The 51,773-nt window shown below is 38.9% G+C and overlaps 1 protein-coding gene across 1 annotated transcript; it reads left to right on the top strand.

The window, feature by feature from the left end:
* The first annotated feature begins 2,364 nt into the window (after window positions 1-2,364).
* CDC5L (cell division cycle 5 like) lies at window positions 2,365-45,074 on the top strand. Its single transcript, XM_029243778.1, has 16 exons — window positions 2,365-2,534; window positions 5,183-5,286; window positions 6,699-6,860; window positions 7,671-7,798; window positions 9,191-9,290; window positions 14,479-14,697; window positions 16,478-16,622; window positions 17,951-18,139; window positions 21,172-21,320; window positions 23,279-23,441; window positions 25,456-25,620; window positions 26,891-26,971; window positions 28,103-28,345; window positions 30,955-31,152; window positions 43,434-43,646; window positions 44,650-45,074. Exons 1-16 carry the CDS (start codon window positions 2,490-2,492, stop codon window positions 44,752-44,754), a joined length of 2,409 nt encoding a protein of 802 aa, XP_029099611.1. The 5' UTR covers window positions 2,365-2,489; the 3' UTR covers window positions 44,755-45,074.
* Window positions 45,075-51,773: the final 6,699 nt, after the last annotated feature.

Below are 51,773 nucleotides of genomic sequence, written 5' to 3'. Positions count from 1 at the left end.
TTGTAAAACGCATGCCCCTAAGGGGGTGCAATTTGTATCATAGGCATGGGAGATCTAATTTTCTTCTAGTAAGTGCCTTGTTCTCAAAACATCAGTATTTTGTGACAATTTTCCAGCAGGTGTCAATAAAGTATCTTGAGGAAGGGGCACTTTTTCTATTTGGTGAAAAGGTGACATGGAGGGGGTGTAAAGGTGGTGCTGAGTGGGAAGGAGAAGCCATCATCATGGGCTCTTGGAATGTTAGATCTGAAATGGCTCTTCAGAGAGGACCGGTTCAACTCTGGATGTGTTAGGAATCTGGCTTACAAATAACAGATACCCAATTCCAACTGACTGAAGCCAAAAGGGGAACTAATCATTGGAACTCAAGGACAGGAGGCCTCCCTGGTGGTACAGTGGTTAAGAATCCTCCTGCCAATGCAGGGGACACAGGTTCGAGCCCTGGTCCAGGAAGATCCCACATGCCACAGAGCAACTAAGCCCGTGCGCCACAACTACTGAGCCTGCGCTCTAGAGCCCATGCTCTGCAGCGAGAGAAGCCACCGCAATGAGAAGCCTGTGCACCGCGATGAAGAGTAGCCCCTGCTCCCCACAACGAGAGAAAGCCTGCGCGCAGCAACGAAGACCCAATGCAGCCAAAAATAAATAAATAAATTTTAAAAATTAAGAAAACAGTAGATTGTAAAATAATATTAAAAAAACAACAACAACTCAAGGACAGGGATGCACCAAGGACAGAGGAACATATTGGATCCAGGGACAGTGGTGCAGCCAAGACCTATCTCTGTCTTTCTGTACTCTCCTCTCTGCTCCTCTCAATGCACCTGGGACCTGCTTTCTTCTTTTCTTAGTCTACGTTGTACAAAACATGGTGGCAGGCAACTCCTGGGCTTCACATGTTAGAGATTCATTGGCCAGCAGAGAGACTGGCTTCTTCTAGGTTTCAGTGTCAAAATTCCTGGGGAGGAGACTTAATTGGTTCAACTTTGATCAGATCAATCAAATGGCCAGTGTGTGTGTGTGTGTGTGTGTGTGTGTGTGTGTGTGTGTGTGAGTGAGAGAGAGAGAGACAGAGAGAGACAGAGAGAGACAGAGAGACACTTGTAACCACTGTAGCTGAGTGCATGTTGGGGGTGGGGTTGGCAGGAAGTAATGGTCACACATTCTACAGAGAAGCATTATCCCTGGACCTCCGTCCAGAGACAGAAAATATGGCTTGTCACCAGAACACACACATCTGTGTGTTCTTCATAATCTAACACTGTCCTCTCAACAAACTAGTGATTTTATTGCTACAATTTCCTATTTCAAGGAAAAACAGTATATATATATATATATATATATATATATATAACCGGAAAGTTCTGTACTCTCTCAGAAGAGGCAAATGGAGAAATGAAGAACTATAAAGAGAAAGGCATTTTCATGCCTTCCAGGGCTGGCTCCAAAGAGATGTTTTTGAATGGTGAAGGAGACCAAGTGAGTAATGGGGAGGTGGAATGGCAGTTTGGCAATCCCTACCTCACTGGGTTTTAGGTATCTTTCAACTAATTTGTCCCTCAAATTTATGAGGTATGAATTGTTAACTCCACTTTTCAGATGAGGATGCTGAGATTCAGCAAGGTTATTACCCAAGCTGATGAGAGAGCCAAGATTTCAACCCAGACCGAGTCTGTCTAATACCAGTACCTATCGATGGTAACTCTCTACTATTAATCCACACAGACTGAATAGCAATGAATGAAAAACTCTGACATGACATTTCTGTGGATTTCTGGGACAACCACTGATCACTTGGGGTTGCGCTTCTTGTAGTAACAGTTGCCACTTTTGTGATCACTTATTATGTATCAGATACTATGCTAGGTTTACGATCTCATTTAATCCTTAAGACGACCCTACGAAGTTGGTACTATTATTACCTCCAGGTTAGGAAATTTAGGCTTAAATAAGCTATTGCGTTTTCCTGAGTATTCTGTGAATAAATTCCTATCAGTTAAATGCCTGATAAAGTGCTAAATTAATAAATCAACAAAGTTCTTTTTAGACCAGCTGGGCTTAAACTCTACACGCGCCACGTTCCTATTCTCTGCCACCAGGTGACGTCACAACCAACCCCAGCACTACATTCTCTGCCAAGAGCCACTGCCGATATCTCGCGAGAGCCATGGCTTCTTCCAATCTATTTTGGGCATGCGTGCGGCGTAGGGCGCTTTGGCTTAGAGTGGTTTGATGACTTTCTGTCAGTCTTCCTAGAGTAGAGCTTTAACAGCAAAGCACTTATTTCCTTTCAGTCACTCGAGTTCTCGCGAGACTTGCTACTCATACTTCTCCCCCAACCCCAAACCCCGCCTTGCGCCTGCGCAGAGCTCTTCAAAGCAGAAGGTTGTGCTTGGAGGAAGTGACGGCTCTGGGTTCCGTGGCGGCAGCGCCGTTACTACTTCTTAGAAGCTCCACTCGGCCGCTTGCCGAGACACCCCGCCGCCAAGATGCCTCGAATTATGATCAAGGGGGGCGTGTGGAGGAATACTGAGGTAAGTTCCCTTTTCCCGCCGTCCGCTGCCCTCCGCCCCTCCGGCTGCTGGTGCGCAGGCGCGCGGAGGTCGGGGAGGCGGGGAGGTTGCTTGCGGGGTCTGCGTGGGGGGCGGTGCGGGGCCGACCTTCGGGGCCTTTACCTTGTGCCCGGTCCTACGTTATCTGAGCACCTGAAGGACGGGGACTGTGATTTAACCATTTGATTACCTACCGGGCACTCGTTAGGCCCTCAGTGAACATTTGTTGAATTGAGGACGCGCCCTCTGCCCTGGTGGAACTCACTGTGGTGGGAGAGCTAGGATAACCGCTAGAGTCGGTCTTTGGGGCACCCCCGTTCCTCAGCCCAGGCATCGTGCCTCTCTCTGATATTCAAAAATGAAGAAGTGCTGTGGCGACAACTTTGTTTTTTTCTTGACTTCCTTGCAGACGGGAAGCAGTTTGAGTGCCAGGTTCAAAGTGCCCGTTTATGCCCGCATCCCTGCGGTCATCTGTGATCAAGGCATAACTTGTCCGCCCTCCCGTCAGATCCCAAGGCCTGTGTCTTCCTGTCATTCCGCTTCAGCTTGGATAGAAGCCAGATAGGCCTTCAGTAGTCTCTTTTCTTCCAGAAATGTAGTGGATCATGCCATTGGTGAGCCAGAGAACAGTAAATGAGGAAAATAGAAACGAGGTTTTAGTGGAGTTGGTGTTCATAGTGCACTGAATTTGTCAGTTTCCCGAGAACACCATATTTTTTCATGCTCTGTGTCATTTTACATCTTATGCCTTCTTGGAATATCCTCCTACTGCTTGGCATCTTTCTGACCTTCCTTCAAAAACCAGTCCAGAAACTCTTCTGGAATTTTTGCCTGTTCATCCTGTAAAAAGTAGTTGCACCCCCAGTGGTCCCATGACAACTCTTTCATCCACCTGTTATAGTTTGCTTTGTCTTTTTGCAAGCATCACATCCTTCTTTGTGATGCTGGGAGGGTTTCTTAACCTCTCAGAGCCTCAGTTTTCTAATGGGGATGATAATAATACCTACCTGTCTTGGGGACTAAATGAGTCACTACATTTGGAACATTTAGAACAGGGTCTGTCACATAGTAATCTTGCAGTAAGTGCTAGTTGCTATTTCTTTTCCTCAGTAGACAGCACTGCAAGAGGGCAGGACCAGATCTTGGTATCTTTAGAAACTAGGACAGTACCAAACAAAATTTGCTTGGGAAATTTTGCTGAATGGATCTAGTAGGATAGATAATTGTTGTATATACTTCCTTGAAGATGTGATTAAGTATAGCAGTACTGCAACAAAGTTACACATAAAGTCAGTGAGAACCTTGCCTCAACTTGAACAGAGGGAACCAGGCTGTTTAAGTTGGAGAAGAGACGACTTCTGTGGGAGAGACATGTACAAAAATCGAGTAACAGCAGGATTCCTATGATGTGGCCCAAGCCCTGCAGTCTTTGAGTCTGTGATGATACGGTGTGGAGTGGCTCATGTATGAGGCATGTAGCTCTAGTTCAATGTGGAAAAAAGCCTAAAAGTAAAATGCCCCAAGAGCATTCATCTATGTCTCTAATATCCCTGGTGTCTGTGATTTAGCTTGCCGGGCTCTCCTGGGATTGGTGAATTCCATATTGCAATGGGTGCCCTGGTGAAATAGTGTCTAGAGACTGGGGGAGTCTGGAGACAGTTGGCCGGTGACTTCGGGGGAAATACTTAATTCTTAGGTTAGACCTGAGATGTGGATTCTTGGGTCAGAGTTGGGGTTATGGGACTGAAGAGAAAATGCTATTCGTAAGCCGGAGGCAGGAAGCCTGGGTTAGAGATTGGATTCACCTGAGTCTTGACTTGCTTCTTGAGGGCTGGATGTGTCCTATTTGATTCTCTTTCCCTAAGTACACAAGACCTGGTACAAGGTTGGTGTTCAGGGAATGTTTTTTCTATGAATGAATAAATGAATGAGCCATATTCCTTTGAAGAGAATAACAGCCACACACTGTACCCATTCCCAATTACTGGATGGGATAGGGAAGGGGTTGTGTGTAAGGGAGGGTAGGATGTCCTTCTAAGGGAGTTCTTTTTTTTAAAATTAATTAATTTTATTAATTTATTTTGGCTGCATTGGGTCTTCGTTGCTGCGCGTGGGCTTTCTCTAGCTGCGGCGAGCGGGGGCTACTCTTCGTTGCATTGCGCGGGCTTCTCTTCGTTGCATTGCGCGGGCTTCTCATTGCGGTGGCTTCTCATTGCGGTGGCTTCTCTTGTTGCGGAGCACGGGCTGTAGGCGCACGGGCTTCAGTAGTTGTGGCACACGGGCTCAGTATTTGTGGTGCACGGGCTTAGTTGCTCCATGGCATGTGGGATCTTCCCAGACCAGGGCTCGAACCTGTGTCCCCTGCATTGGCAGGTGGATTCCTAACCACTGCGCCACTGGGGAAATCCCTCTAAGGGAGTTCTTAATTTCTTGCATTTCACTGATTCTGGCTTGCTTTTTTTAAATTATTGTAATGAAGTTTTGTACTTTCTTTTTAAATCTAGGATATATGTGTGTGTTGATATCTCTCTTTCTCCATAGCACAGCTCTGTTAGAGTTAATTTTAATTTTGTCTTTTCTCACTTGGAGTTTTGTGATTGAATACACTGTTTTTCTTCAACAATTTTTAGGATGAAATTTTGAAGGCAGCGGTAATGAAATATGGGAAAAACCAGTGGTCTAGGATTGCCTCACTGCTGCATAGAAAATCAGCAAAGCAGTGCAAAGCCAGATGGTATGTACCAGTTAATGAGTGGAAAACACAAAATGACCTTAATTATGATGAGGGAAATGTCATTTCTTTGAACCTTACCAAAGAAAGCAGGCATTGTGATATAACAAAGTATGGAGTGGGAGATGGGAATTTAGATTTAAGAATTAGCTGTCATTTGCTTCCTATGTGATCTTAGGCAAGCCATTTTCTAGCCCCTCTTTCCTACCACTATTTTCTCCCAACTGGGGATAATACTTGGCCCTAACTGATGGAGATGTGAGGCTCAAATGAGTTAATGTTGTTTGAGAGTGCTTTGTGAAGCATGAAATAAAACGACTTTTAGGTACAGATGGACCCTAGCTTATAAATGGATTGTATTCCAAAAGTTTCTAAGTGGATTGTTTTTGAACTTACTTTCCCAAAGAAATAAATGATAAATAATGGTTACTTTTCTAGGCTAGCTTACAGTAGTTGAGTTTCCTCATGAATCGTTGAAACATTGTATATTTGCTTCCCCAGAATATAACATAACCCAACATTACATCTGTGGTGCCCCCTTTTAAGTCACAGGGTAGTGGACATATTAAGTTCTTTACATGTATTTTTGGCATGAGTGATCTGGCCCCAGCCCTGACCCATGTGGTACTAGGATCATATTTTGGATTGTATAAGAGTGACCTAATTTCCTGGGCACCTGGGTAGAGAAAAGGATCAGAATGTAGAGATTGGCCCACAAAGAGGAAGATGGTCCTCAGCCTGCATAAGTGGCTCTGATTTCTGGTTCTGTTAGTGGAGCTAAGCTCCTACCACTTTGTTTGGTAAGGTTTATATATTGTTTGCAGGCCTCTCATCCAGCTAAGTAGACTGGATAGAAAAGCTGGGTCAGGTGGAGCATGAGGAAAGACAGAGATGACATAGTAGTTTTATTAAATTAAAAAACTCACCAAACAAATACAATTTTGAAAAGCATTTAGTGAGTGTAAGTCAAATGCTTAAAGAAGTAAGCCAAGGTGTTGTAAGAATCAAGTCAAAGCACCAGAAAGTACTATGAAAACTAGAAACACTATGAAAATATGAGGTGGTTTTGTCTTATTTATAAATGCAAAACCTCTAATAAAGTGTAAGATGAATGGAAACAATTGGTAGTTGAGAAGGAAGGCATATGATCATGTTTCAGTCATGTTACCTTTCTTAAGCATTACTAACCTTGCATAATTAAGATACGGTAGAATTTAGTGAGATAGGGTATTTGGAATGGGGTAAGTTTAACCAAATAGGGAATATTCTGTTGTTAAAAAAAAACCAGCTTTTGTGATTGAAGGATGAGAGTTAGCTTGCATTTTTCAGATACTAGAAGCCTGTATGTCTAATACGTAAGGAGGATATTCATGCTGGGTGACTGATTAAGGTATAAAATGATGTCTTTTTAATAGGTATGAGTGGCTGGATCCCAGCATTAAGAAAACGGAATGGTCCAGAGAAGAAGAGGAAAAACTCTTGCACTTGGCCAAGTTGATGCCAACTCAGTGGAGGACCATTGCTCCAATCATTGGAAGAACAGCTGCCCAGTGTTTGGAACACTATGAATTTCTTCTGTAAGTGAATCTCCAAAAGCAGTATTAAAATGTGTGTATATCTTCTGAATGAAGCTGAATACACTTTTAGCATTTTCTGTCCTTAAACATTAGTTACAGATCTGAATAAAGCCAGAGGAGCTAAAGCTATTGGATTGTATATTCCAAGTCTCGTGTGGTTGATCAAGATTATGTCTCCTTTTATGTACTTTTTAAAGAAATAATTAAAAAGTATTATACAGGGACTTCCCTGGTCCAGTGGTTAAAACTCCACGCTCCCAGTGTAGGGGGCCTGGGTTTGATCCCTGGTCAGGGAACTAGATCCCGCATGTTGCAATTGAGAGCCCACATGCTGCAACTGAAAGATCCCGCATGCTGCAACGAAGATCCTGCGTGCCCCAACTAAGACCCAGCGCAGTCAAATAAATAAATAAATACTAAAAAAAAAAGTTATACAAATCAAACATGTTCATCATAGAAAATCTGGGAAAAAAATAGTGAAAAAGCAAATAAAAATCACCCATAGTCATACTGCTGAGAGTTAACCATTGGAACATCTTGATTCTTCTCTAAAAGTTTTTTTGTGTGGCTCTGCTGCATTTGTGATTTAGGGAGCTGCTTGGATCCTGTTTCATGGTGAATGGAAACACTGAAATTAGAGAGAAATTTAAAACCATCTCTTTTCAGGTGAAGCAATAGTAGAAATGCTTTATTTTTGTTAATGCCCATCCGTTGGGTTTTTCAAAGAAAAGGGTGCCAGCACTAGGGAACCTGGTATTTCTAAGACTAAACGGGTGGTAGTGTGACTGATTACTCTGGGCTCATTCCTAGGGATAAAGCTGCCCAGAGAGACAATGAAGAGGAAACAACAGATGATCCACGAAAACTTAAACCTGGAGAAATAGATCCAAATCCAGAAACAAAACCAGCACGGCCTGATCCGATTGATATGGATGAGGGTAAGTGTATTTTTGTGAGGACTTTATTTCTTTGGTAACCATAGACTTCTCAGGCCTTCTTTTAACTCTCTTAGTTCTTTTCTAAACTCCTCTGACTTTTTCAAATTGCAGTTCTGTCTGTAGTTGTTACTCTAAGTATCTTTCCAGGTGTGTCCAACCTTCTGTCATAGAGTAATTGCTCTTTTTGTATAATGTCCCTTTATCTTTTGATGTTTCGATTCATTTAGTAAGTTAAGCAGTGTGATATTACTGGACATTTCCTGGTGGCTAGAGGTAAGCTCTTGAGGATTCTGTGTTCTCATTTCTATTCTGAGGAGAGAGGCAACAAGTCAGGATTTGGGGATCCAGTGCTCCTACTAACTACTTTTTTGACTCCAGACAGGAAGTTTGATCTTCTTGAAAGGGCAACACTACAATACCATGAGGGAGACTTATGATGCCTTTTTGAGACATTGAATCAGGAATCAGAGGAACTAGATTTTAATCTAGTTTAGTGCCATGTCTGCCACTTATTAGCTATTTGACTTTAGGTGAGTCATATAATCTCTCTGAACTTTGGTTCTCTTTCCTGTCAGATGGAGAGTAATAATATCTATCTTACTTCACAGGGTTGTCCTGAAGCATTCAGTGAATATTTGTTGAGTTTTTAATTTAAAAGTTTGAAGGTAGTTGTTCCCAAAGGCAGACTGTGGCTAGGCTGGCTGCATCACTGTCACATGGCAAACTTTAAAAAATAAAGGTACCAGGGCTTCCCCAGGAGGTCTGCGTCAGTAAGTTGGTGGGGGCGGGAATGGAGGGTAATCCTGGAATCTGAGGGTTTTTTTGTTTTTTAAAGTTCCCTTGTGATTTCATTGGACTCCCTTGCGTAGGAATTGCTCTAAGGTATCAGTAATGAAATTTGTTCTCCTCTGGGGAGCTATGGAAAATATACTGGAGGAGAGAAATAGTTCTGAGGAAAAAAATGAAGGAAAAATGATAATGAAGATTGTCAGTTCCCTTATAATTAAACAGTAGTTTTTACAATATTTCACAATTCGTGCTGTGCCAGATAGTTGACGATAATGAAGGATATGATAATTATAGCCACTGTTTAATGAGTATTTGCTAGATGCTTTACCTATTTCTTTTCCCTTAGTTCTTCTCAACATCCCTGTGAAGTAGGAATTGTTGTGCCCATTTTATACGTGGTGAAGCGTTATTATCCAGAGTCACATGACTGTCCAGTGGTGGCACGATTTTTAACTTAGGTTTGACTTAAAAACCCAAGCTGTTTCCTTTATGCTGCACCATATAACGATGATATTGATGGGTTTTCTCATCTTAAGCAGTAGGGTATGTCTCTCACCTTGCTTCTGTTGGAGAAGTTAGTTTTTGTTCTCTTTATTTTTGCAGATGAATTGGAGATGCTTTCTGAAGCTAGAGCCCGCCTGGCTAATACTCAGGGAAAGAAAGCCAAGAGGAAAGCGAGGGAGAAACAGTTGGAAGAAGCAAGGTATGGTTGTTTTCCATCTGTAGTTGAACAAATTAGTCTGTGCATCCTTAGGCCCAGTAAAACTGTGTGATTTATCAACCCTGTTGGGTGAATGATAACTAGAGTTGTCTAATTCCAACATGGCAGAAGTAATGCCCGGCTATAGACATACATGTATGTCTTGGTGTGTTGGATTTGAACTGTTAGCATGGGGGAGCTTCATTTGTTGTAGCCATCTTGGCGTCAGATGGCTGGAGGACACACGGGGCTCTGGGACTGTGGTGTGACTGCCAATTAGCTACTCTCATTGATTAGCGTTGGGCAGGCAACGGCTGTGAAACAGGAGACTCAGCTGAACATGGAGGGAGTTAATGAGCCTTGAACCACATTTTAGGCTGTCATAGAAATTTGTATTTAAAAAGTGAGTGGAATTAAGTATTGCCCTCTGCTCAAGGTTTTCTCTACTTTCCCCTCCCTTTTGGTTAGATCCATGGTTGACATCATTTCTAATGGCCTAGAAACCCAGATGAAGTGGTTAAAGGGAAAACTTGAACTTTATAAGAGCTTATTAGCTTTTGGAATTCAGGCATTGGAATAGCCTCCCCAGCCTCCACAACTACCTTTTTTGGTCCCTAAGCTGGGAAGTATTGATACTTCCTGACCTAATAACTAGCATTGTGTTGATGGTTTCCCCAGTAATGGCTGTGAAGTGCCAGATCCTGGGATGGAGGATTCTTTTATGCCAGAGGATGCTTTTTGGCATAGCTGGACAACCACTAGCCCAGAATAGTTACTTGTGATGGGAGTATGACTGGCCTGGGACAGTAAACAGAAGCTAAGAGGAGGTTCTAAATTTTCTGCTGGGTCTTAGTCACCTTTCTGTTCCGTATACTATTTAGGGTTAAGTAATGTGAGTAAGGTAAAAAAACTCATTTTTCCATTTTTGTCCATGGTTGTTTGGGGACCAAAATTGTTTGAGCCTTTTAACCATGTGGATTGGCCCAGGGATATGACAGGTATATATATATGAAAATCTCCAAGTATGGTTGGTATTGCTTGCTTCAACAAATACATTTTTCCAGATTTAAATTTACCCTACACTTTCTTGTAGATTTTCTTGTAGAACATCTTTATAACTTGTGCGTATATCTTGTCATTAACTAGATTGGTGTGTATGGAGAATGTACTGCAGGATTATTTAAGTGTTAAATTACAGATCTGTTTTATAACTTAAAGCTTTTTATTGATTATAAAAGTAATAACACTTTTCCTACAAAATATAGTATTGTACTATTTTCTTTTTGGGGCATGGTTGATACAATGCTACATAGCTTGGTTATATTCACTTAGCATAATATTGTAAAGGTTTTCTAATGTCATTTGAAGTCTTTGTTTTATTTAAAGAATAAAATTACTTATGAAATGTGTCCCTTCAAACCTTTCTCTTCTCAATATAGACATACATTTATGTGTACTACACATACAGTAACATTTGTGTAAAATTAGATCATACTGTATAGACTATTTTGATGAGAAGTTAATCTTACTGGGGTTCCCTTGTAAGTGATGAATCGTTTTTCTCTCTCTGTTTACAAGATTTTCTCCTTGTCTTTCATCATTTTTAGTATAATATTTCTGTTTGTGCATTTCTTAATGTTTATCTTACTTGCAGTTCGTTGAGCTTCCTGGATGTGTAGGTTAATGATTTTCAATAAATTTGCGAAATTTTCAGCCGGTGTTCTCCTTTTTCTAATGTTTTAGAAACATTAGAAAAACATCTCCTTTTTCCTTTTGATATTCCTACTGTGCATATGTTGTGCACTTAATGGTGTTCCACCTTTTTGTGAGGCTCTGTTCGTATTTCTTCATTCTTTTTTTTTTTTCCCCTTTCCTTTGGATTGCATAATCTCTATCCATCTGTCTTCATCTTGGCTAATTCTTTACTTCGAATCTGTTCTAGTGAAGTTTTCGTCTCAGCTTTCCCTTTGCGGAGCACAGGCTCCGGACGCGCAGGCTCAGTGGCCATGGCTTACCGGCCCAGCCGCTCCGCGGCATGTGGGATCCTCCCGGACCGGGGCATGAACCCGTGTCCCCTGCATCGGCAGGCGGACTCTCAACCACTGCGCCATCAGGGAAGCCCCATTTGGTTCTTTTTAATTATTTATTTTTGTTAATTTTCTCTATTTGATGAACATTTTCATCCTACCTTCCTTCTTTAATCGTGCTTACCTTTTGTTCTTTGAACATACTTGTAATGTCTCCTTTGAAGTCTGTGAAAGCTGACATCTGGTTGCTCTCACGGGCAGTTTCTGTTGCCTGCTTATTTTCTGGTGTGGGTCATGCTTTCCTGTTTCTTTGCATGTCTCACCTTTTTTTGTTAAGAACTGGACACTTTGGATGATATATTGTAGCAGTTCTGGGTACTGTGTTGCCCCCATCCACTCCTTGTTACTGTTGCTTGCTTACTTACTCCTTTAGTGACTAGCTGGATTATTTTAGTGAAGTCTGTTCTCCCATTCCTCACCCAGAAATGTGAAGCTTCTGATGTTGCTCCTCATGGGGACACAGTCTTGGGTGTGCCCACAGTCGCCTTGGGATGAGGTGGTTTTGACAGGACTTTCTTTGACATCTTCTTCCCTGGCTACACCCAGCTGTTAAACTCTACTAATTGCCAGTTTATTGCTCTATTGTTTTCAACGATGGCTTGAGGCATAAATTGCTCCACAAAGTGTTCCAATCAAACTTCGGCTCCTTTGAAGGGATAGTTTCTGAGGTCAGTGTTTGGTAGTTGTTCTCATCCCAGGAGGGCTTCTCCCACTTTTCCAAAGAGATTAATTCTCTCTGGCAAACTAGTGGGCCTGCAGTTTAGCTGCATGTCCAAAGAATCTGTCGGTTTCTTCACAGTTGCCTTTCATCCAGACTTCCACTGTTTTTGAGAGTGCCCTGAGGCCTGAAAGTCTCCATTTCCTTTTGCAAATGAAGTCAGTTTCTTTGGGGAGAGTTTGGAATTCTCTGTTCTATCCAGGGGTGCTGATGTACTTGTCGTTGAGTGACACACCCACTTTAGGAGCTGAGTGTTCAGTGTCGGGGGTGGGGGTAGGCAGCAGCCCCAGGTCCCCTAACCCTGACCCTCATCCCACAGGCCCAGGTTGGGCTCCAGTATTCTCAGTAGCACTGTGCCCAAGGTAGAGCCCCTGGGCAGAAGAAGGAAGCCCCTCCTTCTCAGTCACTCTTGTCTGAACTTAGCCTCTGCAGTGGCTTCCTGGAGGCAGGATGAGAAATGCTGCTGTCCTGCCCCTCCTGGAATGAAAGCCAGGGAGCTGGAGCGGAGAGAGAACCCTGTGTTCTTGGCTGCACCAAGTGTGGAGTGGAGTTTCTGTCTCCCTGAGCTGGGACGGGAGAAGAGAAGAGGGAGTGGGTCTTGATTTGAATACTGCAGGCTCTCACTTTTCTTATCGAATTTTTGTAGATTTTCTTGAATAAACATTTCTTCATTTGCTGTATCTCCTTTAGGATCCCTTCCAGAGACTTAACTTTTTTTTTTTTTTTTAATAATTTTTGTCAGTTTTGCTGGGGAGTGGGTTTGTGAAATTGCTCCTATATACTGTTTTATAATTTGATTTTTCCCCTCTTTAATATTCTGAATAGCTTTTCTAATCATTGAATCATTAACGTTATAGCATCTTGGGAAAGTACAAAGGAAAAAGTAAAAAATGAAATTCCAACCTCCTATGATTATCACTGTTACTGTTCGGGTGAACATCCTTCACATCTCCCCATGCACGTATTCACTGATAGATATGCATATAATTTTACACGTTGCTCCATAACATGTAAACTTTGTAACATTGTTTTAAACAGCAATGTGTCTTGAGCATCTTTCCATGTCAGAGTAGATTTACAGATTTCTTTCTATTTATCTATCTAGCTATAGATTTCTTTCTATTTATCTATATCTATTTATTTATTATTTTTGGCTGCTTTGGGTCTTCGTTGCTGCACGTGGGCTTTCTCTAGTTGCGGCGAGCGGGGGCTACTCTTCGTTGCGGTGCGCGGGCTTCTCATTGCAGTGGCTTTTCTCGTTGCAGAGCACGGGCCCTAGGCGTGCGGGCTTCAGTAGTTGTGGTACGTGGGCTCTAGAGCGCAGGCTCAGTAGTTGTGGTACACGGGCTTAGTTGCTCCGCGGTATGTGGGATCTTCCCAGGCCAGGGCTCGAACCCGTGTCCCCTGCATTGGCAGGCGGATTCTTAACCACTGTGCCACAAGGTAAGGCCCTACAGATTTCTTAAAGGTTATTTAGATGGCCATATAATATCTTATCTTATAGCTGTGTTATAAATTATTTTAACTAATTTGTTATTGTTGGATGTTTAGGTTGTGTCTGTTTATCTGCTTTTCTGAACAGTGCTTGGTAACCAGTCTTGTAGTTAAGGCCTTGTACATGTCCCTATTTATTTCCTTAGGCTAAGACTGAAGAGTGAAATTGCTGGGTTAAAAATGTAAAAAAGTTAGGGGTATTAATGTGTATTTCCAAATTCTCTTTGGGGAAAGCTATACCACTGTACTTTCTCATTACCATTGTGAGAGAGTGTCCACTGTTTGCACCCTTGCCATTAAAACAAAGCAAAAATTGAAGGCTGTTGATTAGATATGTAGAAATGGTACTTGATTTAATTTGTGATTCTTTGATTATTAAAGTACATTCTGTCATTTTAGCTATTTGCACTTTTTTCCCTTAGTGAACTGTTTATTTCCTTTTGTTCTTCCTTTTCCTTGGGTACGTTTTTTAAAAACTTGCTTAGATTCTTTATATCAAACCATTCCTAATACTAAGTGCAAAATTTTTTCCTATTATTTGCCTTTTAATATTTATTTTTAAAAAATGGTGCTACAGGGATATAAATTTTAAAATTCAAAGCTGTTGATTGTTTTTTTCACCCTTTATTTAATTTATATTAAGTGAGTATATTCCCATCCAGAGATTGGATACATATTTACTTACAGTTCCTTCTGGCTTTTCTCTTTGCTCTAGTGTATGTGTGTACCTTTAAATCAAAACTGGAATTGATTTTGGTGAACGGTGTGAAGTGAGGATTTAAATAAATATTTCTTCCCCAAGTGACCGGGTAGTTTTCTTAACTCTGATGGATGATCCATCCTTTCCCAATGGTGTATGATTTTGAGGGTGATTTGTGTTCTCTTTCTTCAGGCGTCTTGCTGCCCTCCAAAAGAGAAGAGAACTTCGAGCAGCTGGCATAGAAATTCAGAAGAAAAGAAAAAAGAAGAGAGGAGTTGATTATAACGCTGAAATCCCATTTGAAAAAAAGCCTGCTCTTGGTTTCTATGATACTTCTGAGGAAAACTACCAGGCTCTTGATGCCGATTTCAGAAAGTTAAGACAACAGGATCTTGATGGGGAGCTGAGATCGTAAGTTGCCTTTCTGTTTTTATAAATGGAAAAGTATAGTAGTAATTTTATGGAGGGCCACGTATTATCCTTGTCAGAGCCAGATATTTCTTAGTTAGCACAATGTGGTTTACATAATGCTTTTACTTATTTAATGGATTCACCTTTCTGAGAAAACCAGTGACCCTGGCTGTACCGCTTTTAGCACAGAACGCTGTTCGAAGCTCTTGAAATGTCAGCGCTTGGCTCTTAGTGAACTGTCTACTCAGAATCACAGTCTTAACATTTACGAAATGTACCTTTGGGAAGAGGTTAGTTATTTTACTAATGGCCTGAAGGAATCTGTCAAAATCTGGTCTGCTTCTTCTTAGTTTTTTTTCTAGTGAAAATTTTATCTTGTTTTTCTGGGGTTTTTTGCCTGTGCCATGAGACTTTGTGGAATCTTAGTTCCCTGACCAGGGATCACACCTGGGCCCCGGCGGTGAAAGTGGTGAGTTCTAACCACTGGACCGCCAGGGAATTCCCTCTTGTTTTTTTTTAAATGAAATTAAAAGGAAAAACATTACCAATGCATTTTTAAATCTTTTCACTTAATGGCGATTAGTAGGTATATTTTTAAAATGTCTTAGAATATAGAGGATTTTGTTTATTTCTAGGGATTTTTAGAGGTTTTAAATTGTTATATCTGAATGTTGTGGGGAGAACCTTTTAGGATTGTCAGAGATTTTTAGTACTCCCCCAATGGCCTTCCATTTCTGTTGACATGAATTGTTAGTAAACAGCAGATGTCAGTCACTGTGAAACAGGATTTTCTTGGATGTACTCCATTGTATTTATTTTTCAAATTAGGACCTTGCTTTAGGTAGCCTCTACAAATAAAGAGATTGAAGAAAAAATAGTCATTTGGAAGGAGTAGACTAGATGGAAGAAGAGGATGGCATGCAGAGGGGGAGAAGGCCTTCCTGGTCCTTTAAAAGATGGCCTTGAGCCTGGCTTTAGACGTTAACAACTTTCTGGTGTCATTTGTCAGGATTTAGATATCCTTTAAAAAAATATATGAATTAAAAAAAATCATAGCAAACAATTGAAGAATAGTTTTAAAGGAAAACTTTAAAACTCACGTTTTAATTCTGTTCCCTTCATTTAATTGTTTCCGTTTTTGTATACTTCATCATTTTCCTATGTGCACACACATATTTTTACGTGAACATAGTCAAATATAGGAGTAGTTTTATGTTTTTCTTTTCATGTTATATGTAACATTTTGCTTATCATAGTCTTTATAGCTACATAAGTTTTTTTTTTTTTTTTTTTTTTTTTTTTTTTTTTTTTGTGGTACGCGGGCCTCTCACTGTTGTGGCCTCTCCCGTTGCGGAGCACAGGCTCCGGACGCGCAGGCTCAGCGGCCATGGCTCATGGGCCCAGCCGCTCTGTGGCATGTGGGATCCCCCTGGACCGGGGCACGAACCCGTGTCCCCTGCGTCGGCAGGCGGACTCCCAACCACTGCGCCACCAGGGAAGCCCTATAGTTACATAGTTTTAATATTTAGTGCTTAAATTGCTTAGTATATCTTATTTTCTTAGTAATTCTATTGATATTCTAAGTCTGCATTCCTCTTGAGTATAGTGGGTAGGTAATGGTATAGGGAACAACTTAATGTATATTGTTTTGTCTTTTTTGTCATAATTTTATTAGGAATGGGATTATTTCGTTCAGAGCATATGACTATTTATATGGCGTTTAATGTTGCTGCCTATATGTAACTTTAAAAAATCTGTTCTCCACCTTGATCCATGACAGTGAAAAAGAAGGACGAGATAGAAAAAAAGACAAGCAGCATTTGAAAAGGAAGAAAGAATCTGATTTACCGTCAGCAATTCTTCAAACTAGTGGTGTTTCTGAATTTACTAAAAAGAGAAGCAAACTAGTACTACCTGCCCCTCAGGTAATCTGATAAAAGCAGGTTTTTCATTGTATGAACTCCTATGCTTACCATTTATCCAGCAAATGTTTGCGGGCCTATGTGCCAGGCTTTTGCTGGGTGCTTGGTACCTTTAAGAAACATCAGGCCTTGAACTGCTCATATGATGGTTTAGTAAGTAATTGTCAGCTCTTAGCAATTTTTCAGTAGGCTAGGGCTCCAGACCTCTTTTTTGTAGCTGATAAAGGTGGTATTTGGCCTTGTGGACTTCAGGCCACTTTCTTTTAGGGAATGTTTTGTTGTGTCACACCTCCTTCTCTCTCTTTTTTTTTTTTTTGCGGTACGCGGGCCTCTCACTGTTGCGCCCTCTCCCGTTGCGGAGCACAGGCTCCAGACGCGCAGGCCCAGCGGCCATGGCTCACGGGCCCAGCCACTCTGCGGCACGTGGGATCTTCCCGGACCGAGGCACGAACCCGCGTCCCCTGCATCGGCAGGCGTACTCTCAACCACTGCGCCACCAGGGAAGCCCCCTCCTTCTCTTTTTGAGACAATAGCTGTGAAAATCAACATGGGAGTTGTGGAGAAGAGAAAATTCATTCAGCTCATCATAGGCTCTGTTCCTTTGAATTATAGTTGGTCAGAAACATGGGGATTTTGAATAAGCTCTTGTTTTGTTTTGACGAGTACAGCTTTGTAGAATTGGACAGTTAAATGGAGCAGAGGGATGGATTTAGGAGGCTTGAACAGCTTCTTTCTGCAAATGAGTGCCCTGGCTGCATCAGTACAAAATCCTTGGGCATAAACATAAAATAATTTTGTTAGATGCTGTTATTCGTAGTAGTTATATTTCTTAAACTGAGATTTTGCCTGTAATTTTTTTTTAGTTCTTAGGATATTTAGTTTGGTAAAATTACAAGGATAACACCTTTTGATTTTCTTAGGGATCTTGTGGCTTTGTGGACTCTGTGTGATATTTTAATTGGTTTTTAGTGCCCACCCTCCCCCTAATTGATAAATGGCTTTGTATAAACACTATTATTTTATGTTCTTGATTTATAAATATTTTGGTTTGAAAGAATTTCAGTATGGAAATACTGAAAAGGAATTTCAGTATTTGCAGCTTAATTCTATGTCACATATGGAATTCTGCCCCCCTCCCCCCCATTAAATAGGGAAGACTTTAAAAAACTTTATTATGGAAATTTTCAAACCCACAAAAAGTAAAGAGAGTGCTACAACGAGCTCCTGTGTACTCATCACACAGCTTCAGCAGTTCATCTTCTGGAATGTGGAAGTTTTAAGCTGTGTTATTCTTGGTTAAAATATTGCTACTGTGATAACTGTGTCTTTAGATTTCAGATGCAGAACTCCAGGAAGTTGTAAAAGTAGGCCAAGCAAGTGAAATTGCACGTCAAACTGCTGAGGAATCTGGCATAACAAACTCGGCTTCCAGTACTCTCTTGTCTGAGTACAATGTCACCAACAACAGCATCGCTTTGAGAACACCACGAACACCAGCTTCCCAGGACAGAATTCTGCAGGTAGGCTGCCATATGGTAGAGTGAGCCTTTCACTTTGTTTATTATCCTTAAAAGTATTATAAAGGAGAACACTATAAATGGTTTGGTTTTGTGTGTTTTAGGGTAAGCAGTTTGAAACAGTCCTGAGTGCATAGCCGCTAGAGATTTCTGTAGTAGGGAAGCTAAATCCTGTCAGTAAAGCATAGCATTTAAAAATTTCACATTGCCTAGCAGTCCTGGAAAAAAAATCAAACACGTGTAGTCAGTAATTTTTAAAACTTCCTTGTGATTCTGTACTTAGCTTGGCATAGACTGCCTTCAGTACTATTTCCCTCTCTCTCCTTAGCACATAGGGTGTACAGCTCTGTGTGTTCTATTTTTTTTTTTTTTTTTTTTTTTGCGGTACGCGGGCCTCTCACTACTGTGGCCTCTCCCATTGCGGAGCACAGGCTCTGGACGTGCAGGCTCAGCGGCCATAGCTCACGGGCCTAGCTGCTCCGCGGCATGTGGGATCTTACCAGACTGGGGCACGAACCCGTGTCCCCTGCATCGGCAGGCGGACCTCAACCACTGCGCCACCAGGGAAGCCCTGTGTGTTCTTTAGGGTGTCTGCATGCCAGAGAATAGACAAACCTAACGGAATACTACTGAGTCTTTTAGCACTCTTACATCTCAATTTTCTAATAGTCAAATATAATTTGACTACTGATTCAGGAGTCAAGTAGTCCTGCAAGACTTTGTAAGAAAAACAGTGCCCCTCATTGCTTGCTCTCTAGAGGTACCAGTGATAGCTCTTTGTTTTTACCACCTTACTACTAAGACACTTGTTACATTTTGGTTTTTCTTCAGTTTTAGGCATTTTTCCACCAAGGATTTGAACATCTGGCTCTCTCACATCTTCTGCCTCTACTGTGCATACACACGCTTTCCATTTTCCCATCTTCCATTATAGTTAATCATAATTTTGGCTAGCTCCATATTTATGGTTTACCTTATGACTACGTAAACTGCATTCATTCACTACGTAAACTGTGGGTCAAACTGCACTTGACGCACAAAATGCCTTAGAATTACTCTACTGTACAGTATTTTGTTTTTCTTTGAATTAATACTTGTTTTATTTAGTTGCTAAATTTTCTGATTACTTAGCACAAATTCAGTTCTGGACTTTATACTAACTGTAAATCTCCTGTAATCTGGTCACATTTTAGGTATTCTTACCTTTTTCAACACTTGAAGTCGTTCCCAGAACTTCTGAATGTTCTAGTCTGGACTGATTACTCTTTAGATCTTGTTACAGCTTGTTCTCTTGCTTTCCCTTCACTGTCACCCTAGAAAGTCCCTTGTGTCTCCTCTTTCTTGGCTCCCATGTCTCTGGCTTTTTTGGTTGACTCCCTTGTTGGTGAAGTGTATCTGTCAGTAGCTTTCTGAGGAAGGTTTCATGGGAGATGGAATTTTTAAGACCTTGAATATCTGTAAATAACTCTCCTACCCTCTTATCTGATTGATAGTACAACAGGGTATAGAATTCCAGATTGAAAGGGTTTTTGTTCACAGTTTTGAAGGCAGTGCTCCAGTGTCTTCTGGCTTTCATTGTTGTTATTGATACGTCCTGTGCCATTCAGGTTGTTAATAGGAAACCTGGTTTTTTCTTTCTCTGGAAGCTTATATGATCTTCTCTTTTTCACATGCGTGTTTCTTGATGTGGGTCTATTTTTAACCACTGTGCTAGGTACTTGGTGGGTCTTTTAATTCTATAGACTCATGGCCTTCAATTCTGGGAAGTTATTTTGAAAATTAAAAAATTTCTTCCCTTTCATTAATTTATTTTGCTACTTATTACTCTCTGGTTTTCTGTCTTAATTGACTTTGATTTCATTGCTAGGAGATTTTCTGAATTTTATCTTTTTTTAAAATTTCTACTGTCATATTTTTAATTTCTAAGAGCTCTTTTTTAAATGTGTTCAATTTTTAAATGTCTAATTGTGGAGCACAGGCTCCAGACGCGCAGGCTCAGCAGCTGTGGCTCACGGGCCCAGTTGCTCCGCGGCATGTGGGATCCTCCCAGACCAGGGCTCGAACCCGTGTCCCCTGCACTGGCAGGCAGACTCTCAACCACTGCACCACCAGGGAAGCCCCTCAAATATCTTTTGATCTTGTTCTTTGCCTATGTCTAGGGAATAAGGGTAGGGCAATTAAAAGCTGACTAGACACTCCTTGGGTGTGGGTAGGACCCCTTGACTCCAGACTTTCCTGTGGGCTGAACTGGCTGGGATGTTTTATTGGGGAGATTTCTTTTTAAATTGTTTTACTTTTAAAATGTATTTATTTATTTATTGAAGTATAGCTGACTTATAATATTGAATAGGTTTCAGGTGTACAACATAGTGATTTGATATTTTTATAGATTATACTCCATATAAAGTTGCTGTAAAATATTGGCTGTATTCCCTGTGTTATACATTACATCCCTATAACTTATTTATTAGGGAATTCTTATTTATTTATTTATTTGTTGCGTTGGTCTTCGTTGCTGCGCGCGGGCTTTCTCTAGTTGCAGCGAGTGGGGGGCTACTCTTCATGGTGGTGCATGGGCTTCTCATTGCGGTGGCTTCTCTTGTTGTGGAGCATGGGCTCTAGGTGCACGGGCTTCAGTAGTTGTGGCACATGGGCTCAGTAGTTGTGGTTCGTGGGCTCTAGGGCGCAGGCTCAGTAGTTGTGGCGCATGGGCTTAGTTGCTCTGCGGCATGTGGGATCTTCCCGGGCCAGGGCTCGAACCCGTGTCCCCTGCATTGGCAGGCAGATTCTTAATCACTGCACTACCAGGGTATCCCTATTCCAGAACTTCTGGCATGCTAATGTTAGGTTGACAGAAGGAATGGAAGTATTGAATTCTGCCACAGCTCAGTATTTGTTTTCTCTCTTGGTTTTCATTGAGAAAAATGTATAAGAATTCTGCCTGTTTCAAGATTTGTGTAGTAGGACAAGAAGAGAGGAATTTGCTCTCCTGTCTAAACTGTTAAAACGTGCTTCTTTACCTTCTTGTTAATCAGGAAGCCCAAAACCTCATGGCTCTGACCAACGTGGACACCCCATTAAAAGGTGGACTTAACACCCCTTTGCACGAGAGCGACTTCTCAGGTGTGACTCCACAGCGGCAGGTTGTACAGACTCCAAACACAGTTCTTTCTACCCCATTCAGGTATTGTAAATAAATAACTGTTTTCTGCTTTAGAAAAACTTGAATCCGAGGACTTGGACAACATGTTTGCTTTAGAAATGCTGGCAGAGAATGGAAATAAGTGTTTAACTTGCTTTTTAATTTCTCCTCATAGTAGCAAATAACATTATCATATCCAGGAAATAGTCAAATACCAAATGGAGCTTCTTTTTTTTTTTTCAGGGTTTCTGGTGCTATCACCTCGTTTCTGAATACTTTTAATCTGATTTAAAAGAGCAGATCAATCCATTGTTAATGATGATTTGGTGAATTTTATAAAAATTCTAAGCCTTTTTATGTATGTATTACTGTTGCTTTTCCCCCAACATTTTATTATGAAAATTTCTAACATTCAGAGACATTGAAAGAATAGTAAAGCAAGCATCCATATACTCACCACCCAATTCTCCAGTTAATATTTTACAGTGTTTGCTTTAATCACATATCCGTCCATCAATCTATCTTATTTTTAATAATTTCCAAGTTGCAGGTATTAGTCCATTTCACCTTAAACGCTTCCTAGTTGTGTATATCATTAACTGGAGTTCAGAATTCAGTATTTGTTTATACTTCTTTTGTTTTAAGCTACTATTTTTAAAGAAAAATTTTTAAGATACAAACATTATAGAAGCAATTTGTATTAAAATGGAGTTTGAGCTTTTAAGGTTAGAAATATTTAGGGTTTACTTTTAATTTTAAAATATGTCCTCCTACCGGTTGTTAAGTATATGAAGACTGTTACAATTGCACATAACAGCAGGATCAAGAAACATTGGCACCCAAAACCTTATATAATATTTAATTGCAAGGCTTGCAAGAGAGCCTAATCCCTTTTTCCCCATGGGTGTCTCATTTCTCAACTAGATTGTAAGCTCATTGAGGGCAGGGACCATGTGTTATATGGTAACACCTCACCTCACCTCTGGGAACAACTCTGGCAGCACCACCTGTCTGGAACACAGCCAAGATACAGGAAGTAATCAACCAAAAAAAAAAAAAGGCTTTGAACAATTAAACTGTAAGGTGCAAAGTCTATGGCTTTTATTCCTTAGAGAGTTTCTTAGCCCTAACTCAGAGCTATTCATATTTAGATGTGATTCTAAAAGCCTGGTGTTTGGTTTCCAAACAAAATGTAGAGGAAGGAAGTACTTGAGGTATGCACATCTATGATGATGATGATGTGATAGCCAACAGCTACAGGCAGGGAGGAGACAAATGATAAGTTGAAAATACTGAACTCGAAAGGAGTCATTTGGGATCTTGAGTGTGGTGGCCAACCTGTCTGTCCACTGTGTGTTCTCAGCCACCCTGATGTGTCAAGAAAAGGTTGTGGGACTTCCCTGGTGGCACAGTGGTTAAGAATCCGCCTGCCAGTGCAGGGGACATGGATTCGATCCCTGGTCCAGGAAGATCCCACAAGCCGCAGAGCAACTAAGCCCGTGCGCCACAACTACTGAGCCAGCGCTCTAGAGCCCACGAGCCGCAACTACTGAGCCCATGTGCCAGAACTACTGAAGCCTGCGTGCCTAGAGCCCGTTGCTCTACAACAAGAGAAGCCACCGCAACTAGAGGAAGCTCGCGCACAGCAATGAAGACCCAATGCAATCAAAAATAAATAAATAAAAATAAATAAATTTATTTAAAAAAAAGGTTGAAAAATGTTTGGTGGACCTAGTTATTAATAAGGTAAGAAAATATCAGATGTAATGACTTTATTTGAAGTCATTAAGATAAATATACTTTGTGTAAATACTGAGTTAGCTGAACCAAAGCTTTATTTTAACCTCGAGGTCTAACTAAAAACCAGGTAGGGAGATGGAATTTCTGGAATCTTTATTTCTTTTCTGTTTTCCTTGTAAAATAATTTATGTGAAAAACATCTGAAAGCACAATCCCAATAAAATTGGCACTTTCATTAATTGGAATTTCTGTCTTTATAGAACTCCTTCTCATGGATCTGAAGGCCTGACTCCCCGGAGTGGAACAACTCCCAAACCAGTTATTAACTCCACCCCGGGTAGAACGCCTCTTCGAGACAAGTTAAACATTAATCCCGAGGATGGAATGGCAGACTACAGTGATCCCTCTTATGTGAAGCAGATGGTACATGTCAATTCCCTTTTAGTATTCTTTAAAAAAAGTTTTTAAAAAAATATCTCATGGGTACCAAATTAAAATTTTTCCCCTTATCAGTGCATATCGCATATACCTTAAGATTCGGTACACCTGCGGACACCAGAAAAGCAACATGATTTGTAGGGTTTGAGAAGGGAAATCTTATGGTCTTATTGCTTACTTTTTCTTATTCTTAATATATTTTTCAGAAATGATTATGCTGATAGTAACGCTCCTTATATCTTTTGTAATTTTTAATTTTTATCATTTACTAATTAATACTTTACCTTCTTGAATGGTACATTTAATTTTTTTTCCTAGTTCTGTAAAATGTTTTGAGTTTCGAATGCCTCATAAATTAGATTTTGAACATTGATTCCTGTTTTCATTACACTTTTAGAAGGACAGTCTAGATCTCAAAGCCACGTTAATTTGATGTTTGTTGCTAACCTTAGTGAAGTTTTCTTTTGTATGTATAAAGCTAATTATACAAGTTATAGTTTTGTTTCTGCTCGTTATTGCTTTTATTACGTCACTGTTGAGCCTTCTTATTTATGCCACAGAAGATCATTGTGAGATTTTTTAAAAAAATGAGTTCCAATGATGGTCTGCTTCTGGTTTACAAATTAATTCTACCTTCATGTATAGATTTGGTTATTTGAGAATTTTTTTTAGTGCCCAAACTGATATCAGGTAATGCCAACTCTGAGTGGCTACATAAGAATTAAACAAATGAAGAATCTAATGTGTGCAAAGCACGGATGTGGACACTTCAGGGAATCTAAAGTTGAGTAAAGATGTCCTTCGTCTTCAAGAAGTTTATGCTCTGGAGAGATTGGCAGTACTAAACCAGGTCCAAAAATAATTGTAATATATGAATAAAATAAGCCCTTTGAGGAAAACCAACATGCTTTGGCTGGCCAGAGGAATAATCACATTTGTTGGGTGGGCACTAGGAAAACCTTCATTGAGGAGGTATGCTCAGAGGAGGGTTGGGGCTGTCCCAGATGGAGGCCATTAACGTGAGTGAACCTGAAGCATGTTTGCGTCATAGCAGCTCATCTGGTCCTTCCACCTAGCATACGTGTAATGGAGCAGTGGGGAATGAGAGAAGTGAGCTGAGGATGGACTGGGGAAAACTTGGGTACCAGGCACTTTCTCTTGGGAAGTATGAACTGTTTTCTTTGGCTTTCATATTATCTAGTATTTGCATGGAAAAGAAACACACACACAAATTCAGGCATCTTTTCAGGTTAGGTTTTATTAGTCCAAGGACAAATTTACCTTTGAACTTGTTCTTTTCATTTGCTGTTAAATTTCAGAAATCCTTAAATGGAAATCCTAAAGGACTTTTATTTATTTATTTTTGCTCCTTCAGAGATAATTCTCAAACCTTCTGTTAGATTATCCCAGAGTAAATTTGTTGACCACAAATCAAAGTTTATGAGTTGTCCTTTTTTTTGTTTTAAAGGTTTCATTTTTTTCCATAAATTTATTTATTTAATTAATTAATTTATTTTGGCTGGGGTCTTCGTTACTGCACGCGGGCTTTTCTCTAGTTGCGGTTAGCAGGGGCTACTCTTCATTGTGGTGCGCAGGCTTCTCGTTGCAGTGGCTTCTTTTGTTGCAGAGCACAGGCTCTAGGCGCACGGGTTTCAGTAGCTGTGGCTTGTGGGCTCTAGAGCACAGGCTCAGTAGTTGCGGCACATGGGCTTAGTTGCTCTGTGGCATGTGGGATCTTCCCAGACCAGGGCTCGAACCCGTGTCCCCTGCATTGGCAGGCGGATTCTTAACCACTGCGCCACCAGGGAAGCTCTATGGTTGGTCTTAAGGTAGGGAAGAAATGGAGATAGAAATTAAACGAAATCTTGTTTCAACTCTGAAGTTAGGGGTCATTTTTCTAGAATTAAAATTAAGCTAATTACTTTTTAGAAACTCTTACACAATATTAGTTGCATATTTTAATGTGTATGAATTGAGAAGGACCAATTTTTTTCTACAGGAAAGAGAATCTCGTGAACACCTCCGTTTAGGGTTGTTGGGCCTTCCTGCCCCTAAGAATGACTTTGAAATTGTTCTACCAGAAAATGCCGAGAAGGAACTGGAAGACCGTGAAATAGATGATACTTACATTGAAGATGCTGCCGATGTGGACGCACGGAAGCAGGTGGGTGATGACTGCTACATGCCTCAAGATCTCTACTTAAAAGTCTTTTCAGTATTAAAAAAAAATTACACTGAAGAAAATTACTTACATCATTAATAATATTCACTCACATAGTTCATAATATACTTAAGTATATTGGTAGGTATTCTTAAATACTTCAGGATACTTAGGTATCTTGATAGGTATTCTTAAAATGTATAATTATATGGATAGCCATTTAAATATCCTCTGTCAAATTCATTATGCTTCTTTAAAATACGTATAAGTAGTCTTTTAGACATTGCTTTCACTCTAGCCAAGAAAAGATGTTATTATCAGTCTTAAAAACAAGTACATCTTGGATTGGTTGAGTAAATGGTTTTTCATCAGTGTAAACTAATAAAAAATGTGGCTTTGGATATGTAGCCTGGGTCAGAATAAAATTAGTAACACCTTGTACTAATACATCTTCTAGTTAATTACTTTCTCATTTGTGCATAACAACCAGGTGATGTAAGTAGGATAGGTGTCAGCTTTGTTTTAGAAATGAGGAAACAGGCTCAGGTGAATTAAGTTAACTTTCTCAGGTCTTGTGGCTGGAAACTGGTGAAACTTGAACTAAAACTGAGATCATGTGACCCACTTCAGACATTCTTGCTGCAGTCCATTTCAGGATGGTTTTAGAAACTGAATAATTTCCCAGGGTTGGAGTGAGAATGGCATCAATGGAAATCATTTTAGAGGGAAACCACATGAATGTGCTTTTTGGTGGGGAATAGATGATAATACTTTATGTGTTTAGTTCTCTTAGCTATTTTGAGTTACATTTACTCTCAGAACTGGTTCGAAGTTCTAATGTGTTAACCCACATTATTCATAATTTAAGAATCAGGAAACAACACATTCATTGGCTGGCTTTTTAAATTAAAAATCAGTAGCTTTTGAGGTGGAAGGGAAAGGTTGTGTTGCAGGAGGGATAATTGGAAGCCTCCCCTCTACATTTAGGATTTGATTTGGGCAAGAAAAGAATGATTATCTGACGGAGGGAGCCATGTAAATCTGGAGAATGCTCCTGGCAGACGTTGGAAGTTCTTAGTTTCTACTGTAATAGGAGAATGAATAGGCTGATTAGTTTTAGTGGCCTTATTTGCCTTTCTACAAACTTAACACAGATTCCTACAGCTTTAGCTCTTGAACATACATATTCTTATAGACTGAAGTGTTTTCAGCTTTACTGAAATGTGTCAAATACTGTATAGCTGCAAAAATGGTTTTTAAAATAATTTTTTAGGCCATACGAGATGCAGAGCGTGTAAAGGAAATGAAACGAATGCACAAAGCTGTCCAGAAAGATCTGCCAAGACCATCAGAAGTAAGTATTAGAATTTCTGGCTTAGGAAGTTTTAAGTTTCTTTTTATGTGATTGATGTTTTTTATATTATAAAGTCTATAAAAAGACATCTCATCTACTTTCTGGAATATAGTAAAGCAGTTCCCAGATCCAACCTTTGAAATGCTTCACTGGTACAAATACGAATTTTAAAAATAAATTGATTGATTGATTGATTGATTGGCTGCATTGGGTCTTCGCTGCTGCATGCGGGCTTTCTCTAGCTGCAGCGAGCGGGGGCTGCTCTTCGTTGTGGTGCGCCGGCTTCTCATTGTGGTGGCTTCTCTTGTTGCGGAGCATGGGCTCTAGGTGCACGGGCTTCAGTAGTTGTGGTTTGCAGGCTCTAGAGCACAGGCTCAGGAGTTGTGCATGGGCTTAGTTGCTCTGTGGCCTGTGGGATCTCCCTGGACCAGGGCTCGAACCCGTGTCCCCTACATTGGCAGGCGGATTCTTAACCACTGAGCCACCAGGGAAGTCCCCAAATAAGAATTTTGAAGAATAAAGGAAAATAATTTCTTTTGAAAATGTAAAACTGCTTTAGGCATACATCGGAGATATTGCAGGTTTGGTTCCAGGCCGCTGTAGTAAAGAGAATGTCATGCAATAAAGCGAGTCACACGAATTGTTTGGTTTCCTTGTGCATGTAAAAGTTATGTTTACACTAAACTGTAGTCTGTCAAGTGTGTAGTAGTAGTATGTCTGAAAAAAAACTACGTAACTTAATTAAAAATTACTTGATAGCTAAAAAATGCTAATTATCATCTAAGTTTCTGAGCCTGAGTCGTAATCTTTTTCCAGTAGTAACATTAAAGATCACAGCTCACCATAACAAATAGAATAGTAATGAAAATTTTGAAATATTGCAAGAATTACCAAAATGTGACACAGACACAAAATGAGCAAATGCTGTTGGACAAATGGTGCCAATAGACTTGCTCAACGCAGGGTTGCCACAGCCTTACAGTTTGTAAAAAAACACACTGCCTGCAAATCACAGTAAAGCGAAGCCCAGTAAAATAAGGTGTGCCTGTATTTAATTCATGCTAGTAGAACTAATAACATTAGTATGTTGCAGTGACATGTTTAATAATTGTACTTGTTTTAAAATTTTAGGTAAATGAAACTATTCTAAGACCCTTAAATGTAGAACCACCTCTGACAGATTTACAGAAAAGTGAAGAACTAATCAAAAAAGAAATGATCACAATGCTTCATTATGACCTTCTACATCACCCTTATGAACCATCTGGAAATAAAAAAGGAAAAACTATAGGATTTGGTACCAATAATGCAGAGCACATTGCCTATCTGGAACATAACACTTATGAAAAGTTTTCCAAAGAAGACCTGAAAAAGGTATCATTGAATATTTCTGTCTCAAGACTTAAGTATTTGTTAGATACCATGTATCATGGACAGACATTAACATTTTCCCTTATTGATGTTCATAAGCAACTGAAATATATGGTTAAGAGATAAATATTCATATTAAGTGTTATGCAAAGGACATACCATCCCCCCACCCCTTCCTGTGTTCAGTGGCAGGCCTTTATCAGATAAACACTGGCTTTGATGGCACTGGTGTTCTTGTCTCATGGGTGTATGCCTGATTGATAGTTGCTACAGTTGCTATTTTCTGTGTTTAACTTTGCTGTCTCTGAATAGGGTGGAATGCCTTTAATACTTAAACCTCACTTATTTAGAATACTATGAAAAAACAAGAATATATTAAAAATATTTACAGATTCAATCTTTCACCTATTCACAGAAAGGAAATATTCACTGAATTCATTCCCCTGACATGATTTCCCCCTACCCTTTTGGATAAGGAAATAAAGAAATGTTTTCTTGTCTAAAGTCTGTCCTGCCTCTTCCTCCATATGCATTTTATTCTTTCTGCTTTGACAGAGCAAACAGCTGTGATTTTGACTAGAAATCTGTACAGTGGCATAAGATAATAGAGTTAGTTTCATGGTTGGAAGCAGAGTGGTCATTAGCTTAAAAGTCTTTTTTCTTTACTCTTTTGCCCTGAGGGGCAGAGATGGACTCATCCATTAGAATGGGCTAACTTGGGAGAAAACCGGTAAGGTTCCTTTGTCTGTCTTCTCTCCTGCACTTTCCCTCTGTCCTCTCTTTGTCTTACTTTCTCTTTTTCTTATTGCATACGTGATACATGTTTATTATACGACTTTTAAAAAGAAGTTAGAGAAAGGAAGGAGGGTTTAGATTTGTGTTTGTTTGCCCCTGATTCATGAGTAATTTTGACTTGCTGCCTTTTAGTAAGTGCCATGGAAGCTGTCCTCTGTTGAGTGCCTGCACTTTGGCAGGCACATTCAGTCACTGAACCGGGTGAGAATTAGACAATGAACTTGATGCTTGAACAGTTTCCTCTTTTTAGAGTGAAAATATGAGGGGAAGATGGAATTTAGGAAATAAATTTTCCTAAATTTATTGTATATATGGAAACCTGAAATAAAGATCACGTTGTTGCTGATAGAGATTCTATAAGGGACAAATTCTAATAAATATTTTGATAATAATGTAAGTAGTGCTTTGGAATTATTTGAAACGATTACACAGTAGTTTAAATATCCTCCCATATTTTATTTATCTATCTGTAGTCCTCTTTGTTCCGAAGAATTTGAAGCAGCTGTTTACTTAGCAGATTCTTTAGGGATGGTTTAAATAGAACTTAGCTGTACTCTCTCCTAATTATTATAAGAGCTGAATTTGTAAATTTTTACTGTGTACAGCTTCAGAGTGAAACACCATTCCTCTGATGGTACAGTGCCCGATTTTCATTAAGTGTGTTAAAATTGGTTTGTTTCCATTATTTCCCCTAAGAGGTATTGTTTAAAAGTATCCATTCTTTATCTTCTAGAGACTTGATTTTCCATTTTTTTGTTTAAATTTTTTCATATGCTGGTTATTTATCTTGACTTTATGTATTTTGGCCTGTGTTTATTTTCTGATGTTCCTGGAGTGATTGAAAGCTTTCTATAAAGCGCAAAAAGTAATTGTCAGTTTTTCATGAGCCATGAAGCAAAGGGCTGGAAAAAGTTCATGTGGTATGTTCATGGAGTCTGTGTGTCTGGTGTTGGGCTGGCTCTTTGTGTATACTGTGTCACTTAATTCTCATAACAAACATGTTCGGTATTATCTCCACTCTACAGATGAGAAATGGGCTCACAGAAGTTCAGCAAGTTCAGATAGTTACTTAAATGCTAAATCTGTGATTGGAGCCCAGGCTTGTCCAACTCCATCCCCATTCTGTCATCTTAAACCGTATCTTTTCTAGTGAACAGAAGCTGGTCTGTGATCCATCATGATTTGATTTGTGCCTCCAGTCTTATTCTCTGACAATGGCAGGGGCATTCTTTCAGATGAGAAAAAAGGCAGGTGTCAAAAAAACGCCTACTTCCCCTTCACCATACTGGGAAGTCCAGAGTATAGCGGGGGATGGTAGAGTGGGAGGAGCACCCGCACGCGTTGGTGCCCAAGCATTGGCTTGGGTGTGACCTTGCCTTGTCCGGTTACTAGTGTTGTATTTTTGAACAAGTGGTTTAACCTCGCTAAGCCTTAGTTTCATCAGCTGTAAAGTGAGGTTAACGTTGACTGCTTTGTAAGCGTGGTGTGCTGTTTGGAGATAAAGTAGGTAAAACTTTTCAGTTCAGTTCCTGGCACATAGTAGGTATCTGAGAAATGGTAGCTGCTATTATAATGAGTGAAGGCAAAGGACGTTTACATTATCAGGGATGATACATGGATGCTTGGCTTTTCAGATCAACCTGCATTGACTTCTAGGCTTCTTAATTAATTTTGCTTAGGTATTATAACTCCCTTCCAAAAAAACAGTTAACCAGAGCTCATTGTCTTTGCCCAGAGGAGTAAAAACTAGTCTTTTATTTCTGTTGATGGCAGGTATCTCTACTACTCAAGCTTATTGTTATTATTATTGTGAACAGGCCCAGGATGTTCTGGTACAGGAGATGGAAGTGGTAAAACAAGGTATGAGCCACGGAGAACTCTCAAGTGAAGCTTATAACCAGGTGTGGGAAGAATGCTACAGTCAAGTTTTATATCTTCCTGGGCAGAGCCGCTACACACGGGCCAACCTAGCTAGCAAAAAGGACAGAATTGAGTCACTGGAAAAGAGGCTTGAGGTTGGTATCCTTTTAAAATTCTAATTTAAATGTACTTTGATTGAAATAATGAACCAGATAATACCACTGGAGACAACTTCAGAAAAATAGATCTAAGGTAATTGTTTTCGAATTTCTTGAGGAAAAACTACACTGAAGTGTTTGATCTTCCTTGGCCTTCTTCATTGGGTTTTCAGAGCTGCTGGCCTTTGTGATGAAGAGTGCCCTCCAAGTTGACCACAGGTCAATCAGAACCTTTTAGATGTGGGGGCAAAGAGCCAAGAAGTGAACACTGGCCACTCAGAAGAGTGTAGAGCAGTGCTACGAGAGCAATGTAGTTTTCTCTAGGGGGGCTCTCAGTGTACCAGGGAGCTTTCTTTCTGTAGCCAGAAGGGCACACTTACAGAACTTTGGTACCTTTCTGCTCATCCTCGGATTCCTGTCAGTTTGTTACAGAGAGAGCACTGAGCTGGATTATCCAGACAATGGCTTCTGTGATTTTTTCATGTCTATGAAAATGTTGAAACATACTAGATGGGAGTTTCATGGCATGTGGTTTCTTAATATAGTCTGCATGTTTTGAATTCCAGAATCTGTGTATGCATTTTGCCAATGGTATGTAAATTGTGGTTCACAGACCGCTAGGCTGCCTTGTGAATTCTTAATGGTGGTCTTCAGGGATGTTTCTGAGGCCAGGATATCTTGGGATGGGAAGGAGAAAGGAGTGCTTCAGGCAATCAAAGTGGCCTCAGATTCCGCTTATGTGATTACCAGTTTCTCTGCAGAAAGTAGATTTGGAAATATTTTTATTTGGGGTTAAAATAAAAAAATAGTAAAATCACTTAGGGGTGTTTGGGGCTAGGGAAATGAACTGGAAAAAGCAATATCCTGTTAAAATTAACATTTTTGATTTTACCTTTAAGATCACATGTATAGACACATCTTTTATCATTTAGTGGGAAATCAGACTTTCTGAAGTAATTCGCATCTTGGGTGAAATTTTAGCAATCCAGTGCTGCTGGTTACTCTAGCTGTGTTACTAACTTCCAGCAGGGTGTGCTGTTGCTCTGTGTTTTAATTCACAGTCAGGGAAACGAAAAAAGAACATGAGTGGTTAAATTTAAGTTGTATTTTCTGTTATGTAGGCTTCATTTCTTATAAGTGGTAGTTAGCAGTGTAATTCTGATCTAAGGTCAGCATCATAATTGATTGGAAAGCTATTTGGAAAGCTTCCTGTAACACTTATACATAAATACTTAGGTCTCTCACTTAGTTTGAAAATCTCATTTGAGGTGGGTAAACTCTTTCTTCCTCAAGTGGTAAGGACATTTTATGCTATTTAAAATATAAAAAAAAAGTTTTTTCCTAAATCTCATTTACTTTGTTGAGGCACTAACTTTCATGACAGCAAATAAATGTGTCACAAAGTGAGTGGTGCCATAAAGTACAGTAATTTTTATTTCTATGTTGAATTGGTCTTGTGAGTTTTGAAGGGAAAAATACAGAGAGAACCACTCCTGTTCTTTTGGAGATTTATTTGGGTCGTTTATGAGCAACCATTAAAAACATGTGGTTCTCTTTGTTCAGTTCAGTACCAGGAACTGAAATCTTCTGTTGAACTATTTTTGCTGAAGGATTGGTGATTTTGGAAGAATATTCATAAAACAGTCTGAAGTAATTTTTCTTTTCTTGACTCCTGGATAACTTGCTTTAATGTTTACCCAACTAGTTACTTTTAAAGAACATGTAATCAAATCCTTTAATTTAGTAAACTATGCTTATTTCAAATGAAAGTTCATTAAGTCTTTAAAAAGAAGAAAAGAGACTCAAAAACCCAAATAAACAAATCCCCCATTTTATTTGTATTCATTCCCTAATTCAGAACTAGGTTTGTCTTAGCTTATTTTAGCTTTTGAAGACACAATTCTCCTGGTTTGAAATACATAAATATTTTATTTCAATTGTGGTAATTCTTTCATCATTTCAGTTGATTGCTAAATTATAAACATTATTCAAAGTTTGTTGTGGGGAAGGAACTCCAGTTGTATTATATAAACTAAAGGCTGTACTTAAATTATCCTTCCACTCTTAGGTTCAGGGAGATATGCCTTGCTGTGCAAGCACAGTATACCATGGCTGCCAGTGTGTTTGAGTTTTGCTGCCATGAACTCTGGAACAGTGAATCTAAATTATGACCCTATCACAGCATATCAAGCAAGATGAAATCCAGCTTTGTCGTGGTTGGTGTCTCCTAAATGGATTAAAAAAATATGCCCCGAGGTTTATATTGGAGCTAGTCTTCGAGCCATTACTCCTGATTAATATTTGAAACTTAGAACTTAACCGAAAATCCTTAAGATACTCATTTAAAACTAGTAGAACCATCTCAGATTTTATGTAGAATGTTGTGGGTGGTACAAGGAGTCTGTTAAATAAATAGAATCAGTGTAGTTGCAGGTCAGAAGTAAGTGGGAAAGACTTCTGAATTGTAACCAAGTCCATGTATTTTATTCTGCTTAGGAGGTAGAATTAATTTCAGGACCTTACCAGACATTTGTGTGTAAAATAAGGCAGCAGTTGCAAACAGAAATGACACCTAATATCAGAAAAGGAAAAGTTATAAAAACATAGCAAGTTGAGGCCACTTAAATATGGCAGCAAAAAGCCCTGTTATTTGAATAGCTTTGAGGGTGTTATGGGTATATGGTAGGGGGGTAGAGTGATTGCTCTTTATAGTGATACTGCAGTTAATAAGAAAAGCTTAATTTCTGTTCAGTGTTATGTTTTTAAAAAACAGAAAAAGAGGGATGGCTATAACTGTAGAACAACTTTCATCAAGTGGTTAAAAGTAAAAAGCTTTAGTACTTTATTTAATCACACATTTAGTGAATGTTACTGAGCATCTACTCTGTGCCAGCCCCTGTACTAGGTCCTGGGGATATAGCAGGGAACGAGGCAGATGAGCTCTGTGCTCTTGTGGACTTCACGTTAAGCGTTTTCCAGATAAATGGAGAAGAACCTCATTTTCCGATGCCAGATAAATGAGTCATTACTGTATTTGGGAAGTGCAAATAGAATTTGAAGTGTTCTAATTTGTTTCCACTTTAAGTGGAAATAGGAAATCGTCTGAAGACATAATTATTTTGAGTGAAATAATTTCCAGTAGGTGCAAAAGTGAAATGAGAAGTCTGAATTTAGGCCTGCCATTAAATTTAATAGTATTTGAAATAGTATCTAAACTGCTGTGTTGAGGAAGTTTGGCTGAAAAGTAGATTTTGTCATGTTAGCTGTAAAAATGGAAAGGCTTTCCTTAGAGGTGGAAACTAGGTCCAGAGGTAATACTTCTCCCTGTATTTTACTGGCACAGTCAATTTAGTCAAGAAATACTATGTAACATTGACTTCTTGGAAATAAAGTAACTTAAAGAACACAGATAACACATTTAAAATCCTTCTCAGTGTATTTGTAGAACTCTTTTGGGGACCCCTGACTTTACTGAATGGTTATATTTCAGCAAAATTGGCTGCACAATGGATCTCATTTTCTCAGTGATTTTCATTATAAAGTTAGATATTTTTACACAGGAAAAAAATTCCCTTAATACTTTAAAGAGTGAAAACTTAGGGTAAGGATTAAGTTGGTGGGCAGTTCGGGGTGGAGGGATTATATGTTGTATCTCAGCAGGTTTGCGCTTATGTTCCCTTGTGGGTGAGTGTATGTGTGTGGGGGGTGGATGCGGTGGCAGGAGACAAGTCCCCAGTACTCTGGAACGCTCTCATCCTTAAGTTCTGCCCTCTGCCATGACCCTTAAAGGCATTAACAGATTTCTTGGTTGTTTCTAGCAAGAACTCTGGGAGCTGGACCAGAGATCTCCTGTGATACAACCGTGTTGCTTTTGTTATGCCTCAACGTCGAGTTGAATTTGTTTCGTGCAGTTTTTGAGTTTCATTTCCTAACTTATGCAAATGTAAAATGCTCTCAGCATTGCTTTATTGGTACATTACTGTCCTTGGAGATGTGTTTAGTAAGGTTTTGCCTTATTGCTTAGCTTGCTTTGCAGGGATGCAGTCTGATGGTTGCTAACTGATAGATGCTGACAATAATCACTGAATTGGACCTGCATCTCATCAATACAGAGATGGTTCACTGCTAAAACTTAATGCTAGTGAACAGTATAGAGATTAAAGGAGAGTCGCTCATGGTCTCTTGTTTGCAAACATGTCAGTGGCTGAACCACATCTTTACTGCTATAGGATCATATTGTGGAATGATGGACTAGGAAATGGAGCTGCCATTAACTATATTTATCTTAGGTATCCTGAAACCTGTTTTTCTAGTGCTATAAGGTTATATTCTGGGTCCCCAAGCAAGAATTTCAGTAAGGGATGCTCTTAATGTTTCTGAACCTCAGTGTAACAGACTTTAACTGAAGACAGTATTGGAGACCCAAGGATAATGTGTTTACTTTGGAATTACTTAAGCTTAGTAACCTTAACAAACTTAGTGAGTTTGAAAGTAACAATTAGACTTTTATAAGTCCCATACAGCCCCCTTTTGTAATGACCCGAGGAAACACTTATGGTTCCACTGATTCATCTCCTGGGGACCATCAGTTTTCCATTGGTCTCTGGCCAGTCTTTTTTAGACAGTTTCTCTTCTATGCATTTAAAAAATAACATTTGTAGGCTTTTTTTCTTTCTAAAAATAATAACTGTACTTTGTAGAGAATTTTAAATAAAAAAAAAATAAAGAGAAAAGCCTACCATTCAAATGTAATCACCTTAAACATCTTGCGGTGTGTGTATGTATAAGATTAAATATGATAGAAAAAGATGAATATATGAACATCTACACATATCTATGTGTGGGTGAAAGATGGAAGGCCTTTAAAACTAAATTGGGATCATTTAATAGTATAATATTGTAAGTATCATTCAAAAAAAAATCACTTGCTCTCTTTTAAAGTCTGTTGCAAAGGATTAGCTTTGGTGAAATCTGTAAATAATTATCCTAGTTATATTGTGCCCAACTTCTTAAAAAGTTGTTAAATAACCTTTTTTGCCCATAAAAATTTCTGAGATGTTTGTTTTCCTATAGTTTTATAGCTTGTTATGAATTAAAAAATATAAGCGGGGGAAATGCTTTTCTCCAGTGTCAAACAAAATTCTTATAAGTGACCTACGTACAGGTTAATGTCTAAATCAGGGAAGGAATGATGGGCAGATTCATTAATTGAGATCTTGTTTATGTGTGTCTAGAATAATTTGTTTTTCAGTGAACTGTCTGGTGACATTAAGCCATTTAGCCCCACAGCTTGACTTTCTTCAGGCATGTTTGCATTTCAGGGGCTGAGGCAGGGAGGACATCTGGTTTATTAGCTGTGGTGTAGCCTAATGTGTTGGACTTTCAAGTGGGACACAACTGCATAGCTTCATCTCTTAGTGACTCTGTGGCCTAGAGCAAGTTACTTAACCTCTCTGGGTCTCAAATTTTCTTACCTGTAAAATTTGGGTGTGTAATAGTTTTTTAGTCTCATGGAAATGAGAGTTTGAGACAATGTAAGATTAAATGAGATACTGTGTGCCTCGCAGTTGGCAAGTTTTAGTGAATAGGAGTTCTCTCCCATTTTTCTTAGGTTCATATCATTCTTAGTGTTAGCTAAATTAGATTAAATTGATATTTATCAAGTTATTCACCTTGAATAACAGGCTGGGTAAGTTTTCTGTTCTCTGAATTTTGATGAATGTCTGAAATATGAGACATGGGTCAATTTTAGGGGAGAGGTTTGAGTAATACTTAAAGGCTCAGATTTTGTTTAATATAAATGAATTTTACACAATTGTGCATTTTAACATTTCATATGTACATTTTGGTATATTGAAGTAGTTGACATACTTATAAATTTTAATGTCTCCATTATGTTCCATTGTACTGATGTTTCATGGTTTGTGGTGTATGGTCTTAACAAAATAGTTATCCTTTAGAGTAGATATTGAATTTGAATTTTAAAAAACCTTTTATTATGGGAATTGTCAAATACACGCCAAAGTCAACTAGTGTAATGAGTCCTCACGTGTTATCACCCAGCTATGACAGCCACTCTTATTTCATGTTATTCTCCCTCTCCCACTATTTGAAACAAACTCCAGACATCATATTGTAAAACAGAATTATGATGCATGAAATTCGTCAACTTGGTCCCCCTACACATTTGTATTAGATATATTCTCATTCATCCCCTCTTGAACTTTATGCTTTCATTTTGGATGTAGTCAGCTTTAATTATACCAAGTGTTGTCCTGCTTTAAAATCCTAATAGTTATAGTGAACTTCATTTAAGATTATTAGAAATTTTGTGCTGATACATATTTAAGCACAAACTTCCATTATAATCATATTTGGGAAGCTTGTCTGGTGACACGTGAACAGAGTATTTAATCCTAATTCCATTACTAACTTCGTTAGATGTTTTAAGAAGACTTTAAAGTATATCATCTCTAAGTGCAGTTAAGGATTTGAAAAAAATGATTTTGACAACTTTTGGTAAATCAGCTATAAATGCAGTGGTTTGAAATTCATTTTTTGGAAGAACTTTTGGTAAATCAGCTGTCAGAGGCAGTGCAAGCTCCTTAAGCCTGTTTTGTACAAAATAAGTTGTCCCGCAGGGCAGTTGCTAATGCTTAATTGTAGTTTTTAAAAGGGCTTAGAAATATTAATCTGGTTAAACCTGAGTCTGGTTCTCCTCAATTCTGCATATTTTAAACAAGAAGTTTTTATACTCTGTTGGACTTTAATGTTGTTTCTGTGTATGAATGTGGGGCGGGGCAGTTGGGGCTGATTTAAGGTAGTTCTGTTCCATACATGCATGTGCGTTTTGTGCTTGAGATTTATTGGCTAGGAAAAGGCCAGACGTTATAGGTTAGTTTTTTTTCCTCCTAAAATGTATCGAGCAGTCATAGGTTGAGCATTTTACAAAGTACTGTGTGCAGATATCTTCCTTTACGTTTTAACGATCAGATGGCAGATGTAAGATAAGTAAGCTAAAATTGAATATTAAAAGCTGTATTCCATTTCTTCTTTATATTTTTATACTAACTTATATAGCTATTTGATTTTTTTCTGTACTTTAATTTTTTGGTATAATCTATTTCCATATTTGCTTGGAATCTTAGCACAATATTTGAGCCAGAAGACGTTAATAAAGCTTGAGCTAAATGAAATAAAATTGTTGGCATTAATAAAATTGTTGACATTAGCAACTTTGCAATTTTAAAATCTTTGGTGTTTTGGGAATAATAAATGACTCAACTGTGTGAGGTGAGGTAACTCCCAGATAAATGTGCCTTGATGACTAATTAAACACTTTCTGAGCGTATTATGCTGTTATACCAAATTGGAAATTGGATTTCCAATAGCTAACTGAATTATCTTAACCAATAAAAATGATAATTTGTATGACTAATTTAAAAAAGTATGTACTAATTTGAAATTCTGTGCTGTTAAGGTTTTTGGAATGTGTATTCGAATCCACATGTGATTAGAATATCTAATGTTGGTATTCTTGGAACATGTTGAATTATAGTGTGAGGAACTTGATGCAACTAACTTATGGATTTAGTTGTTCACTTTTTACTGGGAATGAGGACTTTTTGGTAGGTCTAGTTAAAACAGCTGACACCTAGCTTCTGTAATGACAGTGGCTGAAACAGGATTCTCCATCCTTATTGCCTATTAGAATCATCTGGGGGCTTTAAAAATACAGTAGTCTGAGACCATTGAAATAAGGGTCTCTGGGTTTATAGCAGCGGTAGACTTTAAAAGCTGTATGGTTAATTCTAAAGTTTAGCTGGGGTTGAATAGCATTAGCTTAAAAAGATGTGCTCCAGTACCGGTTACTTGGTGTGGTGGTCCTCAAGAGGCAAACGGCTCACTTACAAGAAGAAACAGCTGGTTTTCCTTGCTTTAGTTCCAGGAAGGGGATCTCCATCATTTTTAAAATTAAAGTCGGAATTTAAAGGAGGGTTTTAAAGTGTCATCCATAGTCCCTTGGTCCGTTAGAGAGGAGAGCAAAATGGTTAAACTCGTAGTACCTATAATAATTGTAATCAGAGCTAACATTTGTTGACTGCTTACTTTATGTCACTTACTGGGCGGCTAAGGGCTTTTCTGTACATTATCTTAGGGTTCATAGTAACTTTTAGCAATGACTGCCATTTTACTGATGGGGAAAAGGAAATGCAGAGGTTAAATAACCTACGTCAACTCAAAACAGCTGGGTGGCCGTGCTGGGTAGAAAGAGTGACTCACTTCTCCACTCCACTGTGCTGCTGACTTGGCCCAGTATTTCCTGACTCTTAGAAGACAGATCATTGCTGTGGAACTCACTTTGATTTGTTATCTGTGAGAGGAAAATGGCTCTTTTATAAAGGACATTATTTATTCATGGATTTAGTCTTCAGGTGCTTTGCAGAGGAATAAAAGCGTATTAACTTTTATAAAATGCTGAAGATAGGAATTGTTTTAAAAGAGCTTTATGTAAATTAATTTTAGATCCATCTCATGTTCTTAAGGCGCACATGCAACGTGTCCCTTCCCTGCCATCGCCTCTGCCCTAGACTTACTTGACTTTGACTTCAATAAAGTAAGCTGGAGATGGATAGGTATGAAGTACTACTTTTCTAGTAGAAGTGTACTTTATATTTTGGGGAACACTGTGTTTCTTGGTGTTCTTACATATTCTTAAAAAAAAAAGGCATTGAGATTGACATGTTTGTTTTTAAATCAGACGTAATGCATTGAAGGGCATGTTTCAAAGTTGTTATCTTGGAAAGCTATATATTTCTTTTGGTGATTATGTTATTCCTAACTATTTAGAAAAACATCCTGTGAAGAGCTTTCTTATCAATATTTTGTATTTGACAGTATTTTCCCATGGGACCATTTCTGCTTATCTCCGCCCCCACCGCCACATTTAGTATTTCAGAAAAAATATTGTCACACTGTCTCCCTTGTTACAGGGTGCTCTCAGTTACATTATTATGAATTACAGAGTATCATTTGGGTATATATTATCCTGAAACTACTTAGTTTTGATTGCTTATAGAAGTCACTTGATGGAATCAGTTTGGAGGGGGGTGGGGGAGGAACAGATAAATACAAAGAAATTAACACAGATTTAATAATTATCCCTAAGGCTTTGACCTCACAATTTTAAGTGTTGTATGTTGGAAACAAGCATTTGCAGCTCATGATGAAGTGATAACATTGTGGGACGTAGAATGTACACCTAGAGAAGGCGTTATGCTAATGGGATTCTGCATCTCACATCTCCCTTCTCAAACGTCTCTCCTTGGACCCTCTAAGCTGGGGCTTTCTCTGCCCTTCTGCATCAGCTCTAGAGTTTTGTTGAAACCTTCTGCTAATTGTCCCTCTCCAGTTCTCTTTTGAGTTTATACGTTTTAAATTCTTTTCACCTAATTTTATTTTTTATTTTTTGTTTTTGTTTTTGCGGTACGCGGGCCTCTCACTGTTGTGGCCTCTCCCGTTGCGGAGCACAGGCTCCGGACGCACAGGCTCAGCGGCCATGGCTCACGGGCCCAGCCGCTCTGTGGCATGTGGGATCTTCCCGGACCGGGGCACGAACCCGTGTCCCCTGCATCGGCAGGCGGACTCTCAACCACTGCGCCACCAGGGAAGCCCCTGAAGGGGTTATGTTTTGATCACAGCTTTGGTACATTGATTGGATATTATTCAGTTACTAAAAATGTGGTCGATGTATAATATATAGAAGTGCATTTTTGAGATATAGATGGTGAAGATACATTGCTGTCAGTCCCAGAGTTGTTGCAGATTAATGATGGCAAACGTTATTTTTGGAGGTAAAGGTTAGTTTTCCCCATACTGTGAAATTCAAGCCTTCTTTGAGATTGAATCATGGGTGATGTTATTATGAATAATTTATTTGGGACTAACCTGTAAAAACTGTTCAAGTGCAGGAGAAGCCCTTCTTAAGCCTAATTTTGTTTTGTTAAAATTTATTTATTTTTGGCTGTGTTGGGTCTTTGTTGCTGCGCGTGGGCTTTCTGTAGTTGCGGTGAGCGGGGGCTACTCTTCCTTGCGGTGCGCGGGCTTCTCATTGTGGTGGCTTCTCGTTGAGGAACTCTAGGTGCGTGGGCTTCAGTAGTTGTGGCACACGGGCTCAGTTGCTCCGCGGCATGTGGGATCTTCCCTGACCAGCGCTCGAACCCGTGTCCCCTTCATTGGCAGGCAGACTCTTAACTACTGTACCACCAGGGAAGCCCTTAAGCCTAATTTTGCATTAAGGTAGTTGAAGTATAAGAAACTCTAATGTATTTTTTTTCTTTCCCATTATGATTTATCATAGGATACTGAATATAGTTCCTTGTGATATACAGTAGGACATTGTTGTTTATCTAACCCCAAACTTGCAGTCCATCCCTCCCTCCCCCGCCGCCCACCGTTGGCAACCACAAGTCTGTTATTTATGTCTGTGAGTCTGTTTCGTAGGTAAGTTCACTTGTGTCATATTTTACATTACATATATATGTACGTGATCTCATATGGTATCTGCCTTTCTCTTTCTGACTTACTTCACCTAACATGATAATCTCTAGATCCATCCATGTTGCTGCAGATGGCATTATTTCACTTTTTATGGCTGAGTAGTATTCCATTGTATATATGTACCACAGCTTCTTTATGCAGTCATCTGTCCGTGGACATTGAGGTCGTTTGCATGTCTTAGCTATTGTGGATTGTGCGGCTGTGAACGTAGGGGTGCATGCATATTTTTGAATTATAGTTTTGTCTGGATATATGCCCATGAGTGGGATTGCTGGATCATATGGAAACTATTTTTAGATTTTTGAAGAATCTCCATACTGTTTTCCATAGTGCCTGCACCAGTTTATATTCCCACCAACAGTAGGAGGGTTCTCTTTTCTCTACACCCTCTTCAGCATTTGTTATTTGTAGACTTTTTAATGATGGCCATTTTGACCGGTGTGAGGTGGAGTTTTGCTTTGCATTTCTCTGGTAATTAGTGATGATGAGCATCTTTTCATGTGCCTATTGGCCATCTCTATGTCTTCTTTGGAGAAATGTCTGTTTAGGTCTTCTGCCCATTTTTTGATTGGGTTGTTTGTTTTTTTGTTATTGAGTTATATGAGCTGTTTGTATATTTTTGGAAATTAAGCCCTTGTCAGTAGCATCATTTGCAAGTAGGTTGTCTTTTCATTTTGTTTATGGTTTCCTTTGCTGAGCAAAAGCTTATAAGTTTGATTTGGTCCCATTTGTTTATTTTTGCTTTTGTTTCTATTGCCTTGGGAGACTGACCTATGAAAACATTGGTATAATTTATGTCAGAGAATGTTTTGCCTATGTTCTCTTCCATGAGTTTTATGGTGTCATATCTTATATTTAAGTCTTTAAGCCATTTTGAATTTATTATGGTATGAGGGTGTGTTCTAACTTCATTCATTTACATGCGGCTGTCCAACTTTCCCAACACCACTTGCTGAAGAGACTATCTTTTCCCCGTTGTATGTTCTTGCCTCCTTTGTCAAAGATTAATTGACCGTGAGTGTGTGGGTTTATTTCTGGGCTCTTTTCTGTTCCACTGATCCATATGTGTGTTTTTGTGCCAGTACCATGCTGTTATTTATTTATTTATTTATTTATTTTTGGCTGCATTGGGTCTTCATTGCTGCACGCAGGCTTTTCTCTAGTTGCTACGAGTGGAGGCTACTCTTCGTTGTGGTGCACGGGCTTCTCCTTGCGGTGGCTTCTCTTGTTGCAGAGCACGGGCTCTAGGCACGTGGGCTTCAGTAGCTGTGGCTTGTGGGCTCTAGAGTGCAGGCTCAGTAGCTGTGGTGCACAGGCTTAGTTGCTCTGCGGCATGTGGGAATCTTCCCAGATCAGGGCTTGAACCCATGTCCCCTTCATTGGCAGGTGGATTCTTAACCATGGTGCCACCAGGGAAGTCCCCATGCTGTTTTGATTACTGTAGCTTTGTAGTATTGTCCAAAGTCTGAGAGGGTTATGCCTCCTGCTTTGTTCTTTTTCCTCAGGGTTGCTTTGGCAATTTTGGGTCTTTTATGGTTCCATATAAATTTTAGGATTATTTGTTCTAGTTCTGTGAAAAATGTCATGGGTAATTTGATAGAGATTGCATCTAATGTACTTCTGCTTTGAGGTAGTAGATGACCAGTTGTGCCTTTTTAGTCCTGTTATTTAGCCTGCTTTTCTCATGTGTGCTGATGTGAATCTTCCCCGACCCCCAGATAAACAGGGGTCACATGACGACAGAAGCCAAGAGAGCTGCAAAGATGGAAAAGAAGATGAAAATTTTGCTTGGGGGTTACCAGTCTCGTGCAATGGGGCTCATGAAACAGTTGAATGACTTATGGGACCAAATTGAGCAGGCTTACTTGGAGTTACGCACTTTTGAAGAACTCAAGAAACATGAAGATTCTGCTATTCCCCGGAGGCTAGAGGTAACGTTATTGGCTTGCAGCATTGCTTAGAAAGAGAGCTCCAAAGAATAATCAGGGCTTTCCTCTTTTCCTTTCCTGTGCAGGCTGTCTTTTGCAGTTGACATTGACTGGCTTTTTTTCAATGAGAGCCTAAAGTTTTTGACTTTCTAGTCTAGAATTGCCTGTGTGTAGGTGGATAGACCAGGCCAGTTTTGGATACACAGGCTTTTCCTGTACCAATTTTTTGTTTTGTATATAGATGCACTGTGAAATGGAATAAGTAACCCTTGTGATTTTTTTCCCCCGAAATTTAATTGCATCCCATTCATATAGCTCTCTGAGGTACATTAAACCAGTGTTGTTTTGTTTTGTAATTTGGGATGCTGGGAATATATCAGTAGCTAGTCATCCCAGAGCATCAAGTTCCTTTGGCCAGATCTGGTTTAACTTTATTTGCCAAGTGTGCATGATAGCCCCTGCCCAGATAAAGGGCAGCCAGGGCTTATTTAAGTGCATTTGTGGGTATTGATAGGACAATAATAGCTTGTTTATTTGAGATAGCAGCAGAGGTTTTATAACAAGATGGTAGTTGTATGACCAAATCAAAGAATGGCCACAGGACTGGTTTTATTGGGGAGGAGTTTTTTTTTTTTTGCGGTACGCAGGCCTCTCACTGCTGTGGCCTCTCCCGTTGTGGAGCACAGGCTCCGGACGCGCAGGCTCAGCGGCCATGGCTCACGGGCCCAGCCGCTCCGCGGCATGTGGGATCTTCCCAGACCGGGGCACGAACCCGTGTCCCCTGCATCGGCAGGCGGACTCTCAACCACTGCACCACTGGGGAAGCCCCAGGACTGGTTTTATAGCAGAAGTAGTTACTATTTTTGTTTCTCTTTGGGGAATACTTACCTCTTGAAAGTGTTGACTTAACTCAGCTGTTTGTAAGATGATAAAGTACCATAAGATATTTTTAATTTTCAGTGTGCTTACATATGAAAAAATAATTTAATGGTTTTGTTTCTTCAAGTGTCTAAAAGAAGATGTTCAGCGACAACAGGAAAGAGAAAAGGAACTTCAGCACAGATATGCTGATTTGCTGCTGGAGAAAGAGACTTTAAAGGCCAAATTCTGAAGCATATTCTCTCACAAGATGAATTAATTGCTGGTGTTCATACCCTGGAAGGCTGATACTGATGTTTATCTTCATTGACAAATTTGCCCACCATCTGTGGTTTTTCATTTGTTTATTTTAAATGATATCGATCTTACACATTTATGTATAAAGACTTTAACTCCACAGGACATTTTAGGGTTTAAATTATTAAGACGATCATTCTTTTAAAAGTGTCATATTTGCAGATTTTTTTTAGTTTTGGCCTTTAATTTTAAAAGCCTGATTTTAAACTGCTGCCTGTGAGTAAACTCTCGAATAAAAACAAAATATAAACAATTGAGAATGTAGCCTTTTGTTTGAAGTAATTAGATACTTAGAGTGCCCACAAACCAGGAAATATGTACTCTGTGTCATATTTAATGAGTAACTCTCGGGTGATCAAAATGGCGATCCAGTATCTTAATTTCCTTAAGAGGCAATCTTTTTGTGGCTTTGTTAGTTTTGACCGTTTTTGCATAGGATGGTCATTTCTCTATACCTTGACAAGATAGATTAACTTTTTAATACCTCAGTGTTTTTTTCAGTGTAACTTTAGGGAGGTCTCTTCTCTTCCCAGCTACTTACACAGTTCATGGATTAGGACTCAAAAGATTTAATTTTTCTTGACCTGTTATTTTCTTGTAAATACTTTTTTGAGAAAGGCATTTTAAAGATTAATTTCAACAGTACTATCAAACTTTATTAAAGCTCCTTGTTTATCTAAACAAGTCAGTCACACAAGTGTAGAATTTGGGGAATGCATAGAGGTGGGAAGATCTAACTTTATAACAATTCATATGGAATCGTTAGTTGGCTACAGTTCAATATAAGCCAGTAATATGTTGGACTCACCAGAAAGTTTGCTTAATCTTAGACTGCTAGGGATTACGGGGAGGGGATGGAGGGACTCATTCATTCGTCAGATATTTACTGATTATATAGCCAGTGTCTGAGTCCTGGAGATAGAACAGTGACTAAAATAGGCAGAGTTCCTGTTTTGTGGAGTTTACAGTCTCTTGAGAATGATAGACAATGAAAATTCAGGGAAGAAGAGCGACTCTTCTTACGCACCAGGCGTTTATTTAAGTTTTGGAGATGAACAGTTATTAAGACAAAGTTCTTGCTCCCATGTAGGTGACATTAGTGGGAGGAATACCAGACATACAGGGAAAAGTATCAGATCGTGAACTTTAGATTTAGTGGAGGGAATTAAAATAGGGTGATGAGAGATAGTGCCTGGGTGGCTGCTGTAGGTTGGATGATCAAAGAGCTCTCTGAGGAGATGTAGTTGGCATCTTAGAAGGAGCCATCCTTGTGAGCTTCAGGGAAGAGCAGTGCCGACAGAGTGAAGAACTAGCACAAAGCCGCTTTGGTGTATTTGAGGAGCAGAAAGGAAGACAGTGTGATTTAGAGTGTCAACAATGGCATTTGTATGAGTCCTGGTTGGATAGGGCCATATAGGAAGCTGTCGTAAGGAATTTGGGTCTTAATTCTAACTATGATGGGAAGCTGTGAGAAGATTTTAGCAAAGGAATGACACTATCAGATTTATCCTGTGGCTTTACTGTTATGTCTCACCAGGCTGAAGGTAGGGAAGCCAGTTCACGTAGGAGCCTGATGCAGTAATCCAGGCAAACAACAAGAGCGACTCAAACTAGGATAGAGCCAGTCCTGATGGAGACAGGTTGGAAGAATTTGAGCAGTAATAATTCTGTGGTCTCATCTGTAGTCTTTATAAATTTACGTTTTCCAGGTATCTAGTCACTTAATTCTAGTACTTTTTTCAATAATTTCACATGTATTTTTAGGAAATACTTTGATCTATGGTTAATGATAATGTTTCTTCTAATAGTTTTATTTAATTTTTATTGCATGTTTTGTTGGCTGAAATGTTAAATAATGACAATGGTGATAGTGGACATTTCTTGTTTTATTTCTCATTTTAATGGGTGTGTCAGTAGTGTTTTACCTATAGGTTGGCTGTTTTGAGTCAGGTATTCTTTTCTTTATCTAGAGAGGAAATACCCTCTATTTTTAGATTTTAAAGAATTTGAATTAGAAATGGCTCTGGAACTTTGTCAGATATACTTTTTGGGTATCCATTAAGATGATCTTATTTTTTGTGTGTGTTTTTTTCTTCATTTGATTTATTAATGATGCTTTAATAGATTTTCCAACATCAAACCATCTTTGAACTCCTGGAATCAGGTCAGTTAGTTAAAAAAAATTTTTTTTAAAGATTTACAGTTTACTTGCTTCGTATGTAGACTTGAGTTATAAGGTTTCAAAATAGCCAATCAAATAATATTAATAAAGAGTCACTTTGTTTTTGAAATTTGAAGTAGTGCACATACCCATATCCTAAAAAATGACCAAGAATTTCATCGTTTTGAACATGGCAGTCTTTCTGCAATTGTAAACTGCTCATGATTTTGCCTTTTAGCAGTGCAGCTTTAACTGCTAAACAGATGTGCCATCCTTTGTCAGTGTCCTGTAATGCCTCGGGGTTCTTTACCAACACCCTCTGAGAGCAATTTGGGTGGCTGTTTTAACATTCACCTTTATTGTATTCTCTTACAGGCGTTCATTCAGTGGTGGTATACAAACTAGTGTTCAAAAGCACGTTCAAGTTTCAGTACATTTGGGGCAGAAATTAAATGTGATAAAGAGCCAAAAGAAACCACCACTATGAGTGAGAGCTCTCTTTGAGATTATCAATATTAGAAATAACGGTGAGATAAGAAAAAATAGCCTCAAAGAAAAAAAATACACTACAGTGACTGTAGACTTACGCTCTCCAACCATGCATCCTCTATCTTTACATTTATTTTCCTGGGAAAATTAGTTTTGAAATATGGGATGTCCTTTGGAATCCATTTCTCCTAAAATGTGACTGCCCTATTGCTACTATAGAATTTGATTTGCTAATATTTTATTTAGGAAAATTGCTTTTTTACATGAGTGAGTTTGGTCTTCTGGGCTGTCATCCAAGTTTTGACATAGGGATTTTGCTAGCTCTATAAAGTGAATAGGATAACTGTATATATTTTTCTGTAGTTATATATAACAGTTAATATAGCAGTTATAGCATGGGAGTGATTTGTTCCATGAAGAATTGAAGGACCATGCTTATAAAACTTCTGAGTTCAGACTCCTTTTAGGAAATAACTTTTTGATAACTACCAGTTTCTTTTGTGGCTATTAGTATGTTATGTCTTTTTAAGTTTAAGTAACTTTAAAATTTTTTGTTTTAAAATGTATATCTCCTTTTGTGTTTATTTACTAAATTTATACTTTTCCAGAAAACTTCTCATTTTGTTGAAATTTAACATTGGATAATTTTAATAGAGAATAAAAAAGTCTCTTTTCTATTAAGCTTGCTACTTCTAAGTTGTAAGAAATTTATCTTAGTTCTACCATTTTTTTCCTTTGATTAGACTTGCTAAAGGTATCTTTTTTTCCCTTAAAAAAAAGAAAACTGTGGATTTATCAATTGTGATTTTGTTTTAAAATGTATTACTTTCTCATTTTATGTTTATTATTTCCTTTGTTTGCTCTAGATTCTATTCCCTGTACCTTTTTGAGCCTGATACTTTTTGTTTGTATACAGTTGAATACATTGAAGGTTTTTGGTTATTTCTAATTTCAAATATGTTCACATCCGAGCTATGTTAATATGTCTTGTTCTAGTAGTTTATTTTTGTGTCTTAAGTTTTTGGTTCAGTAACTAAGAGTATTTAAGAATTCCTGTGTGGTTGGCCTTTTTTTTTTTTTCATTTTTTGCTACTTGTAGGATTTTTACCTTGAAAGAAAATATGGCTTATGTGGTTTCTGTTTTTAAGAATTTATTGCGGCTTGGGGGCCTAGCATTTTTTAAGAGTGTTCTATGGGTGTTTTAAATGAAAGTTTACTCAGTTTGTGTGGGATAGAGGTGAATGTGTATCTATTCAACCACTTTAATTCAATTTTTGTTTTCTTTTTTTTTAATAAACTACCATAGAGTAATAGTATTGTCTTAGAGTCTCCTATTATAGTTATTTCTCTCAATTTCATCTTGTCCGTCTAGCTTTTGCTTTGTATATTTTGATGCTGTTACTTAGTATATAAATACTTGTGTCTGTTAGGTACAATTCATAACGAAGACTTATTAGTCTAAAGTTATTCTTTATCTGCTATTTATGCTTTTTGCCTTGAATTTTACTGTTTTTGATATTAGAATATTTCTCCTCTTTTTTGTTTGTATTTGCTTGATAAATTATCTATCCTCTTATTTTTAACTTTCATATAATTTCTAGTTGTCTCTTAAACAGTGTGTCGTGTTGGATTTTATATTTCAACCCATTTGGAGGGTCTTTGCATTTTAATAGGGAGTCTAATCCATTTGCTTTTATGTTAATTACTGACTTTGGTCTTCTGTGATTATGTTTTATGCTTTCTCACTGATTTCTCTCATTTCCTAAATGGACTGTAATTTCCTGGTTTTAATTTTCTTAGTGATTTAGAAAATATACATCCTCAAAAAAAAATACATGCTCTTGTAAATTTTACAAATGATTTGTGTTATCATTTAAGGTTCAGGATCCATTCAGGAGAAAGAAATACCAGTAATTTGAACAGGGAAGTTTCAATATGAAGAATTATTAACTAGGTAGCAGGGGATTAACCACTAAGGGGCAGACATCTCTAAAGAATACCTGAATAGCAGATGTAGGGAGCAGCCACTACTTGTAGACTGAGAGAGTCCCCAAGGAAGGAACAAACTTGAAACAGTCCTTTCTCCTCTCCCCCCAAAGCTGATATTCAGGTCTCATTGAAGACTGTGGTGTGGCCCACTGGATGGAGAAGTTTGCTGAGGTGCCACAGTTTAAGGTGGCAGGCAGCGTGTCAGGAAAACTCGCTAGGAAGTCACTTGCTGGGGTGCCTGTGACCCTTGGAGGAAAGGTGCTTCATGAGGTGCCAGCAAAATTCCGGAGAGTGTGTGCTGCTGGCGGAGAACCTCCCGCTGGCAAGAAAGCCACATGCTGACAAGGATGCATTAGGAGCAAGAAGGAAAAGCATCAGCACCGGGAGTGAAGCCCCTTCCACTTGTAGTGCCCCTCCAGTGCCCTTCTGCTGAGAGCGCCTAATAATGTGTCACTGGTAAAGGAGGAATGTTTATAGGTCACAACTCTAGTATCACACGGCAGTATCGTTCTTTGTGTCCCCTTTATTCCACATTCGGAGTCAGAAATAAAGCCAAGGAGGGGAGTGCAGACAATATTCTCTCTTTAAAATTTTTAGTTTTATCAGTCATACATGCATATGTTTAGAAAATCGAATTCTGGAATGATGGTGATGGCTGGAATATCTTTTAGATTTTTGAATTTTCTTACTCCCTACATAAAAATGTAACAACTAAAAACCCCTGGACAACACTTTTAAGAACTAGACGACAAGCTATCCGCATGGACTCCAAAATATGAGGGGGTGGGGATAAACCACCAACAGGCACAGGACCTGCGTGCTCTAGTGTCTGTGCAGGAAAAATAAAAGGGAGGCAGAGGGGCATCTGACAGACGTAAAAACAGGAGAACCCCAAAGTAGCCAGCAGGTATTCATGGAATGGGTGGTAGCTAAGTTTGAGAACGATGGATAAAATTGGGAAGTGTTCTGCCCACTGGGATAGTGGGTGAGTGAAAAAAGGGAGTAAAAGCCTGAAGACAAATTGGTAACCTTGATGATTGATGTGTTAACATTTTTTAAGATAGGTCTAGATATTTCAAGTCTGTCTCAAGGCAAGATTTTTTCCTTTCGGGGGAAAAATGCAGTAACTTATCATAGATGGGTGTTAAAATTACCAGCTCTAACATATTTGTTAAACTACTATGTAGAGTTGCACTGTCTAGTAGCCACTAGCCACATGTGACTGTTGAGTACTTGAGATGTGCCTGGTTTAAATCGAGTTGTGCTCTAAGTAACTTTCTGGATTTTGAAGACATAGTATGGAAAAAATGTAAAATATCTCAATTTTTAAATATTGCTTACAGGTTGAAATGAGAATATTTTTGATATAGTGGGTTAAATAAAACATTATTAGAATTAAGTTCACCTGTTCTTACTTTTTAAAATGTGGCTAGTAGAAAATTTAAAATTACGTGTGTGGCTTGCATTATATTTCTACTGCCAAACACTGTTGTAATTTTTTTGTTATTGATTTATAATTTAATTCCATTGTGGTTTGAGAATATACTCTGGATGATTTCAGTCCTTTTAGATTTATTGAAATTTGTTTTATGGTCTACCATATGGTCTGTTTGGGTGAATGCTCCTTGTTCACTTGAAAATAATGTGTATTCTGCAGGCTGTAATGTTCTATAAATGCCAGTTAGGTCACATTGATTGGTAGAGCTCAAGTTTCCTATATACTTAGTTGCTTTTTTCTCTCCACTTGTTCTGTGAGTTGCTGAGAGAGATACCGGTGAAATCACCAACTACAGTTGTGGATTTGCATATATGTCTCCTTTTAGTTCTGTCAGTTTTTTTTTTTTACATCTTTATTGGAGTATAATGGCTTTACACTGGTGTGTTAGTTTCTGCTTTATAAGTTCTGTCGGTTTTTGCTTTTTCCGTTCAGGAGTTTTGTTATTGTCTGCACTCACATTTAGGATTATTATGTCTTCTTGTTGAATTGTCCCTTTTGTCATTGTGAAATGTCCTTTATATCTGGCAACATTTTTTGTCCTGAAGCCTGCTTTATCTGATACTATGTCAATAGGCATCTTTTTCTGTCCTTTTACTTTTGATCTCTCTATCCTTACAATTATGGTGGGTTTTATCATGTTGTGGTAGGCATGTCTCTTAAGACTGCTTGATATTCCACAGGTCACTTGAGGCGCTGTTCTTTTAAAAACTTATTCCTTTTCTCCTCTGTTCCACATCTTGTATAAATCCTACTGCAGTCTTTCAAGTTCACTGATCTTTTTCTTCTGCAGTATCTATTTTTTATTATTCCTTTCCAG

Source organism: Monodon monoceros, unplaced genomic scaffold (genome assembly GCF_005190385.1).
Source record: "Monodon monoceros isolate NGI ecotype Baffin Bay Population unplaced genomic scaffold, NGI_Narwhal_1 Super_Scaffold_3, whole genome shotgun sequence".
NCBI classification, from domain to species: domain Eukaryota; kingdom Metazoa; phylum Chordata; class Mammalia; order Artiodactyla; family Monodontidae; genus Monodon; species Monodon monoceros.
Note: the sequence above shows the minus strand (reverse complement) of the source record. Positions and strands in the feature narration are given on the sequence as shown.

Coding starts and splice junctions, on each gene's coding strand:
- CDC5L (XM_029243778.1), top strand. CDS start 2,490: ATGCCTCGAATTATGATCAAGGGGGGCGTGTGGAGGAATACTGAG. Junction 6,861..7,670: donor GAACACTATGAATTTCTTCT/GTAAGTGAATCT, acceptor GCTCATTCCTAG/GGATAAAGCTGCCCAGAGAG. Junction 26,972..28,102: donor ATCTGCCAAGACCATCAGAA/GTAAGTATTAGA, acceptor TTAAAATTTTAG/GTAAATGAAACTATTCTAAG.